Genomic DNA, 72,089 nt, shown 5'->3' on the forward strand with positions numbered 1-72,089 from the left:
AAGATGTTAAGTTCATTTTAATTGTATAAGATGTTTAGTTCATTTTAATTGTAAAATTACGCTGATTATACAATCTTCATATATTTCAGTCGGGCTACAACATTATGGAGCTGTTATATATTGAATGATTGTCACACAGTTTGTATCTGATATAAGTAATAATAATAGTAAGACAATAAATAATAGTAAGACACGTTTTGCTATAAGATATTAAGTAGCCATTGTGATAATCAATTTTATAAAGTTGTGTTTTTATTAGTATCGCCGCGCGCTGCTAGTTTTATAAAAAAATTTTTTTTAATTGAATTTGGTGAGTACAAATTCTTTTGTATATATGCTTTTTCAATTTTTAAGTAAATTATTTCAAAGGTTATTATGTTTGACAACTATAAATTTTATTCTTTGTAATTGAGTGTGCAAATTAGGCAGAAAAAAACCACACAGTATAGATGTCAAAATTAAAACAATATTTAAAATAATAGCGGTACAAAAATAAATCACACTAATCAAAAAACATTAATGCGTCCGAATTTAAATGGTAGGGACGGCAGCATAAGAGAGATTCTCAAAAAATAACGTTACAAATGATTATCATAAAAAGAGTTTAAATACAAGAGATTAAATTCGCAAACGTTTCGATCTGATCCAGATCCTTTTCAATGCGACAACAATATTAATATCAGAAGTGCAAATAAATTAAAATGATAATACAGGATCAAATAATAATGAATAATAATAGTCGCTCGCAACGGATAACGTACAGATTCAAACTGTAATACAAGGTGAAACGCAAAAATAAATATTCGTGGTCGATATCAATAATACATACATATGAGATGAATACACACATATTAGCTTTCGAAATTTATAATTAAGAAATAAAAGAATTACGCTCTCAGATAACGAGAAATAGCTGTGTAAATGTCCGCAAGCCTGCATGCTACTCATCAATGTGAAACATAGATCGTGGCTGTGTAGAAAAAGAGTGATGAGAAAAAAGATTGCTCAGCATCGTATGTAGGACAGACGAGCAGAAAGATTTCGATTCGTGTCCGCGAGCATCGATCCAATATTGATCGACCCTCCGAACATCTATCTGTCTTATCTCAACATAGACTTATGGGACATGATTTTGCATGGAATAATGTTAAAATTTTGGATCAAGATGCCTCGTTTCTCAGAAGAACTACCTCTGTAATGATCCATATTATACGACAGAATAACGGTCTCAACGTTCAGAATGATACGGAGAAATTTGATAAAGTTTATCTTCCTATCATAAAATCTTTACATTTTTAATTCCATTTTAATTTCCATTTTATTTTTCTCCATCATCCGTTCCTGAATTCCCTCCTTCCCCCCCTTTCCTTTCCCTTTCCATCGAATCGGCATGTCTGGCTTTCCATTATCACGCGTCTCAGTACATTTCGTCGTCTCGTTGGATATACACGTCTTTTGCATCTTTCCAGTAATTCTGTTCTGCTCTTTTCTCACTGCGATTATCTCAATATTGCATAACTGCTTGTATGTAACTTTACTCTAAAAATTAATTTGTTGCATTAATTATTCTCTATCAATTTTTCTTTGCATTTAATTTTTCATTGCTGTTGTTGTGTTTTGCGAGAATGCGTGTTGCTCTGCTTGCTTTATTTTTCAGATCACAATTATATTGACTTTGGAATGAATTTTTAATGCATAATAAGGAATGAATTTTTAATGCATAATAAGGAATCTTTTCAACGATATACAGAGTGTGGAACGTATGCGGTATTTCTGTCCTCTACGCGTATACCATCTTTTTCTCATCACTCTTTTTCTACACAGCCACGATCTATGTGTTTCACATTGCTGAGTAGCATGCAGGCTTGCGGACATTTATACAGCTATTTCTCGCTATCTGAGAGCGTAATTCTTTTATTTCTTAATTATAAATTTCGAAAGCTAATGTGTATTCATCTCATATGTATGTATTATTGATATCGACCACGAATATTTATTTTTGCGTTTCATCTTGTATTACAGTTTGAATCTGTACGTTATCCATTGCGAGCGACTATTATTTTTCATTATTATTTGGTCCTGTATTATCATTTTAATTTATTTGCACTTCTGATATTAATATTGTTGTCGCATTGAAAAGGATCTGGATCAGATCGAAACGTTTGCGAATTTAATCTCTTGTATTTAAACTCTTTTTATGATAATCACTTGTAACTTTATTTTTTGAGAATCTCTCTTATGCTGCAGTCTCTACCATTTAAATTCGGACGCATTAATGTTTTTTGATTAGTGTGATTTATTTTTGTACCGCTATTATTTTAAATATTGTTTTAATTTTGACATCTATACTGTGTGGTTTTTTTCTGCCTAATTTGTACACTCAATTATTAGAATTTTGCTTGTAACCACCACATTGACTGAATTTTGTAATTTGATTTTATTCTCTGTCTTTCTAATTATACATTTATAATTCTGAAATAAAATTCTAATATCTTTTTTCAGATTTATTAGAATTTGTAGAAAATGAATAATAATAAACAATTCAATCCGTATGTCAGCGTTGATGCTCAGGAAGAAATAGTTATCTCTGGTATCGCTGGACAATTTCCTAATTCTGATAATATGAAAGAATTTGAGGACAATCTTTTCAATAAAATGGATCTTGGTTCACAGGATCATCAACGCTGGACCAATTGTAATAATATTTTTTCTCAAATTTATTTCTTTATCTTGGAAAAAAGTCTTTACAATACCAGTCAGCAAAGTCTGTTCAAACAGATTTTGTCAATTTCTGCTACAAATTTTTGTCAACAGTAAGATTGCAGATTGTATAAAAAATTTGTTATATCAAATAATGATAGCAGAATGTCGGCAGAAATGTTACAAAACCTGCTGACATAATTTGATAGCAGAAACTGAGCAGGATTTGTTTAAAATTATCATAGCAGATTGGTGGCAGAAATTGAACAGGATCTGTGCGACGCAATTTGACAGATTGTCGGCAGAAATCGAGCAGAATCTGGACACAATCTTTGATAACAGATTGATGACAGAAACTGAACAGGATTTGCATGATTCGATAATTCTTTCACTTACTGCTACGTGAGCTGTTCTTTCTCGTAATTGAATTTCTGTCAGAAATATGTATAAAGTCGCGATTATGAATAAAAGACTAAAAATATAGTAATTATAAATATAGTAATTATCATTTTAATTTCTATCACTTTAATTTCTGATATCTGATACAAGCAAATGAGAGTCAGAATATTAAACTGATTGGAATCAATATGATAAATTGAAAATTATTCATGTACTGTCTATTTGAGGCAAGAATTTAATTCTAAATAAATTGCATTTCAAATTTTACAAGTTACATTTACTTTTATCATTTACTTTATTATTAATTTAATTAAAGTGAATTAGTCCTATATGAGATGTAACTACGATATAACATATTACATATATGTCATTTTCTAAGAAAATTCTAATTAACTTGCCGATAATATTGTTATTTAACACCTGTAATAATCAATTTTGTTGCATTTATATAACATTAATAAAAGTAAGCGCAAATCTTGTGGAGTTTTTGCTGTCAATTTATCATCAGGTTGAATTCTGCGCAGTTTCTGCTGACAATCTAACATTAAATTGCACGCGCAGATCTTGTTCGATTTCTGTTGTCAATCTACTGTCGGTTTATGTTGATAGATTCTGCTAGCAGAACCCAAGCTTAATGCGGACGTAGTTGATCTGCCGTAATATTCTGTTTGAATCTGCTCGCATGCTGGCAGACTACTAACATTTTGCTTATTGGAATAATATATAATAAATGAAATAAATAAAACAATTAAAAGTATATGTATATATATATATATATATACATATCATATATTCATATATATATATACATATACATATATATATATATATATATATATATATATATGTATATGTATATAAATATGAAATATATCGATCTATATTTTTATTTTCTTGTAAATCTCTATTTCTATATAGAAAAATTGAAGAATAATTTAGAAAAAGATTAAAATTTTTACATAAAAAATAAATAAAATTAAAAGAATTGAGAAAAAATTATATACGTACAGTGTAGATCATTTTAATCAATACACGCGAATATCTTAGAAACATGCATTAAATTGAAAAATGTTTCAGACATAATAAGTTGTATGGCTTGAAGGGGGACATAAGATGGTGCCATTAGTTTGACCTTGAAGAGTCACCTGAAAGTCAAGGTCACATCCTACTTTTTAAATGGGACCCTATATACTTTTGCATATTCTTGTAACTTGCTCAAAAGCTTTCCAAAACACTATAATAAAGTATTTTTTTCATTGAGTATTCTTTGTGTTATAAGGCTTAAAATAATATCTTAATTTTACATAAACCATGAAATATCTAGTAAAATATTCATTTTTCGATTATCTTACCTTTATATTTTAACGTACAAAATAATGAGAAGAATCAATTGGTGTAGAGAAAACACATAATTGTTTCGAAGAAAAAATATATAATTTGCAACTAACAATTACATATTTTTCCTCAAAAACAATTATATGTTTTCTTTACACCAATCGATTTCTCTCATTATCTTGTATATAAAAGTATTAAGGTAAGATAATCGAAAAATGAATATTTTACTAGATATTTTATGGTTTATGTAAAATTAAGAAATTATTTTAAGCCTCATAACTCGAAAAGTACTCAATGAAAAAGTACTTTATTATAGTGTTTTGGAAAATTTTTGAGGCAAGCTACAAGAATGTGCAAAAGTATGTAGGGTGTCCTATTTAAAAAATTGGATATGACTTTCATGTGACCTTCAAGGTGGCTCTTCAAAGTCAAACTAATGACACCATCTTATATCTCCCTTCAAATCATACAACTTATTTCCGAAACATTTTTCGACTTAACGCAGTGTTTCTGAGATAATCGCGTGTATTTATTAAAATGGTCTACTCTGTATATATAAAAAAAGTTGACGAAGTATATGTGGGAACTTCCTTTTTATTTCTTCAAATCTCATCTTTTCTAAAAGAAACAATGGAAAAGTTATTCTTTTAATTATTCAGCAATTATTCTTTTTATTACATTTTTCTGTATATATAGGGACAGGAATTATACAAAAGTAAGAAAACATGTATATAGGAATATCTTATATATAATTTCATATAATTACAGGTTGAGTTTTATTTTGTGTGCCAATTTTTTCATCATGCGAGAAATTATCAACTGCATAATAAATTGATCGGTACATAAATGTCAATTATTTGGATCGACCGTTTCAAAGGCTCAAATATAATGTGTAAAATTAAAGCAAATTAAAAACTGAACTTATGTAGTATGGATTTATTGTTATTATTATTATTAAAGCTACGTATTTATTATTAATATTATTATTATTATTGTCATTATTATTATTATTATTATTATTATTATTATTATTATTGTGCACATTATATTCGAACCTTCGATACGATCAAAAAAATTGACATTTATGTACCGATCAATTTATTATGCAGTCGATAATCTCCCGCATGATAAAAAGATTGACACACGAAATAAAACTCACCCTGTATATACATATATGTAAACTTTCCTGGGTAAGAATATGGTTGTTCTTTATTTGAAAAGATAATCCTTATATCTCATAAAACATATTAATCATTCTCAGGAATTTACAATATCTATGCGGTTTACTTATAAATATAATATTATAATTGACAGTTCATATTCTATGTGCAATTTATACTTACATAAGTCATTTTATTATAACATGGTCGCAAGTTTCTTATTTGATGTTATAATGAAAAATGATCGAAATGTCTGTCCTTAAAAATATTTTGCTCATCTTTAAATATGTAGTTCTTATTTATGATTTAAATGTATGTTATTTTCATATAAATTGTTTTAAATTTTGACAGATATCTATGAAATACCTCCTCGAATAGGAAAAATGAACAATATAGAAAAATTTGATGCAGAATTTTTTAATATATCGGCCGTAGAAGCTCATGTGCTTGATCCTGGAGCTAGAATGTTGCTCGAAAACACTTATGCAGCAATTATTGACGCAAGTATCAATCCCGCAGAACTGCAAGGAACAAGGACGGCAGTTATCACAGCAATGACAATTTCTGATTCATTTCTCGATATAATATATGAAAAGACTCATGTATGTTAATAATTTTACTATTCCATACTCATATATGTCAATAATTTAACTATTCAAATCTCAAAATCGATGAGAAAAATATGCAGTCTTAAAATTGTATGAACGTATTAATACACACACACACACACACACACACACACACACACACACACACACACGCACACGCACACGCACACGCACACGCACACGCACACACACACACACGGATATTATATATTGTATATAAAATTGTAAAAAATATTTTTAATATAAAAAACCTATATCGTAATTAGGTTGCTGGATTACCTATACTTGGTTGTAGTAAAAATATGTTGGCAAATAGAATTTCTTACTGGCTCAATATTACTGGACCATCGTATAACATCGATACTGCATGTAGCTCGAGCCATTTCGCTATGGTGGAAGCTTACAATTTGATTCGATCTGGAATTTGCGACGCGGCTATTGTTGCTAGTGTCAATTTGTGTCTTAATCCTTCTGTAACTTATCTATCTTATTGTCTAGGTATGTGAAAAATAATATTATTATGTTCAAATATTGTATTCGAGATTATGTTAAATAGTATAACATATTTATTGATGCATAATTAACATTTGATGTAATAGTTTCTCTTTCCAAAATAACTTATCAAAATAACTGATTTACTTATTTAACATATTTATCAAAGTTTTCAAATATCTGATATATTAATTATGAAACCGGGGATAAAAAAGTAAATAATTAGGTTTTATACTTAATCAAAATAAATTATTGATATTATTTTAGGAGTTTTATCTGGCGATGGCTACTGTAAACCTTACGATGAAGAAGGTGCTGGTTACATGCGTAGTGATGCGGCTATAGTAGTATATCTGCAAAAAGCAAAGGATGCAAGAAGAATTTATGCGACTTTTGTTTATGGTAAAACCAACTGCGATGGTTTTAAAGAAGAAGGAATTACCTTTCCATCATTAGATAAACAAAAAATATTATTGGAAGAATTTTATAAAGAATGTAACGTTTCGCCTCTTGAGCTATCTTACCTAGAAGCTCATGCAACTGGCACCATAGCCGGCGATTCCATGGAGCTTCAAGCAATCGACAAAGCTTTATGTATCAAAAGAGATTTTCCTCTATTGATAGGTACAGTAAAATCGAATATTGGACATTCTGAAGCCGCTAGTGGTCATTGTCAAATTGCAAAGGTAAGATTTACAACAAAGGTTTACAAAATACAATTAATATATATATATCTGTGTAATCTAATTCTATATATATATATATATATATATATATATATATATATATATACAGGGTGTACCACCTAGAAGTGGCCACCCCCTTTTATCTTTTAAACTAAAAGAAATAGACCATAACAAATATATATGAAATTAAATGGTTTTAACTGATCTTCATTGTGAGCATAGTGGTTGATTACAAAATTTATCGGTATTAAAGATCGGAGAGATATGTATAATTTTTTTATAATAATGTAGATATTTTGATATAATAAAAGTTGTAGCGCTGTTTGAAACGAATATAACGATGCTTAATTTAATGTAAATATTTTACATATTATACGAGATTTTCCGGCTTGAAATATCGCGGACGACGTCCACCATTTCATTTTCGGCCCTGCGATATAGCCAACTTCTGACTGAGTATCATGATTAAATGACAACATGACATATGTCAACCTCTAATGCACGAGTCGCAGGGCCGAAAATGAAATGGTGGACGTCGCCCGTGATATTTCAAGCCGGAAAATCTCGTATAATATGTAAAATATTTACATTAAATCATACATCGTTATATTCGTTTCAACCAGCGCTACAACTTTTATTATATCAAAATATCTACATTATTATAAAAAAATTATACATATCTCTCCGTTCTTTAATACAGATAAATTTTGTAATCAACCACTATGCTCATAATAAAGTTTAGTTAAAGCCACTTAATTTCATATATATTTGTTACGGTCTATCTCTTTTAGTTTAAAAGATAAAAGGGGGTGGCCACTTCTAGGTGGTACACCCTGTATATATATATATACACATAAAAGATTATATATATATATATATATATATATATATATAATCTTTTATGTATTTTTTTATTTATCTGTCATTTTTGATTATTTATTGATTATTTATTATAATTATAGAACTAAGATATTATTATCTATGTGTATTATAACAAATATATTTCTCTTGTAAAGGTTTTAATAGCAATGGAAACTAGTATAATCCCTCCTACTATACATTTTAAACATCCACGAAAGGATATGACTGCTATCATTGAAGGAAGAGTAAAAATAGTCACTGAACCAACAGAATGGAAGGGTGGCTACGTCGGTATTAATTCCTTCGGATTTGGTGGTGCTAATTGCCATTTATTACTGAAGTCAAATCCGAAAACAAAAGTTAATGAAACAAATAATAATTTACCTAAGCTTGTAGTTATATCTGGACGTACCGAAGAAGCAATTAAAATCATGTTAGATGACGTAAGTATATATTACTACTAAATAATGTAACGTAAAGAATAAAGAATATATTAATACGAAAAGAAGATAAAAATTATTTAAAAGATTATTTATATTAATAACTTTAAAAATCATTGTTACAATTTATAAATTATATTTAATTAAAGTATATTAATCATATTAAATTATTAATGTTAATAATAAGATCTAAATATAAAAGTTAAACAGATAGATTCAAATTGGTTTTAGTCTATAAATATGTAATAAAAACGTAATAAAATAATAAATATGTAATAAATACGTAATAAACAAAAGAAAGAGTAAAATATTATATATAAACAGGTATAAGACATATTAAAACCGATTGTTCTCGAAACGCATATTTAATATGTTAATATAAAACGTACTTGGATAAAGTGATTAAATAATATCCAACGTGGCAGCGACATAAATTATAGAATATTTTAAAGGCACTCAGATTTTTCAAACTCAAATATATAAAACGTTTGCTTAACTAAGTTTCTAATTAGAATTAACTTTAAAAAAAAATAATCTATTAAAATGTTAAAAGATAATTATACTTATAATTATACTTAACATAATTATACTTATAATTATGCAATTATAACTAATATATCTTTATAGATACAAAGTCGATCAATAGATGTAGAATATATATCTGTCCTGCATCGTATTTATAGTAGCAATATAGAAAATCATCCCTACAGAGGATACATAATTGCTGGATCTAAAGCAACTAATAATGCAATAAAGAGATGTAACTTATATAAGAAAAGACCGATTTGCTTCATATTTTCTGGAATTGGATCTCAGTGTTTTAACATGGGTAAATAAATCAAATATATTACAATTATTATTAAGATGTTTATGTGCAATTAATGCTTAACGATTTTTTAAATTATTTTTAAATTTACAAACAGAAGACACTATTATTGTTAATTTTATTATATGTATATAAAATATATATATATATATATATATATATATATATATATATACAGGGTGGACCAAAAGTCTGGACACAGTCGAATATCTCGTATAGAATGCATTTTAGAACAAAATGATTTAGACAAAAGTTGTAAGGATTAAAAAGATGTATTTAACTGTAACATCCATTTGACATTGAGTAACGTCGCCAAGCTTAGGGCAAGGTCAACTTGAATTTTTTAAATGGAACCTCCTATTTTTTATTGCATATTTTTGTAGCTTACCTCGAGAGCTTTCCAAAACACTATAATAAAGTATTTCTTCATTAAATACTTTTCAAGTTACGAGGCTTGAAGTAATTTTTTAATTTTACACAAACCATAAAATATCTAGTAAAAAATTCATTTTTGGATTATTTTACCTTAATACTTTTATGTACAACATAATGAGAGGAATCAATTGGTGTAAAGAAAACATACAGTTGTTTCGAAGAAAAAATATGTAATTTACAATTAACAATTCCATATTTTTTCTATATGTTTGTATATATATATATATATATATATATATATATATATATATATATATATATACATACACTGTGGCCCATTTTAATCGACGCACCTGAATATCTCCGTTGGTAAGCCGAATACAAAAAAATTGTTCAGACAAAAGTTGTATGGTTTCAAGGGCGACATAAGATGGTGTCATTAATTTGATCTTGAAGAGCCACCTGAAGGTCACGTGAAGGTCAGCTCCAACTTTTTAAATGGGACACCCTATATGCTTTCGCATATTCTTGTAGCTCATCTGAAGAGCTTTCCAAAACACTATAATTAAGTTAGTTTTCATTAAATACTTTCCAAGTTATGAGGCTTGAAATCATTTTTTAATTTTACATAAACCATAAAATATCTTGTAAAATATTCATTTTTCGATTATTTTACCTTAATACTTTTATGTACAAAATAATGAGAAGAATCAATTGGTGTAAAGAAAACACATAATTGTTTCGAACAAAAAAATGTAATTGTTAATTGCAAATTAACTCTTCAGATGAGCTACAAGAATATGCGGAAGCATATAGGGTGTCCCATTTAAAAAGTTGGAACTGACCTTCACGTGACCTTCAGGTGGCTCTTCAAGATCAAACTAATGACACCATCTTATGTCCTCCTTGAAACCATACAACTTTTGTCTGAACAATTTTTTTGTATTCGGCTTACCAACGGAGATATTCAGGTGCGTCGATTAAAATGAGCCACGGTGTATATATTTTTTTTATATACATATAATAAAATTAACAATAATAATGTCTTCTGTTTGTAAATTTAATATATATATATATATATATATATACTTATATATATATATATATATATATATATATATACATATATATATATGAAGCAGTGATTGGGGAAGGGAGGAGCGAGTGAATGTGTAGGCACGCGGCTCCTTCCCTTTCCAATCACCACTTTGCCGCGCGCACTTCTAACTGTGCACATTGGCCGATTTTCTTTAATTAATTTTTCGTTAATTATTGCAAATGTCGCAAAATAGTAGAAGACCTTCCTCCTTTACTTGAACCAATCTATCTTCACACTACGGAACTGTGAAAAGTTTTCAGACACCCTGTACACACACACACACACACACACCACACACACACACACCACACACCACCCCCCCCCCCCCCCCCCCCCCCCCCCCCCCCCCCCCCCCCCCCCCCCCCCCCCCCCCCCCCCCCCCCCCCCCCCCCCCCCCCCCCCCCCCCCCCCCCCCCCCCCCCCCCCCCCCCCCCCCCCCACACACCACACACCCACACACACACACACACACACACACACACACACACACACCACACAAAAAAAAAAAACAACACACAACACAACACAACACACAACAAACACACACACACACACGGTGTTTCCGGTATCTCACCGGCAGGGCTCACTCACCAACGTAAAGCTCAAGCGCCACGCGCCGCTATCATGTTTTGGAGAGCGCTCCACCCATCGCTTCTCCGCGCGCCTAATATCATGTTACAGTGGGACAGCCTTTCTCGCCGCGCATTTTTAGTTACGCGCATTGGCCGATCTCCTTTAATTAATATTTCAAAATTTTACGTTTTTGTAAAATAATATGAGACTTTTAAGTTCAGTTTAAGGAGATCTACACTCACCCACAAAAAAAAACCGGCCCATAAATTTTAACACAATTTTTTTACATTTTCAAATAGCGATAAATCAGCAAATAATCGTATCGAAATGAAATAAAGCTCAAATTAAAGTTCGAACATTTCTGTTAAAAACCAAGAAAATCAAATTGGAATTACAAAAAATGTTTTATAAAATGACGGACATTGAAGATTAGTCTCTGAAAAATGGGAAATAAATTTTTTTTAAAACTGTTGCGTTGCTCAGGAGAATCTACACGTTGCTCAGGAGAATCTACACATCTATCTTACAATCTAATACACAAATCTATGAGTTTTGAAGCTCATTTATTTCTTAACAAATCCATATTTTAAACAATTTTCTACGACCTTTTTTAATAAAGTTATACCGTTTTGAAGAAAATGTTGCAAAATAGGCCTTTTCACCGCAACGCTTTGCAAAAGGAATCGAACAATTTAAAACAGGAAGAAATTTGATTAACAGTATACTCCAACAAATCGAAGAATTGATATATGCGAAAGGTAGTAATATACATTATTAAACACACGCACGCACGCACATACGCGCGCACACATGCACACACACACGACACGCGCACACACATGTAATCAGATCCACGTCCACGACGTTGATAATAACGTTTGGATAATGCCAAGAGTGGGCACGCATATGCATATGTACACGCATGCACTCACACAAGATTTAAATTCAACTATATGGAGCATCTTGGGTCGAGTTATATTTTAATTTCTTTTATTGAAAAAGTTTTTTTCGATAATTTATTGTTGAATTGCAGATTTTATAAGAAAAGGCCCATTTTGCAACACTCTCCAAAACGGTATAACTTTATTAAAAAAGATCGTAGAAAATTGTTTAAAATATGGATTTATTAAGAAATAAATGAGCTTCAAAACTCATACATTTATGTATTAGCGTGTAGATTCTCCTGAGCAACGCAACAGTTTAAAAAAGAAAATTTGTTGTTTCTCATTTTTCGAAAATTATCTTCAACGTCCGCCATTTTATAAAACATTTTTTGTACTTCAAATTTTTTTTGTACTTCAAAATTTTTTGTACTTCAAATTTTTTTTTATCTTGATTTTTAAGAGAAATGTTTGAGCTTTCATTTGAGCTTTATTTCATCTTGATACAATGATTTTTTGCTGATTTATCGCTATTTGAAAATATGAAAAAAATGTGTTAAAATTTAGATGCCCGTTCTTTTTGCAAGGTGAGTTTGTGTATTTACGGTTTTACATTATTACAAAATACCGGAAACATCCTACGTATATATTAGGTGTATCCAAAAGTTTTAGTCTTTTTTAAATACTTTTATTTGTTATAATTATAAATTATACAGTGCCTATAAATCAATCTAGGAAATATTTTCCCTCATTTTCTATAACTTTCTGCCTTTCGGGCAATTTTCGGATTCTTTCGCGAAAAAAAGATATCGGTTTAAAAGCAATGAATTGATCGAGCCATTGATTTTCGCACTTTTGCTACATCTCGAAAGCGCTGTTCCGCTAAGGAGTGCTGCATTGATCAGAATAGGTGATAATCCGAAGGCGCCAAATCAGGAGAATAGAGGAAGAACTTCCCAGCCTAACAAGGGGAGTGCACAACGTGCCCTTCACCGATTCAAACGGGGATTTTTTTATGTGTAGTACCTAATTAGAAACAAATTCTGTTAAAGTGAGAGAACACGCTTCTCAAGCATTCGTCTGAAAAAAAATGTTGAAGATTTGCCAGGATTTCTTAAGACCTTGCGATGAAGCATTATCGAAGCGCCCCGGTAACTCGGTTGGTAGCATTCTTCTTTTGTAACCGCGAGATCCTTGGATCGAATCTCGCCGTGTAACTATTTTTTTTTCTTTTATTTTTGTGTAATTTATTTTTTTTGTTCCTAGGAATATTTTATAACATTAATAAATAAATATTACAGTTTTTTAATGATTGACATTTAATTTTTAACATTTTGTTTCATATATTAAAAGAAAATGCGAATGCTTTCTGTCAAAAATATAATATAAGGAAATGTTTCATATTATACGAGAAATATATTACTACTAATAAAATAAATAAGTAAATTTACAATAATTATTTTCTTCATTAGCATATTAGCATTAATTGTAAATAATATATAAAGGTCGAAATATATAAAGAACGAAAATAAATCAAACAAATTTGTATAGCATATATTTCTTAATCTTACAACAAACGTTACATATTACAAAATTGTTATATTAATTAGCGGAATCAGTAGTGCCTTTGCAAGATGCCAGATGGTATTGATCATGAAAACAATAAAAACATAAATTTATGGCACATCTTGCACATCAATAAATGCAGCATTTTTGCATGTACATTTTCAAAACGTCTATGGGAAAGCAAACTTGATTTATATTTAAAAAAATTTCCCTTTGACCACAAAATTTCGAAGCAAACCATGCATAACGTAACATATCAACAAATATTGGCGACGACAATTAGCGATGAACAATGAAAGAGTAAATTTTAATACAATCGTCTCTAGATGATATTTCGCGATTCTGTTCAATCAAGTACGAACAGTTTTGAAGACGCTTCATTAAATTTTTAACTTGTCGATAGAAATAGACGTCACATGGTTTGCATATAGGCGTACATTTTGGGGGGAATAACTTTAATAGTGCAAGTTCCTATATTCCTATCGTCTTTAAAAATTTCATCGTATATACCCGGATTTGTTTGTCCTCCCCAAGAGTCAATCAACAGTAGGAATTTGTTCTCTTTAACGTATGGTAATATAATATTTGTTAAAAATGTTTTGTATAGATGGGTCGTTAACTTTCCGGACTTTGAACTTGTAATGACGATATTTTTATATTTTGTTACAAGTTCGTTGACAGATTTTTGAACTCTGGGTCCAAAATTACCTGTCGATTCTTGTAAGCACACAAATACTTGAGGAATCAATTCTCCGGACAATGTGATTGCATATTGGGCCGTGTATGAATGCGTTGTTCTATTTAAATGTTGTTTCTTCACGAAGACAGTTTTTGATCCTTGTTCGGCAAGACTTCTGTCAAACGTAGACTGGTACTGGCAACCTGTAATATAATTAGAAAATGTATTGTAAAAAATTAATATATAAAGTATAATGAAGAAAAAATATAATATTGCATATAAACTATTTTCAAATATTTACAATTTGTGAAATTTAATTTTTTAAAATTACCTGTTTGATTAGTATTGATGACGAATTATTTTTGAAAGTTTGGAATTATGTGCCGTACTTGAATTCGAAATTCTTCCGCAGAAGCCAAAATTTCAGGCATCGTGAAAGTCTCTCTTTCACTCACATATCTCGTAATTTTTCCATGTCAAATTCTGTGATTTCTGTGAATTTGTTTACCCAGGAAAGAGAACCTTTGAAATTAAAGTTTTCAAATTGACTTGCAGCAGCCAAAGCTGTTGCAAGTTTCTTGTTGTAACTTGTTGTAAATTTTCTTGAGCCTCTATATATCGATCATATGTCCAAGAGTCGATAGTAGTATATTTATCGATAATTGTTCCGCCCTTTTTAATATGCTCTTCCCATCTCTTCAAATCCTTCATGCTTTTTAAACGGCTACATCCTTTTTTCTGAAGGTTCTTCAAGTTCCAATTAGGATGTTGTTTCGCAATATTTACAACTTTTACTTTGTAATCAAGCGGAATGTATTCTTGTTTCGCTTTCTTTTCATCCGGATGATATTCATCAGAATCTTTACAATCAGAGTCATATTCTAATTCCCGGGAAAAATTATTTTCGTCAGCTTTATGTATAGCTATTAATTCTTCATCGGTGATTAATTTTTTTTCGGCAATCATTTGCACAGTATTGTGATACATTTCTTTTCCGATAAGCATCGATTCATAAGAAATCGTTGAAGATAGTTCTGGTGTAATCAAATTATTTTCTTCAAGAAGCTTATCCATGTAAACGACGGCACCTTTCAACTGGAGTTTCGCAAATTCCTCGTTTAACAAAACTTCTTCATCTTTACTACTTCCTACAAGCGATTCTTTTTGTTCAACATTGCTTTTTATCGAAGAATCAGATGTTGATTCCATCTTCGAAATTTTCACGGTACTGTCCGGCACTGTCTATAACGTCTTCCTTGTACTGTCGTGACTAACGGTCGACTATTTTAAAAACCGACACTTTGCCTGTTTCCTCATATACGACCCTTCCTTCTCTTACTTCAACAAAACGGCTGATCCCCTATGGGGAAAGTCGAAACTCGTAACTATTGTTGCTCAAGGTCAGGTATACGAAAAGTAATCCGAGACCGAGCATAATAATAAAAATATAGCTCTAACATATAAAACTCTTAAGAAATATTCTTATTTCTAGAGCTAGAAAATTTAAAATATCTTTATTAATTGTAAAATAAAATAATTAAAAATATTACCAAAATATCTGCGTTATTATTGATAATTGTTATTTACTTATTTATTTTATTAGTAGTAATATATTTCTCGTAATAATATTAAACATTTCCTTATATTATATTTTTGACAGAAAGCATTCGAATTTTCTTTTAATATATGGAACAAAATGTTAAAAATTAAATGTCAATCATTAAAAAAACTGTAATATTTATTTATTAATGTAATAAAATATTCCTAGGAACAAAAAAAATAAATTACACAAAAATAAAAGAAAAAAAAATAGTTACACACGGCGAGATTCGACCCAGGGAACTCATGGTTACAAAAGAAGAGCGCTACCAACCGAGCCACCGGGATGCTTTGATAATGCTTCATCGCAACATCTTAAGAAATGCTGGCAAATCTTCAACATTTTTTTTCAGACGAATGCTTGAGAAGCGCGTTCTCTCGCTTTAACAGAACTTGTTTCTAATTAGGTACTACACATAAAAAAATCCTCGTTTGAATCGGTGAGAGGCACGTCGTGCACTCCCCTTGTAAGTTAATGATAGTTTGTCGAGTGATCTGAGTAACGTGCGGCCTAACGTTGTTGTACAGCAAAATGCTTGACTTTCCGCCCTGCTTGCCCATAAAAATTTTCTTTTTTCTTCAATTAAATGGCCTTTTTTCTTCAATTTTATCCGCTAAATCATTCAATTGACGACTGTAGCGTTCAGCATTAATCACTGCAGTAAAGTGGTGCTTTTTATACTTATTATTGTGCGAATTTAACACTTTGAATTCGTTAATTCGTGCGACATTGACTGCAAGCGCAAGTGGTATCCGCGACGTTTGATCTTGACCATCTATTATCAGTCTAATTATAGTTCGCATCTGTGAGTACTTCTGCACTAAATGCGAGGCCGAACATTAAGATCTCTTTTTTTGTTTTAATAAAAAACTCATTAAATTCAAAAGACTTTACTTTAGTTCTCGAATATTCGCTTCTCGCTTCCTCCCTACCATTCTCTCTCCTTTTCTTGCTTGCTTTATTCTCGATGGTTCACCTTTAGTCGTAACAATAACGAGTTATCCGTTGTTCAAAAATTCAATCCTCATTTAAATTCAAAACAAAAAAACAAACAAATTTCAACATCTTCCGTCGCTCATCTCTTGTTCTCTCTGAGCGGTATCAGCGTTTGATCAACGCAAAATTAATTCTACGAATGAACGTATATGCTCGTTTATTTCTTTAATCGAGTGGTTTTCAAACGGACAATAAAGTTATTTTGAATCACCTTGTATATATCAAGCGACGCGGTAGCATCGCGACGCCAAGTACATAAAAAATAGATCGGAGCATTGAGAGTCATTGTTCTCGATAAAAGATTGGATCCGAGCATTAAAAGTCACTATTCTCGACACGACGTACCAAGTACTTTATCCGGAATTTTGAGTCCTATAAACTTTCGATTAAAATATCTCAAGAATTAAAGCTGTAATCATAAATCTAACGGCATTTTTATCACATAATATGAGTATAGACTTTTGATTGCGACTAGTTTGAATAAGATTGGTGCAGTCAATCTCGAGAAATAATGATCGCAGATCAGTGACATTTTTTGTTTTCCATCATTTCGAAGTTCATACTCACGTATATATGCTCGCACGCACACACGTAAAGTGAGTTTGTTCCTCAAGGCGCGTTTGCAGCGCTCATGTCGATTACTCTTGTCGAGTGTGCAAATATGCCTTAAGAAATAAGATTATATATGTATGTGTGTGCATACGTGTGAGAGATTAATTTATCGTATAATTTTAAAAACTCACTCTTTGGGAGATGGAAATTAATATCTCACGAACGTAAAAATATGGGACTTATTTAAATAAATAAAATTTCTAAAAAAATAATTGTCATGTAATAACAATTTTGAAAAATAGTAATAATTAGGAAAAACCCCTTACTTAGTGGACGTCCGCGACATTTCAAGCCGGAAAATCTCGTATAATATGTAAAATATTTACATTAAATTATGCATCGTTATATTCGTTTCAAAAAGCGCTACAACTTTTATTATATCAAAATATCTACATTATTATAAAAAAATTATACATATCTCTCCGTTCTTTAATACAGATAAATTTTGTAATCAACCACTCTGCTCATAATAAAGTTCAGTTAAAGCCATTTAATTTCATATATATTTGTTACGGTCTATCTCTTTTAGTTTAAAAGATAAAAGGGGGTGGCCACTTCTAGGTGGTACACCATGTATATATACGGGGTGAGTCATTTTAAGTTACCCACCCCAATAACTTCTTTATTTCTGAATGTACAACAAAATGTTTCAAATAAAAGTTGCTTGATTTCGAGGGGGGCAGAAAATGGTGGCAAAAATTTGCCTTGGATAGTCATTTGAAGGTCACATAAAAGGTTACACCTTCACTTTCTTAAATGGAACCTACTATTTTTCATTGCATATTCTTGTAGCTTATCTCGAGAGCTTTCCAAAACACTCGAATTAAGTATCTTTCTGTTAAGTACTTTTTGAGTTATAAGATTTGAAATAAATTCTTAATTTTACATAAACCAAAAAATATCTAGTAAAATATTCATTTTTCGATTATCTTGCCTTAATACTTTTATGTACAAAATAATGAGAGGAATCAATTGATGTAAAGAAAACGTATAGTTGTTTTAAAAAAAAATTATGTAATTGTTAATTGCAAATTAAATATTTTTTCTTAAAAACAACTATGTTTTTTTTTTTACACCAATTGATTCCTCTTATTATTTTGTATATAAAAGTATTAAGGTAAGATAATCGAAAAATGAATATTTTACTAAATATTTTATGGTTTATGTAAAATTAAGAAATTACTTCAAACCTTATAATTCAAAAAGTACTTAACAAAAAGGTACTTAATTATAGTGTTTTGGAAAGCTCTCGAGATAAGCTACAAGAATATGCAATGAAAAATAGTAGGTTCCATTTAAGAAATTGAAGGTGAGCTTTATATAACCTTCAAATGATTATCCAAGGTCAAATTTTTGTCACCATCTTCTGCCCCCTCGAAGTCAAGCAACTTTTATTTGAAACATTTTGTTGTACATTCAAAAATAAAAAAGTTATTGGGGTAGATAATTTAAAAAAGTTATTGGGGTAGGTAATTTAAAATGGCTCACCTTATATATGTATATATATATATATATATACAGGGTGTCCCATTTTAATGCCCCACCCCAAATAACTTTCTTATTTTTAATTTTAGAAAAAGATGTTTCAGACAAAAGTTGTATGGTTTCGAGGGGGACATAAGATGGTACCATTAATTTGATCTTGAAGAGTCACATGAAGGTAACGTGAAGATCATTTTCAATTTCTTAAATGGAACACCCTATATATTTTTGCATATTCTTGTAGCTTATCTCGAGAGCTTTCCAAAACACTATAAATAAACATTTTTTCATCAAGTACGTTTCGAGTAATGAGGCTTGAAATAATTTCTTAATTTTACATAAACCATAAAATATCTTGTAAAATATTCATTTTTTGATTATCTTACCTTAATACTTTTATGTACAAAATAATGAGAGAAATCCATTGGTGCAAAGAAAACATACAGTTGTTTTTAAGAAAAAAATATGTAATTTGCAATTAACAATTCCATATTTTTTCTTAAAAACAACTGTATGTTTTCTTTACACCAATTGATTCCTTTCATTATTTTGTACATAAAAATATTAAGGTAAGATAATCGAAAAATGAATATTTTACAAGATATTTTATGGTTTATGCAAAATTAGGAAATTACTTCAAGCCTCATAATTCGAAAAGTACTTGATGAAAAAATGTTTATTTATAGTGTTTTGGAAAGCTCTCGAGATAAGCTACAAGAATATGCAAAAATATATAGGGTGTTCCATTTAAGAAATTGAAAATGATCTTCACGTAACCTTCATGTGACTCTTCAAGATCAAATTAATGGTACCATCTTATGTCCCCCTCGAAACCATACAACTTTTGTCTGAAACATCTTTTTCTAAAATTAAAAATAAGAAAGTTATTTGGGGTGGGGCATTAAAATGGGACACCCTGTATATATATATATACAGGGTGGGCCATTTTAAGTGATCCATTCCAATAACTTTTTTATATTTGAATGTACAACAAAATGTTTCAAATAAAAGTTGCTTGACTTCGAGGGGGACAGAAGATGGGTGACAAAAATTTGACCTTGGATAGTCATTTGAAGGTCACATAAAGATTACCTTCAATTTCTTAAATGGAACCCCCTATTTTTCATTGCATATTCTTGTAGCTTATCTCGAGAGCTTTCCAAAACACTATAATTAAGTACCGTTTTATTAAGTACTTTTTGAGTTATAAGGTTTGAAATAATTTCTTAATTTTACATAAACCATAAAATATCTAGTAAACCATTCATTTTTCGATTATCTTATCTTGATACTTTTATGTACAAAATAATGAGAGGACTCAATTGGTGTAAAGAAAACACATAGTTGTTTCTAAGAAAAAATATGTAATTTGCAATTAACAATTCCATGTTTTTTCTTAAAAACAACTGTATGTTTTCTATATATATATATATACCTATATATATATATATATATATATATATATATATATATGTGTGTGTACAGGTCGAGCTTTAATGGAATTTCCAGTATTCGCTACAGCAATCCAGAAATGCAATACTGTTTTGAAACCTTATGGTATATTTGTCACAGATATTCTAATAAATAATGATAAACATATTCTTGATAACGTAGTCAACTTATTTGTAGGTCTTATTGGATTACAGGTATGAATATATATGTATAAATAAAATATACTATCTATGTATCCATGTATCTATCACGGAACTATTTCGTATTATCCAATTTTTATGAAACATTGTATCTTTAAAGATTAATATTTCATAAAAAGCTCAAAATTCTTGTGAAAGAAATTGAAAAGAACCTTTCATATATACGTCTTAGTTGTTATTATATATATGGCTTAGTTATGAAGAAGGATAAAGGGCATAGCAGAATAAGTATAATGTATACTACCCCCGCACAAATCTCGTTGAGACTTTTACCATAAGTTGACAGTAATGTAAAAATAAATTTTGCAAAATATTATATCTGAGAAACATTTTGTATGGGAGTTATGGAAGTTAAATTGAAAATCGAAGAAACGAATTTTCTCTTCAATGAGTGAATTTGACGAAAAAAATTATGTTATGAAGTTTGATGGTACGGTGTTTAAAAAAAATTATGAAAATATTTTTTTCAAAAAAACCGGCTGAAAAAAAATTTCGAATTTTTTTATAGGATGTATTTGAGATATTACTACCATTTTTTGCCAAAAAAATCTTCGACTCATCTAGTATAAAATATTTAATTTTCAAAACGATCGGAAGGGTATATCATAAAAAAATTGAACAGTTTGTGTGTGCCGCTGGACGTTGTACAATAAGCCACAGCTACCAGAGTGCAGATATAGCAGTTTGATTTTTATCTCCTTCACTCATGTACCGAGAATTTCAACCTGAGCGCTCATGCTTTGATGCGTGAGTAGAGGGGATAAAAACTGTGCTGTTGCATCTGCAAACTGGTAACTCTGTAACGATACACAGAGCACTCAGCATTCATTTGTTTTGCCTTGAACTATTACTGCGATCTGCAATTGTTTCCTTTCCATCGTTTTGTTTTCCATATTCATTTATTTTCTTGTTGTGGCTTATTGTACAACGTCCAGCGGCATATACAAACTGTTCAATTTTTTTAACTATGATATCCGATCGTTTTGAAAATTAAATCTGTTATACTAGATGAGTCGAAAATTTTTTTGGCAAAAAATGGTAATAGTATATCAAGTACATCCTATAAAAAAAATTCGAAAATATTTTGAAAATTTTTTTCAGCCGGTTTTTTTGGAAAAAATACTTTCATAATTTTTTTTAAACATCGTACCATCAAACTTCATAACATATTTTTTTTCGTCAAAATCGGTTCACTCATTGAAGAGAAAATTCGTTTCTTCGATTTTCAATTTAACTCCCATAACTCCCATACACAATGTTTCTCAGATGTAATATTTTGCAAAATTTATTTTTACATCACTGTTAACTTATGGTAAAAATCTCAACGAGATTCGTGCGGGGGCAGCATACAGTATACTTATCCTGTTATGCCCTTTGTAATATTTTACATTATTTAAAAAAAATGGAAAGTGTTAGAATGTATAAAAAAATTAAATATATTATAGATCGGAATAGTTGATCTTTTAATAAGCATTGGTATCACTCCTGATATTATAATGGGTCATTCCATTGGGGAATTGGTTTGTGGATATGCCGATGGATGTTTGATGGCCGAAGAAACCATTATGTTGGCTTATTATGTCGGTTTAGCATTTTCTGAATCAAAAATAATAGGTGGCTTGATGGCTGAAATTAATTTAGATTTTAAAACTATGAAGAATCTGTGTCCATCGGATATCGATGTAGCTTGTTATAATAGTTCCCATAATTATATTGTAAGTGGACCAACAAGCTCTGTGAAAGCATTCCTCACTAAGCTACAGGTTTGAAGAAAAAAATATAAATAATATGTCTGCGTCTAATAATATGCTTATAATTATGTTGAATAATTAAATAAGTTTATTTAAAAAAAATAATTTTTGTTTAGACTGACAACATTTCTGTAAAAGAAATTTTCTGTGGACATGTACCTTTTCATAGTCGTTACGTCGAGCCTGTGAGAGTTAAACTTTTGGAATACTTGAATCAGATATTGCCACAGATAGCCTCTCCGAGCTCAAAGTGGTTGAACGTGTTGAATGAATCTTGTGAATGGTTCAACACATTTCCAAATATCTCATATCTAGCAAAATATTATACAAATAATCTGTTAACCCCGGTAGTATTTTCAGAAGCCATGCATTTTATTCCAAACGATGCTGTGACGATTGAGATAGCGCCGCACGACATTCTACAATATATTCTTAACGATTCGTTAAAGGCAACTGTGACAAATGTCGCGTTATACAAATTCTCTCACAAACCAAACGTTGAAATATTCTTACACGGAATTGGAAAACTTTATAATGCAGGATTACAGCTGCAAATCGCAAATTTATATCCGGAAATTAAGTTTTCTGTGAGTCGTAATACACCGATGATTTCTCATCTAGCAAGGTAAATTTTGTTTAACCTGACATAAGATTCTTCAATGTTATGTTTACTACAGAAATATAGCGAATTTAGAAAAAAAAACAGAAAATTAAATTGTATTATTTTTAATGATGTTAAACACTATTATAATAAAGCTAATGTTTTATACATTGTTAAATTAATAACACGTTTTATAGATGGGATCATTCCAAAGATTGGTATGTATACCATTATTTTGGACAAAGAAAACTTGACATTGGAGAAACAATTGTTACTATTAATTTATTAGAGGAAGAATTTATGTATATGACCGGGCATGTCATTAACGGAAGAAATTTATTACCGGCTACAGGATATCTTTTCCTGATATGGCAAATGATCGGCTGGTTAAAAAAGCAAAATCATCTCGATATACCAATTGTATTTGAAGATGTCAATTTCCTACGTTCTACAGTTCTGTCAAAGCAAAATCCAGTCGATTTAACCCTTATGATCCAAAAAGGTAACTTATAATTAAAATAATATTGTGACTTCCTCTAGATATAAAAAGAATAAAAATTTTTTAAGACAAAATATGAATAAGGGAAAAATTTCAGTTGAAGAAAATTAATTAAGAAAAGTTTGTATCTAATAAAAAAAAATAAATTATTAACAGTTAGCCAATAAAGTAGTAGCAGAGCAAAAATTTCAGCAAAATTCAGTATATTGGTACTGCATTAAGCTTGTATTCTGCTGAGAAAGGCAGGTTTTTTTGGTAAACATAATATACAAGAAATCTTCTGTCAATTTACATTAAAAAATGTATTGTAAATTTGTTTGATTTATACATCTCAATTTTATTTTTGCTATTTTAATTAATATGTTGCTAAAATCTATGCTCGAAAACTTGTAATTTAGAGATATCATAGCTAGATTAATTTTTTGTAATTCATTAAAACTATTGGTTACCCAAAATATCTAAGTCGCATTTCTAACGCAACTGCATATCAGATCTACAACGTATTTGATCATTAATAATGCTATGCGAACACTTTCATTAAAATTTTTTTTTATTTATTTAAATATATTTTTATTTATTTTTATTTATTTTATATAGCAAGAGATACGATAGTGTCTTGCGCCAAGTTCATGCGGGATACTCCGTGTATCTATACGCGAGTCGGACAGTTGAGAATAATTCAGATAGATCAGATTCCAATAACGGCTGAATAGATTGAATTCTTATTAGGCTTAGTCGATAGAGTGAGTTCAAATAATATAAAGAAAGTATCTTTATTTTTGTGCTGCATGATCTATAATCGGAAATATCATAACGCAAAATCGAAATATAAAAATTTTCAATTAAGAAACGTCTTTATTTTCATCGTCATCAACGCATATGTACATAACACATAAAAAAAGAAAACGTACGTTTCCTAATCTCGACAGAAAATTACGCTAGCTTACGATATTAATGACATATGTGACATGTGTAACATCATTAGTGACATGTGTCATTAACCACATTTTGAGTAGTGATAAGTAATAAAGTGTAAGTTAAATAATAAATTATTAAAATATTTATTAAAAATTGGCAAATAAGAGCTAGTAAGGTATGAAAATTGGAGCTACTTTCGACAGAAGATTACGCTAGCTTACGATGCTTTACGATATTAATGACATATATCATTAGTGACATGTGTCATTAACTACATTTTGAGTAGTGATAAGTAATGAGGTGCAAGTTAAATAATAAGTTATTAAAATATTTATTAAAAATTGACAAATAAGAGACAGTAAAGAATGAAAATTGGAGCGCAATAATAAAGATCTATTTTACAAACTAAATATAAATATATATAATATAATAAAATATACATATATATATATATATATATATATATATATATATATATATATATATATAGGGTGGGCCATTTTAAGTGATCCACTCCAATAACTTTTTTATATTTGAATGTACAACAAAATGTTTCAAATAAAAATTGCTTGACTTCGAGGGGGACAGAAGATGGGTGGCAAAAATTTGACCTTGGATAGTCATTTGAAGGTCACATAAAGGTTACCTTTAATTTCTTAAATGGAATTTCCTATTTTTCATTGCATATTCTTGTAGCTTATCTCGAGAGCTTTCCAAAACACTATAATTAAGTACCTTTTCATTAAGTACTTTTTGAGTTATAAGGCTTGAAATAATTTCTTAATTTTACATAAACCATAAAATATCTAGTAAACCATTCATTTTTCGATTATCTTACCTTCATACTTTTATGTACAAAATAATGAGAGGAATCAATTGGTGTAAAGAAAACACAGTTGTTTCTAAGAAAAAATATGTAATTTGCAATTAACAATTCCATATTTTTTCTTAAAGACAACTGTATGTTTTCTTTACACCAATTGATTCCTTTCATTATTTTGTATATAAAAGTATGAAGGTAAGACAATCGAAAAATGAATGGTTTACTAGATATTTTATGGTTTATGTAAAATTAAGAAATTATTTCAAGCCTTATAACTCAAAAAGTACTTAATGAAAAGATACTTAATTATAGTGTTTTGGAAAGCTCTCGAGATAAGCTACAAGAATATGCAATGAAAAATAGGAGATTCTTGATATATATGTGTATATACAGGGTGGGCCATTTTAAGTGATCCACCCCAGTAATTTTTTTATATTTGAATGTACAACAAAATGTTTCAAATAAAAGTTGCTTGACTTCGAGGGGGACAGAAGATGGGTGGCAAAAATTTGACCTTGGATAGTCATTTGAGGGTCACATAAAGGTCACCTTCAATTTCTTAAATGGAACCCCCTATTTTTCATTACATATTCTTGTAGCTTATCTCGAGAGCTTTCCAAAACACTATAATTAAGTACCTTTTTATTAAGTACTTTTTGAGTTATAAGGCTTGAAATAATTCCTTAATTTTACATAAACCATAAAATATCTAGTAAAAAATTCATTTTTGGATTATTTTACTTTAATACTTTTATGTACAAAATAATGAGAGAAATCAATTGGTGTAAAGAAAACATACAGTTGTTTTTAAGAAAAAATATGGAATTGTTAATTGCAAATTACATATTTTTTCTTAGAAACAACTATGTGTTTTCTTTATAAATAAAATAATATTATTTTTCCGCTTTTTATTAATAAAACAAATAACGATAATTACATGTTTGATACCTTCCTTGATTAATAAGAAATTAATATGCAAAGGATTATATCAAATTGTGTTATAGTTATCGAGAATACTTGTCACAATCATTCCGAACTCCGGTGAAACGCATACTCCCTCCGTCTTTTTGCCAACCGTAGATTGGCAGCAGTCGGGAGTAAAAATTGCGTCATTTTTTAAATTAAATTTTTTTTATTCTTTTGTTATATAAATAATATATATTAATACAATATCACTGTTTTTGTAGCTAAGACAAGTTAGATACAATTTGTACATAAACTTGGCGTTCTTTTTAACCTTTTTTTTTAAAGGTAAGTTTTTGGGGATTTAACTTACTGCAAATTGTATAGTGACTGGTATTCACTACTTTTTTTCCAAGATTAAAGGCCAGTTAGAATTTATTTTTCGTTAAAAACATCCTCCCGTTATGAAACATAATATAAAATCTCATTATGAAACATGCAATAGAAACTTCCGCTTGTAAATTAAATATTCATACAAGAAATTGATAATTGTATTCTTATAGGTAGTTGCAAATTCGAAATAATCGAAGGAGACAGTGCTGTCGTCACTGGAACAGTACGAACTCCACTTAATATTGAAGACGAGAAAATATGTAGCGCATTTATTGATCGAAATGACAATGACAAAGAGGAAATGAATATAAAAGATATTTACAAAGAATTAAAACTTCGTGGTTATCAATATACAGGCGAATTTCGTGGATTAAGAAGCGCGTCAATCATAGGAAAGAATGGTCATATTGCCTGGACTGATAATTGGGTAACATTTATAGACAATATGTTACAGATGATGATTTTAGGGCAGAATTCGAGAAGCCTTTTTGTACCAACAAGAATTCTTAAAGTAATAATTGATCCAAAATCTCACATAAAACATATTGAAAAACTTTCAAATGGAAAAAAACGTAAGTTTATATTATCATAAATATACACAATATTTAAACAAATATTATTTTACGAAAGATATATACTTGATATACTATTGTCTTTATATCCCCAGAAGTCCTTGTACAAAATTATAAGCACTTAGATGTTTTGATATCTGGAGGAATAGAAATACACGGCGTGATAGCTACAGTTATATCTCGTCGACAAAATGTAGCCAATCCCGTTTTTGAAGAATACAAGTTTGTTGCTCATCGAGATCTAAATGTGATATCTTTGCAAGATGCAATAAGAATGTCGGTACACATTGCACTTGAATGTCACAATATGATAAATGTAAAAATCATCGAATTTATCGAAAAAAGCGATCAAGTGATGCCAGAGAATTTAAGTTCTTTATATGTTTATAAAATTTTAGACGACTTACCGCAAATTTGTTACAATATCAAAGTAGCGATCAATGAACGATTCAAAGATATTCCTTTGCCTGACAATATTTCTACGATAGAATTTGATAATCTGAAAAATGAAAATTGTTTGATGATCATGGGTTTCGGAATTTTAACAAAAAATAGAAACGATTTATACGAACAATTGTTATCTGGCATTATGTCAAAAGGATTTCTTCTGACATTGGAAGAGTTAAATGCTATCTACGATTATTCATGTTTGGACAAATATGGATTAAAAGTAATTTTGGAAAAACGCACCAACGATAAGACAATTATATTATTAAGAAAAATACAAGATTTTAAGATAAATCAGCAGATTGTGCATGTAAATAATTACGAATTCTCATGGATAAATAAGATTAAATCACTCATTAACGTAGAAAATGACAATACAAATACGAGGATTATAGTCGTCGCAGAAGGAGACTTCGAATGCGGTTTACTCGGCCTTGTTAATTGTTTAAAAAAAGAACCAGGCGGTGAAATAATTAGAAGTGTATTTATTTAAGATAGAGATGCACCTACTCTTTCATTGAGAGAATCGATATACATGAGACAACTACAGCTAGATTTACCTATCAATGTTCTACGTTCCGGCATTTGGGGATCCTACAGACATTTTCCATTACCATTATTAAAATTAAAACTCGTACAGAGTGCTTATGTTTCCCAAATGGTACGATTCCAAAACGATTCGATATTTAAGAAATTTGAAGTAGTGATAATTTGTGATTGTTCGGGATCGCAACTTTAAAAAGTTGCTCGCGTATCGTAAGCTTGACCAACACATGATTTCGCGAGAGATGAGTGATAGGATTGAATGATGTGCTTGCTTCTTTGATTTGTCACACAGTGACATCCACACACAAGTGACTATAAGTTTATTGCAATATGATACACGCTATTTACAATGTCTAAAAGCGTTCGAAGCGTGTACGACGCTATTTCGAGTGTTTTGAGCGCGTCGAGAATCGTGCGAATGGGAGCGAGACCGCAATATCCAATGGTTCGCGAAAGCGAGCGAGACAGCGCTTGATCCGCTGTCCGTGAGATTGAGCGAGACCGCACTATTCCACGGTTCGCGCGAGAGCGAGCGGGACAGCGCTCTTTATGAGCACACGAAGGAGCGGAGGCTCCTCCTCTTTACTGGAGTGGAGGCACTTGATTGTGTCATGGCACTCGCGCTCAGACTTTGAGTTCATGACGGCACCGGTAATGAGTCACACGTAATTCCGAACCGACACGGATTATTCGAGATCACAACTTTTGTTATATGTGCTCGCGTTCTAACGACTTTCTTTCATTTTGATAATCTAACACTCTCGATGATCAGATAATGACTCTCTATGTTCAGACAATGACTCTCGGTGAATGATTCAGGCGGAGAGAGGCTTTCTCCTCGATGATAAGGATTTGATCGCGAGTCGGGTGATCAAAATTGAGCCTATCCCGTTTCGTCTCGTCAAATCGCGTGATTTTTACGATTGCCTGATTGGCCAGGACCATGTATTTATCCGCGATCACACGGATCCTGACTGATTTCGCGAAACAAGGACGGCATTACATATTTTCGAGTTTGATTGCGTGCAAACGGATGGCGCCAGTATGACCGGGGGTGAATTTTTAATTAGAGTCGCATGGCGAATCCTGAACAGTGATACTTTCCTTCATAAATTAAATAATAAGTTTATATCTTACTGTAATTTTAAGTGGAAACTTGTTATATTTATTTTTTTTTTAGGTACGAGGTGATCTGAATACTCTTTGTTGGATGCAAAGTAGGATATCTTTCGTCAACAGTAATGAGGAAAATCTAGTAAGAGTAGTCTATGCATCTATCAATTTTAAAGATATCATGATAGCTAGCGGTAGACTCACCGAATCTATTACAACCGAGGGAAATAATAATTCTTTAATTGGAATGGAATTTGTTGGTTTTAATAAAATTGGGCAAAGAATAATGGGATTGTGTCCAATGGGGTAAGAAAATATTGAGTGATAAAAACTTGATAGAATCTTAATATGTGTATGAATATATTTTTGAAAAATAAACAATATAAAATATATAAATTTCTTATATTTAAATCAGAAAAGTTTTTGATAAAGTAAGAAATAAAAAAAATTGCTATATTTTACATACTTTTTTTTATTGTTAAAATATTATTCACAAAAAAGTTTCTTCGACTTTATTTTAATATAATATTTTTATATTTTTTTTCTAAGTTATATTATTTTCAGAGGAATGACAAATATTCACATAGCTGAAAAATATCATAGTTGGATCATACCCGACAAATGGACGATGGAAGACGCCGCGACGGTTCCTAGTGCATATAGCACGTGCTATTATGCTTTGTTTTTGAACGGTAAAATGAAAAAAGGCGACAAAGTGTTGATTCACTCTGGTACGGGAGGTGTTGGTCAAGCTGCCATTTATCTTGCCCTTTACAAGGGTTGTGAAGTGTTTACGACCGTTGGATCTATCGAGAAACGACACTTTATAAGAGAAACATTTCCCTCTATTCCCGAGGATCACATTGGAAACTCTCGCGATACGAGCTTCGAAGAAATGATTATTCAGGGAACGAGAGGTCACGGAGTGGATATTGTATTGAATTCTTTAGCCGAAGAGAAACTGCAAGCGTCCGTCCGTTGCTTAGCAAAGGGTGGTCGTTTTCTCGAGATTGGAAAGTTTGATATGGTTTCCAATAGTCCTTTAAAAATATTTGCATTTTCAAAAGGCATTAGTTTTCATGGCATTTTATTGGATAAGTTATTATTTTCTACAAAATCAAAGAATAAGGAAATAATATGGAACAAGTTCACAGAAGACTTAAAGAATGGCGCCATCAAACCGTTATGTAGAAAAGTTTTCGAAAAGGATGAAATAAAAACTGCTTTTAGATATATGGCTGCTGGAAAGCATATTGGAAAGGTACGATTGTTTTTAGTACGTATAATGAAACTTAGAATACGTATAATGAATATTAGAATTGAAATATTAAATTCTCAGAAAATGCATATTATTTCTGTGAAAAATGCATAATATCCTTCTATTTTCCTTAAATAAAACTTAATATTAAACGTAAGTTTAGGGTTTTATGTCGTAAACTTTTCCACTTTAAATATTTCTATCAAGAATGATCCATTCTTCTTTCCTCTTTACATACATTTGAAAAAACTCTGCTTCTTTTAAAGGTTTTTTATCAATTTTAAAAAATTTTTTTCTATTTTTTTATTGTACAACTATATTTTGTTTGACAATTTATTCTCATTCTTATAATTTTCTGTTATATCTTCATTTTTTTATAATAGCTTCTCGTCTTCTATGTTCTTATTTTTTCCTGACACTTCAAAATATAATATAATTTTATTTACAGATAATAATAAAAGTTCAAAAAGATGATGAACTGGATGCACCTATACTTGCACATCCCCGGTATTACTGTCTAGAACACAAATGCTATATCGTTCTAGGTGGTCTGGGTGGTTTCGGTCTAGAATTAATTGATTGGTTAATTTTACGTGGCGCAAAAAATCTAGTATTGACTTCGCGAACTGGGATAAAAAACGGTTATCAGCAATCAAGAATAACGTTGTGGCAATCTCATGGTGTGAATGTACAAATCATTACAGCTGCTAATACTTCGAAATACGAAGACTGTAAATCTATATTGCAATTTGCCGAAGAACAAGGTCCCGTGGATGCTATATTCAATCTAGCAGTTGTGTTGAAAGATAACATATTCAAGAATCAATCCCCACAATCATTCGAAGATTCCTTTATGTCAAAGGCAAGGACGACGAAAAGAATGGACGAATTATCAAGAACAATTTGTCCCCACCTTCGACATTTTGTCGTTTTTTCTTCCGTTTCATGCGGAAGAGGTAATGCAGGCCAAACAAATTACGGAATGGCAAATTCCGTAATGGAAAGAATTTGTGAAAAAAGAATGAGCGAAGGTTTACATGGTTTGGCTATACAGTGGGGTGCGATCGGTGATGTTGGACTTGTTGCAGATATGCAAGAAGACGACAAAGAACTTGTTATTAGTGGTACATTGCAACAAGGAATATCCTCTTGCTTGGACACATTAGAAGCATTCTTACTACAAGATCGGTCAATTATGAGCAGCATGGTTGTTGCTGAGAAAAAAAAAGATTCTGGCCAAGCAAGAAATCCATTTGAAGTGGCTGCAAATATTATGGGTGAGTTCATAAGTATTATATAAAAAATTCGTTTATCAAAATAAATTTTTAAAAAATGTAAATTTTATTAATTGTATTTTATTAATTATATCGCTATATAGTTTCAAAATTAGATAAGATCTGATTAAAATCACATGTGTAAATATTTAAGTCTTTCTCCAATTTGTAAAATAGGATTGAAAAATCCAAACACAGTGGCGCCAAACATGCCACTGGCTGAACTAGGCATGGATTCAATGATGGCAGTGGAGATTAAACAGATATTGGAGAGAGAATTCGATATTTTATTGACAGCACAAGATATTCGAAATCTCACTTTTGCAAAACTTAGAAAATTGACAAATACAGCTGAACAAGAAAAGTTGTACCAAAGAAATGACATCAAAGCTAATGTAAAGGATATGGATGGTTTAAAAATATTGACTCGAAAGCTTAACGATTCAGACTTGAATCCAAACATTTATATAAAACTCGCTATAAAGAGGGAAGTTGCTGGAAGTGAAATATTCCTTATATCAGGAATCGATGGCTCTGCAAGTGTATATAAACTGATAGGATCGAAAATTAAATCTTCAGCGACATGTTTGCAACACGGTGTAGTTAACATGCCAAATGTTACTCGTTCAGTAATGAAATCAGCAGCATATCTTCTGCCTGTACGAAATTATAATATAATCTATTTGAAATCTTTATTTCAATTGATGTATATTTAAACTTTAAACAATGATATTTATTTGATTATATATATTTGATTATACATACGCGCATGCATGCGCGTCATTTTTACGTACAGTTTCGTACATGTTTGCTTATTTTTCTAGCACGTATTGGAGAAAATACAAAGTCAAAAAGAATTTCGAATTGTTGGTTATTCATTTGGATCTTTAATTGCCATCGAATTAGCGAGATTATTAGAAGCTAAAAATTTCTCCGGACGTTTAATTCTTATAGATGGAGCTCCTGATCAAATGAAGTTTTTGTTTGAGAAATTTTTTTATCATACTACAGAACAAGAGCTACAAAATAGCATTTTACTATATCTAATAAAATTGTATCTTGACTCTAACAATGAAATGGTTAGTCAATTATTCAACTGTATTATGATTTTTGATCAATTATTAAAAATATATTATGACTTAATTAAATAAATGATTTTTTTTGCAAAAGTTATTTATTTAATTGTGTTTACACATATATAGAATATTAATAGAATATTATAAAGTTAAAATGAGTACAGTATATAGTATATAGTTAGAATGAGAGGAAAAATTATGAAATAATTTGTTAGAATATTATATATTTAAATATATAAACTAAATATTTTATTATATTATTATATAATATAAATTATAAAGATTTTTTCTAAAGTTCTTTTATTTTTTGTAATTTATATTATATGAAATAACATAATACAGGAATATTATTTTATCTTACAATTAAAATGTTTAAAATGCAAATTATTATTTTGTTATTATCATTTTGTTGTGCTAATAAAATATTATTATTCACAGCTTGAATTAGAACTAAATAAGTGCAATACGTGGAAAGAGAAATTAGAATTACTTACTGCTCGCTTTTCGAAAGCTATCAATGTATTAACTGTTGAAAATCAGAAATTTTTATGTTCGACGCTTTACGATCATATAATCGCTATACAAGATTATCATATAACATCATTGCCACGTCTTAAATCATCTATAATCTTATTAAAACCCACACTTATGCCTATCACTTTTACTGAAGAGGATTATGGTCTACATAAGGTAAATTTGATTAGAGAGACATAATATTTTGTCATTTTTAAGATTATTTTTATATGTATATAAAAAATATTTTTAGATTACCGAAAGTGCAGTACAAATACATTACGTGGAAGGTACTCATATCACAATAATGGACAATGACAAAGTGGTATCACTTATTAACGAAACATTGTAAATTAAAAAAATATGATAATAAATAATATGATAATTAAATCACATTAAAATAAAATAAATAAATATAATTAAAACTTAAAAAGTTATATATTTTTATTTTATAATTAATATTTTATAAATTTCTCTCTCTTTCTCTCTATCCCCATATGTATATATATACGAGGGTAGTTCGAAAAGTTCTCGGCCTAATATAGAGATGTTGCTAAGAATATCAAATGGCTATGATTTTTCTCAAGTTTAATCCCTCAGAGGGCGTACCGCACAGTTTCAGACAGATTCGTTCGCTAGTTTGTTTACTGTGCTCGAGTAAAACAGACAAGATTTGATACTTCTCCAAAAATGGATAAAATTGAATATCGCGCAGTCATAAAATATTTCGTTTTAAAAGGATTAACGGCAACAGAAATAAAAAACGAGCTGGATTCCACTTTGGGAGACTCTTCTCCATCATTTTCAACAGTGAAGAAATGGGCTGCTGAATTTAAACGTGGCCGTTCATCCATCTTTGACGATGAACGTTCGGGTCGCCCGAAAACCGCCACGAATGAGGAAATCATTCAAAAAATCCACGATAGCGTGTTAAATGATCGACGAGTAAAAGTGCGTGAGCTTTCTAACATTGCAAACATCTCAATAGATCGTGTTCACAATATCTTACATGAACATTTGCATATGAGAAAGCTCTCAGCGCGATGGGTGCCGCGTTTGTTAACGGTCGATCAGAAACGCATTCGAACGAACATTTCTCAAGAGTGCTTGGACTTGTTTAAACGCAATTCAACCGAATTTCTGCGACGATTTATCACTGTCGATGAAACATGGATTCACCATTACACGCCAGAGACGAAACAACAATCAAAACAATGGGTGGAAGCGGGTGGAAGTGCTCCAAAGAAGGCAAAAACAGTTCCATCAGCCGGAAAAGTCATGGCGACTGTTTTTTGGGATTCGCAAGGTGTGGTGTTCATAGATTATCTAGAAAAAGGCAAAACCATCAATGGGGAATATTATGCAGCATTGCTGGAGCAATTGAACGATGCTATTAAAACCAAACGTCCTCATTTGGCAAAGAAAAAAGTGCTTTTCCATCACGACAATGCACCCGCTCACACGTCTTCAATTGCAGTTGCAAAGCTCCATGAATTGCGTTCCGAATTGTTACCACACGCACCATACTCGCCAGATTTAGCTCCCAGTGACTTCTTTTTGTTTCCGAATATGAAAAAATGGCTGGCTGGAAAAAAATTCACGTCAAATGCGGAGGTCATCGCTGAGATGGATGCTTATTTTGGAGGCTTAAGCAAATCGTATTATACTGAGGGTATAAAAAAATTAGAACATCGTTGGTCTAAATGTATTGAGTTGAAAGGGGACTATGTTGAAAAATAAAAAAGATTTTTGCTGGAAATCATGTGTTTTCTTTGCCAGGCCGAGAACTTTTCGAACTACCCTCGTATATATATATATATATATATATATATATATATATATATATATATATATATATATATAGGGTGTCCTTCCATAGATGTCCGAGCACATATCTCGCAATTGGTTGAAGTTACATGAAAGTGTAATAAGAGAAATTTGCACGGCTCTGAGTCAGCTACAAAATGCAAGTAAAATTTTTTTTTTACTCGTGACCTTTTCGAGTTACGTAGGTCAACATAGTTTTTTTAAATGGATACATATAATTTTTTTTGCATATTTATATAGTAGGAGTCATTGCAATCAAAATCATATGTAGTAAAAAATTGCTACTATGCATTGTTTACGAGATAATCGGCATCTTATGTATTAAAGTAATTGGTTTTCCACACCACAATTTGAACGACAAGATTCAGACTACATAATATTTTGAAGTCGGTTACGTCGAACATGATCTTCAACTCGTCAAAATACGACTACTTGATTTGTAAATAAAATATTTGTATAGCACGGAGTATAAATTAGTACAGTGAATCTGTTAGTCAGTTGTCTACGTATTTTCAATGAATACGTATGTTATACATACATTGTAGACGAAAATAACGATCTTTACAATTACTGAAAAGTGTGATATGCTCGAGATATGGCATTTAAGTATACGTAATGAAAATGAAGCACGGTTACTCTATGAACAAAAATATCCAGAACGAAGGATACCAAACAGTCGTACATTTCGACGAGTTGAAAATCAATTACGTCAAACAGGATCGCTAATAAGACAGCAGCGTTCAATCAGAACAGATGAAGAAAAAGAGACAAATGTGCTATTAAGTTTTATTGAAAACAGACGTACATCCATAAGAGCAGTAGCACGTAATTTAGAAATATCAAAAAATTACGTGCACGCTGTATTAAAGAAATACAAATACAAACCGTTTCGTGATAATCTAGTGCAATTCTTACACGAAGGAGATGCAGATCGTCGATTAATGTTCTGCCATTGGCTTCGAGTTAACTATCGCATTGACATTGATTTTCTTAAAAAAATATTATGGTCTGACGAATCTTGTTTTTCAAATTGTGGTATGGAAAACCGACATAACTTGGTCCGATGTGAATCCACATGCGACAAGAGATAGAGGTTTTCAACGCAGATTTTCAGTGAACGTGTGGTGCGGAATCATCGGAACGAAAATTATTGGACCTTTCTTTTTCAATGGTCATCTTAATGGGAACAGATATTTGGAATTTTTGCAAACTACTTTCTCAGAATATTTACGCGATCTTCCGTTATTAATCTTTCGAGACATTATTTTTCAACAAGATGGTGCTCCAGCGCACAATACACGTGCTGTAGTCAACTTTTTAAATGATAGATTCCCTAATCGTTGGATAGGTACTAATAGTCCTATGCGATGGCCACCGAGATCTCCGGACTTGACACCTTGCGATTTTTTTCTTTGGGGATATATTAAGGACATTGTCTATGCAATTATTCCTGAAAATGAAGAAGATTTACGATATAAGATCACTAGAGCTGTTGAAGGCATTACAGCAGAAATGTTGCAGTCAACAATGGAAAACGTTATAAAACGCGTTGAATGCTGCATCGAACATGATGGTAATACTTTCGAGCAATTAATGTGTTAATAAATGTTTCATGAAAAAACAATGTTTGTTTACTTTCTTAATCTCTTTGGCATTCCAAACCACGTTCAAAAATACTTACAATCCAATTTACTACTTTAATACTTAAGATGCCGATTATCTCGTAAACGATGCATAGTACAATTTTTTACTACATACGAGTTTGATTGCAAATGACTCCTACTATATAAATATGCAAAAAAATTATAGGTATCCATTTAAAAAAACTATGTTGACCTACGTAACTCGAAAAGGTCACGAGTAAAAAAAAATGTTTACTTGCATTTTGTAGCTGACTCAGAGCCGTGCAAATTTCTCTTATTACACTTTTATGTAACTTCAACCAATTGCGAGATATTTGCTCGGACATCTATGGAAGGACATCCTGTATATATATATACAGCGTGTGTCAAAAGTTCCGGGACGGCTGGATAATTTGAAAAATACGCATCACAGAGGAAAATTACCTAGACAAAAGTTGTAGGATTTTTCCCGGGCAATCTGACGGTGACCTTAGATTTGACCTCGGATAGTCATTTGAAGGTCACATAAAGATTACCTTCAACTTCTTAAATGGAACCCCCTATTTTTCATTGCTATCCTTGTAGCTTATCTCGAGAGCTTTCCAAAACACTATAATTAAGTACCTTTTTATTAAGTACTTTTTGAGTTATAAGGCTTGAAATAATTTCTTAATTTTACATAAACCATAAAATATCTAGTAAACCATTCATTTTTCGATTATCTTACCTTCATACTTTTATGTACAAAATAATGAGAGGAATCAATTGGTGTAAAGAAAACACATAGTTGTTTCTAAGAAAAAATATGTAATTTGCAATTAACAATTCCACATTTTTTCTTAAAAACAACTGTATGTTTTCTTTACACCAATTGATTCCTCTCATTATTTTGTACATAAAAGTATGGAGGTAAGATAATCGAAAAATGAATGGTTTACTAGATATTTTATGGTTTATGTAAAATTAAGAAATTATTTCAAGCCTTATAACTCAAAAAGTACTTAATGAAAAGGTACTTAATTATAGTGTTTTGGAAAGCTCTCGAGATAAACTACAAGAATATGCAATGAAAAATAGGGGGTTCCATTTAAGAAATTGAAAGTAACCTTTATGTGACCCTCAAATGACTATCCAAGGTCAAATTTTTGCCACCCATCTTCTGTCCCCCTCGAAGTCAAGCAACTTTTATTTGAAACATTTTGAAAATGAATGGTTTACTAGATATTTTATGGTTTATGTAAAATTAAGAAATTATTTCAAGCCTTATAACTCAAAAAGTACTTAATGAAAAGGTACTTAATTATAGTGTTTTGGAAAACTCTCGAGATAAGCTACAAGAATATGCAATGAAAAATAGGGGGTTCCATTTAAGATTTCAAACTTGCCCCCCCTCACCCAGGGGGAGGGGTGGGGGGGCTGATTTTAACGTCATTGTACGTCCCCCTCGAAATGACGAAATTTTGATTCTAACCATTTTTTCGTAGTGTGCTTATTTTTCGAGTTATTTGGCTGCCTAAGTTAAAATGGGTCACCCTGTATATCGAGCGAAATTTTGGGCCCGTTGCGCCGTGGATCAATTAATTTTATAATTTATCGGTGACCTCAGGGCATTATTGGCTGCCGATGAGGTCAGGAGTTAGGATTTTTACAATAGTCATGCGCGCGATCTTTTTCGATCAGCTGATTGGCGATCAGCTGATCGTGACGTATGTGCGCGCATGCTCGTATGTTGCTTAGATTTCGACGGTTGACAATGTTATTGTCAACGAGCATGATAAGCGTTTCTTTAGGTGTTGAAAAAATGTAAGATAGCTTGAACGTTCGAGTTTTTCTTATCAATCTAAGGTTTGAAAAGGTTTTCGATGCCCGTTAGATTTGAATTTTGAAATTATAATTGCTGATTGTAGCTTATGCGGTTCATCGAATTGAGATAATTTTTATGATTTTTTAACACATTCCATCAAGTGGAAATTGCGATACCATACCGATTCCAAGTTCTTCAAGTGGAGAATTATGTCGATGATGATTTGGCTGGTTCCGATTGGCAAATGATTCATCTGTTCTAATAGGATTACTAAAATTGGGATATGTCATTCTGTTATCTACCCATTCACTTTCTACTGTACACTTTTCACAGGCAAAATATGCACCATGTTCTACAATCCTTTTCATCAATAAGCGAGGAGCATCACAGATGAAGTTTTTAATGCAAAATTCAAATCTCTGACCATTAAACATATATCCATCCTCTTGCAAGTTATGAATTTCCTTAACAAAGTAGTACAAAAATTGATGAAGATCAGGCACAATTACACTTCTAAATAATATCAATAAAATGACAAAGGACTGATTTTTAACACCAACAAGTCTACCAAGAAGAGGCCAGAAGTGTTCTCGGGAACTTTTAAAAAGAGGTAGTCCATCTGAATTGACATCAATGTCAATTCTCTTATGAAGTTTTAGATAATTCTCAAGATTCATGGAATTTAAATTTGCAGTAATACTTTTATACCAAAGTTGACTTCCATTAATTTGTATTATTTGAATGTTTGAAGGAGTGTCAAGCAAAGTCTTATATGACAAATGAATGTCAGGAAACAAAGGTTTCAATTTAACTAACAACAAGTCAAGTTTTCGCATTGAAAGCAAACCACTCTCCAAGGCCCAAATACGCAATACTTTAGTAAGATAAGCTTCCTTTTTTCTCTCATTCTCAAAATGAAGTTTAATTTGATCATTTGAATTTTCATTTGAATTTGCAAATTCAATAGATCCTAAATCTTTATTATCACATCCATCACTAATATCATTATTGAAATGAGTATCATTATCACTGACATCGACATCATTACTTGAATGATTACTTTCATTAAAATTATTATCATAATTATCATTTCGAACCTCATTTCTGTTCACATCTCCATGTTCTTTTTCAGCTTGCCTACGTAATACATCTGAATTATTAGAAACTGCTGCAGTGTAATCCTCCTTCATTCTAGCTTCTTGTACAATGTTATCTCTTTGATTTTCATCTTCTTTGATTTGTTTTTCTTCTATGTGTTTTCTTTACACCAATTGATTCCTCTCATTATTTTATACATAAAAGTATCAAGGTAAGATAATCGAAAAATGAATGGTTTACTAGATGTTTTATGGTTTATGTAAAATTAAGAAATTATTTCAAGCCTTATAACTCAAAAAGTACTTAATAAAAAGGTACTTAATTATAGTGCTTTGGAAAGCTCCCGAGATAAGCTACAAGAATATGCAATGAAAAATAGAGGGTTCCATTTAAGAAATTGAAGGTAATCTTTATGTGACTTTCAAATGACTATCCAAGGTCAAATTTTTGCCACCCATCTTCTGTCCCTCTCGAAGTCAAGCAACTTTTATTTGAAACATTTTGTTGTACATTCAAATATAAAAAAGTTATTGGGGTGGATCACTTAAAATGGCCCACCCTGTATATGCGCCTCCGCCGGCTCGCGTCGTTTCGACGCGCCGAGGAGAGAGCGATAAGCGACCTTGGACGTTTCCATCGTCTTAGGCGTCGCACGAATTTAAATTCGAATATTTTTCTTTCCGTTTGTAAAAAGGCGCGCGATGTATCGGGAGAGTACGTGGAGCGCGGCGGTGTTTTTCGTCTCGTCGTAGATGTCGGATACGAGTTCGCCGCGCACGAGCACGTCGATCCTCCGATCGATCGCTACGACCGAGTGTTGAAGGAGAGGATCGCGTGGAGCGTCGCGACCTACCCCCCTTCAACGAGTAGAGCGATCGGTCTTCGAGACGCGCGCGAGGAGCTGTGGATCGAAACGGTCCTGGTGTGTAGCGGAAGAGTGGCGAGATTCCACGCCGGAGATACGCGCCGAAGGCGCGCGAGTCGCGGATTTTCGCTGCCGGTGGATTCGCGGGGCGAGACGTTGTGGATAAGGATCCGCGCGGGAGAGAGTAAGGACGACGACGAATCGCTGTAGGGAAAGAGAAGAGGACGCGATCATGCGCGAGAAGGAGCGCCGAGTGATCGAGACCGCGCGCGACGTCGCCACGACGGACGATTATCGCGCGTGGGCGCGACGATGCAAGGAGTGTCTCGCGACTCTGCGCGAGGTGCCTAGACGCGAGTCGCCCAAACTCTACGGGGGCGAAGACCTCTCTGGTCGCTCGAATCCTGCGAATGATCGGCGCGAGGAACGATCTACGGCGACGCTTCGAGCGCGAGGGCGCGGGTGTCGAGAAACGCGAGGACGATGGCGGCGGGGTCGAGCTGCGCGAGGGATTCTCGTGGTCCGAGGTCGAGACAGCCTTCAAGACGCGCGTGTTGACCGGCGCGGTGATAAATCGAAAATCGATTACATCGATCCCCTGAGATTACATCGATCCACTGAGATCAGAGGATCGATTACATCGATCCTTTGAGATTTCTCGAGGACGCGAGAGACACCATGCTCCACCACGTGCGCAACGGAGGACAATTTCGCAGCGTTAAGGTGAACACGGTGTTCAACGGAGAATTCATATCGGGCGATAAGATCGCCGTTAAGACGATCGCCACGAGAAACCATCTCCTTCTACCCGCGACGGATCTGTGCGAGTGGTACGATACTCGCGTCGTCGGCGATACCGTCGCGTCTTTGGAGGAGTTTCAAGAGACAGCGGATGGGCCCTCGCGCATACTCGATCTAATGGTGAACGTGAACAGGTACCCATGCGGGCGGGATGCTACGTGCGAGTACCGCGAGAGATTCAGACGAAGAGAGCGGTGGTCAACGTGCGATCCGACGACGAGGCGTGTTTCGCGCGGTCGGTGGTAGCCACTCTGTATCCCGTTGATAAGCACTGCGAGAGAAGCTCGCGATATCCGCATTACTCCGCGGTGTTGAATCTGGTGGGCTCGAAGTTACCTATGACTCTGAATCGGACGGTTCGAGCGATATATCGGTGAACGTGTACACCGTCGGAGAGAGATGACGCAGGAAGGGCGGCAGCGGCGGCGGCGGCGGCGGCGGCGGAATTCGCATCGTCCCTCTTCGTCTGACAGATCGAAAGAGGGAGAGACACGTCAATCTGCTATATCTGAGCGATACGACGCGCGAGGGTAACGCGGTCGGACATTTCGCCTGTATCTGAAATCTGTCTCGTCTGGTCAGCTCGCAGTTGAACAAGCGGCAGCATAGGACGCACGTGTGCGATCGGTGAACGTTCGATCTCGATGAGAGAGCGAAATATCGATCTAACGTTTATTCTTTATTTTCTCAGATGCACGCATTACTTTCGCACGAACGAGAAGCTGTCGGCGCACAGCGCGGATTGCGGCAAGCTGAACGATTGCGCGATAGTTCTTCCCGACGAGGACGAAGGATGGCTAGCGTTCGATTATCATTCTAGAAAGGAGCGAGTTCCGTTCGTAGTGTACGTCGATCTGGAGTGCGCGTTGGAGAGGAATGAGGGGGACGAGGGCAGGAGAACCGCGAATACGAGGATCGTTCAGCATCACAGGGTTCACAGCGTGCCTTATTACACGTGCTGCTCCTTCGACGACGCCGCGTCGGTGTACGGACCTTATCGCGGCGAGGATTGCGTCGCGTGGTTCGTGCGCGAGTTGCGCGATCTGACGCTTCGCGCGAAGGTCGTCCTCAACACCGTGGTCCGATGACGGATCTGACGCCGGACGAGCGGGAGATATTCGCGAGCGCGTCGCGCTTTTACGCGTGCGAGAGACCGTTCGAGGCCGATGACGCTCGCGTGTGCGATCACTGTCACTTGACCGGCGGTTTCAGAGGTCCGGCGCATTCCGCGTGCAATTTGAATTACAAGGACTCCTACATTATACCCGTATTCTTTCACAATCTATCGGAATACGACGCGCACTTCATTATCAAGGATGTGGCTAACACGTATCCCGGCAGCGTCGAGTTGTTGCCGGTGACGAAGGAATCGTACATAGCTTTCTCGAAGACCGTTCGAGATACCGCGGCGGCGGAGGGAGACGAGGGAAACGCCGCGCGTTCCAGATATGTCAAATTACGATTCGTGGACTCGTTCAAGTTTTTAGGCGCCGGTCTCGATAAGCTGGCGTCATATCTCGACGAGAGCAAACTGACGATCACGCGAGGCAAGTTTCGCGATCTCTCCGGCGACGACTTCCGGCTTCTCACGCGCAAGGGCGTGTTTTCGTACGAGTACGTCGACAGTGTCGAGAGACTGCGGGAGATGCGTCTCCCGCCGCGCGAGTCCTTCTACAGTTCTCTGACTGGCGATACCGTATCGGAGAGCGATTACGCGCACGGGACGCGCGTCTGGAAGCGATTTAGCGTCGAAACGTTGGGCGAGTACAGCGATCTCTATCTGAAGACCGACGTTCTTCTGCTCGCGGACGTGTTCGAAAATTTTCGCTCCGCTTGCTTGGAGAGTTACGAGAGTTTAGATCCCGCGTACTACTTCACGCTGCCGGGATACACGTGGGACGCGATGCTGAAGTACACGGGGGTCCGTTTCGATCTGCTCACCGATATCGATATGATGATGTTCGTGGAACGCGGAATACGCGGCGGTCTGAGTCAGTGCTCTAACAGATACGCTCGCGCTAACAACAAGTACATGAGTGCGTACGATCTGTCGCGACCGTCGATCTATCTGATGTATCTCGATATCAACAATCTGTACGGTTGGGCGATGTGTCAGCCATTGCCGTACGAGCGATTCGAATGGGTCGAGAGTCTCGACGTGATATCTGCGACGGAGGACTCGACCGTCGGTTACCTTCTCGAGGTCGATCTCGACTATCCGGCCGACGTGCACGACGCCCACGCCGATCTACCGTTTTGTTCCATGCGCGATAAGCCGGGGAAGCGACAGAGCAAACTCCTAGCCACGTTGTACGATAAGCGCCGATACGTCACGTACTATCGCAATCTGCAGCAGTGCGTTCGTCACGGTCTGCGTCTGACGAGGATTCATCGCGCGCTGCGCTTCTCGCAGTCGCCGTGGTTACGCGGAACTTAACACGCGCTTACGCACTAACGCAAGTAACGATTTCGAGAAGAATCTGTACAAGTTGATGAACAAAGCCGTCTTTGGCAAGACCATGGAGAACGTGCGCAATCGCGTGGACGTTCGACTCGCGACTCGATGGGACGGGCGATTCGGAGCCGAGGCGCTCATCTCCAAGCCGAATTTTCACAGTAGAAGCGTATTCTCGGAGAATCTCATGGCCGTGAAATTGCGCAAATTGAAGGCGAAGATCGACAAACTGATCTACGTCGGCATGTCTATTCTCGATATAACCAAGATTCGTCTGTACGCGTTTCACTACATGTCACCGCTCTACGGCGATAAGTGCAGAATATTGTACACCGACACGAACAGTCTCGTTTATAGCGTCGAGTGCGAGGACGTGTACGAGCGAATGAAGCGCGATATCGTTAGATTCGACATGAGCGATTACGCCGTCGACGATCCTTACGGCATGCCGCGCGCGAATAAGAAGGTTCTCGGTCTGATGAAGGACGAGAACAACGGCGTTCTTATGCTTCGTCGGACTCAGAGCGAAGATGTACGCGTTGCGAGTCGAGGGTAGGGGCGACACTAAGAAGAGCAAGGGCATGAGGAGCAGCGTCATCGCGAGAACGTTCGACGATTACGAGCGCTGCCTGAGACGCGAGATCGAGATGACTCGCGAGCAGTCGTGCCTGAAATCCAAGTTACACGAGGTGTATACCGTGCGCGAGTCGAAGGTCGCGCTCAGTCCGTACGACGATAAGCGTTACGTCGTGCCAGATTCGACCGACACTCTGCCGTGGGGGCACTAAAGGATACCTCTGTGAGGAGAGGCGCGGATGGATCTTAAGCGCTATGCGACGTATTTTTACAGATATGCGTAATGTATTTTATTATCTTTAATGTTATACAATATATATGTTCGTTGCGACGCGTTACAATACGCGCGATGTATTTTCTTATCTTTAATATTACAAATATATATATTCGTTGCGACGCGTTACAATACGCGCGATGTATCTTTTCGTCTCTAATATCGCGCGAAAATATACGTATGTTTGTCACAATATGTCGGCTTTGTCTATCCACGAATTATGCGACCTGTCCATTCCCAGCCACTTCACGAGAACCGCATCGCCCTTCCGGCCCACTCTCTCTATGAGATACACGTCGGGATCGGAGACTCGCTGCAACTCGTGCTCGTAGAATCCTCCGGCTATCGGCTCGCCGCGCGAATCCTTCAGCAGATATGTCGCGGGATTTGTCCTTCGCACCTCGGCTACGCGGAAGATCTCCGCGGTCCAATTCGGCGTGTATCCCTTCTCGAACAGCGTCTTGTACTTGCTCACGCGCACGGGATCGTTCCGTCGAAATTTTCCCGGAGCGGCGATCTTCGGGTGGCTGTATACCGTCGACAGGAGTCTCGACGCTCGAGCGGGCGTCACGTCGATCGGACGCATCACGATGGTTCGATGCTTGCGAGCGTTGTACTCGGATATTAGACGCGGTAGCGCGTCGAGCCACTTGTACGTTCCGTTCAGCGTGAAGTACTTCCACATCGAGTTCTTGAGCGTGCGATTGAAACGCTCGACGATCGATGCTTTCAGCACCGAATACGTCGAGTAGTGATTGATTCCGTGTCTATCTACGAATCTTCGCACCTCGTCGTTGTAGAACTCCTTTCCTTTGTCGGTCTGCAGATTCCTCGGGCGACGTCCGGAGGCGCGCGTCACGCTCGACAGGGCTCGAGCGACCTCGTCGCCGTTCTTTCTCTTGAGCGGTACCGCCCACGCGTACTTGCTCAGAGCGTCGATGACGGTGAGTATGTAATTGTGGCCTCTGTTCCGTCCGGCGTAAGGACGCATCTCGACGACATCCGCTTGCCACAGATCGTCGTATCCGCGCACCGCGACGCGGCGGCGGGGGAAGTTCTTTCTCGCGGGCGCGTGCAGCTCGTTCATGAGTCTCCGCGGCGCTCATCTCGCCGTCTTTTCTTTTTCTTCTGATCTCTCCTCGACTGTTGCTTATTAGGAGTTTTAGCGTCCAGTTTCATAACCATCTTATTAGGATCGATCGTCTTAGGGATCGCAGCCGCCGCCGCCGCCGCCGCCGCCGCCGCCGCCGCCGCCGCCGCCGCCGCCTTCGTCGCCGTCGTCGTCGTCGCGGCCGTTCTCCTCGCGAGTTCGTTCGCGTCTTTCCTCAGAGGCAATACCTCGGCGTCCAGTTCTCGCAATTTTGCGTTAGAAGTCAGCGCCTTCGCCGTCAACTTCTGCAGCGTCCTGTCGTGACCACTCAACGCGGCGCGATTTCTCTCGTTGTTCATCGCTTCGTTGTTCACGTGCGACACAGATCTCTCCAAGGCGCGCACTCGCCTCTCCGTTTTCTCGTCGATTTCCTCGGGCCGCGTTATCGCGTAATTTCGCAGAGATTCCACGCTTGCGCGCAATCTAGCGCTCGTCGCGTCGCTACCGCGTCTTCTCTACGTCGACACTCCGAACTTGCTCACGGACATCGCGTCGTCGAATGAAGCTTGCGCGCGCGTGTACTTGAGATCGTCGGGAATTCTCTTCTCTTCGTACAGACCGGAAGTACCGGCATATCTGACTCCGTCCACGAATATCGCGTAATCGGCATCTACGTCGAATCGCTTGTTTTCGAACATAGTGCCGGGGTCGGCGAAGTAGACTCCGTAAACGTGATCGAAATCGCTCGGCGCGCCGCCGCTGAGAAGAGCGCCCACGTACTTTCGCGCCAACGGACCCAATAGATCGCGCAAGGTATCTCGCCCTCGAGGATTCCACAGAGACCGTCTCACCGACGTTTCGAGCGTCGCCGGCGATCCGAAGACGTCGTCGCTCGTCTCGAACGTCTCCTCGACGAGCGGCTTCGCGAGGAGATCTCCGCTTGCGAATTCACGCTGCCGCGCGAGAGACACCTCTAACGTTCCCACGGACGTGGAAGTCGCCGTGCGCGAATCCGACGTCGCGTCCAGACGGCGAGATCGCTTAGCTTTGAATCCTTTCGCGGACAGCGGCGGTAACGCGCTCTCCTCGGCCTCTTCCTCGTCCTCCTCTTGCTCCTCCTCCGGCGCCGCTGTTCTCTTGACGTCTCGCGCGCATGCCTCGTCGATCTCGCTCTTCGCCGGTTCCTTCTCTCTCGCGCTCGCGCTTCGCGCGGAATCGTCTCCGACGCGCCCGGCGATGCGTCGCAACGGTTCGACGATCGGTTTGAAACGCGTCTCCAGAGCGCTATCGCTCTCCATTCTTTCGGTCTTCAACGCTCGGTGCTTCTTGCGAATCGACGCGCGCGTTTTCGCTATCTCTATCGCGGTTTTCTCGCGTTTGTCGACGTCCGTCATCGCGCATCGTTCCTCGACATCTCGCCTTCTCTTATCTCTCTCTCCCCTCTACGATCGCCTCCGTCTCGGGACGACTGACTCATCCTCGGCGACGACGACTGCGACGACGACGACGCTCGCGATGCCCTACGGCGTAATCGTTGAACGCTCGCCTGTATCTACCGTTGCGCAGCACGCTATCTTTGTCGATCACTAGAAAACCGTATCGGTATTTCCAACACGCGCGACACAGCGCGTGAAAATCCTCGTACGGCATATCGGTATTCACGTGGTCGCTGTGCACGTGTTTCAGATTAGTGCTGTCCTGCTTAAAGAGTATCAATAGATTCGCATTGTCGCGTATCAGATGTTTGGATATCTTAGCGTACGATTGGCACAGATAGAAGCAATCGACCTTCGCGTGATGCCCCGTGGCGAAGTACTCCCTCATGACGTCCTGTTTGTCACAGGCCACATCGTCGAACACGAATATCGAGTTCGGCAACGCCTCGCTAGGCGGGATGATGTCGGCGTAGTTCGAATACGTGAAGTAACCGATATCCCGCATCGGTTTTAATAATTTCTCCAGATATCGATATTTAGATTGATGCAACGATTTCGAGTAAACGTACACGTTCTCGAATCGCACGCCGTGCGGATTCTCCAGAAGGCTTATCAGCACGTTCGTTTTACCGTAATTAGAGGGACCGCAGATTACGCAGCGAATCAATGGGCGCGTTCAAGACGGCAAAGCGGCTAACTTGCTCGCCGAGCGAATGCTATGCTGCTAACAAATAGCAGCTCGGACGTTGTTGAACGCTATGCTTTGGTATAACCTTAATATCTTATAATTTTTGTTAGAGAACTTTTGTTAAAGTCTTATAAATCTTGCGAAAGAAAAATGTTGGCTAATGTTATTTTAGAAGAATTGTTTGAAGACGATATAGATTTTAACGCAGTGGGTGTTGCGGCTAACTATATAGGCCAACCTTTAAATGAATTTATTAACGTTCAACCACGAAATGAAATACCATTAAGAAATCAAAATTATTATGAAAATATAATATTTAATTACACTATGGATGATTTCAAAGCACACTTTAGAATGTCAAGAGAAACTTTTCAGGTAAAAAAGTTTTATTTTATTTTATATTTTATTTTATTTATTTAGTTTATTTTATTTATTTTATAGCCACATGATTTAATAAAAAATTTTTGTAGGCACTATTGATTTATTTACAACACTTGAGAAATGTCGAAGATAAAGTTCCATTTCAAAAAAAGCTTCTTTTTTCAATTTGGATCTTGGCGAAACAAGAATCTTTTTTAGCCGCTGGAGATCGGTTTAATTTAGCTAAAAGCACTGGCCATCATATTTTTTTGGAAACAATCTCACAAATTGCAGAATTACGACGTGAATTTATTATATGGCCAAATGATATAGAAAGACAGCGAACATGTCATGTATTGAAAGAAAAATCGGGTAAAAATGCTTTATTTTTTATAAGATTAAAAATTAACTATACTTCTAATAATATTAATAATATATTATAAAAAATGTAAAATAATAATACAAAATAATATACAAATTTGCTTAAAAAAACTTTATTTTTAAATTTTTTATTAATATTTAAACAATTTTACTAAATACATTTATATTGCTTTTTAATACATAATTTTTCTTACTATAGGTATACCTGGCATTATAGGAGCTATCGACGGAACCCACATTGCCATAAAAGCACCACAACATAATAATTTTGTTGATTATTATAACAGAAACAATTACCATTCAGTGATTTTGCAGGCTGTTTGTAATGACAGAAAAGAATTTATAGATGTTTTTGCTGGTATAGCAGGAAGAGTTCATGATGCTAGAGTGTTTAGACAAAGTCCTTTATTTGCTTTGCTAACTGGAAATGATCCTCCAATACATGAGAATCAACATTTATTAGGAGATAACTTATCCATTGCTTCCATTTCTTATGAAGCCATACAGAGATAATGGTCATCTCACACCAGAAAAAACGAGATTTAATACAATACTAAGCTCAGTCAGATGTATTATTGAACAATCTTTTGGACTGCTAAAAGGAAAATGGAAACGTTTAAAATTTTTAGATATGTCTAGAGTCGATTTGATACCTACAGTAATTGTAGCAGCTTGTGTACTGCACAATTTCATTATAAAAAACGAAGGCCTAGAATTAGACGAAGATTATGAACAACAAAATGAAGATGATAATAACGAAATTAATTTGCGTATTTTCGATGAACATAGGGTTGCAATAGGAGATAGAAAAAGAGATTATATAACTTCAATATTACGTTAAAATTAATTACAAGTGCGAATAATTTTTAAATAAATAAAATGCAATATTTTGAATTCTGTTTTATTTCTTTAAATAAAATAACGCAAAATAAAAATGAAATAAAAGACATTTTCTAAAATATAAATGCAATAGTAATTAAAAAATAAACTAAAAATCACAGACATTGTAAAATAAAAAAATAAGTACAATGTAACAATCTTTAAAATTCTTAAGATCTAATATTAATATTTTTGGCTTCTACAACAGTCATATGTTAATGTACATTTTTTAAGTTTTTAATAATATATCTGTACTAAAAAAAGAATTATTAAGATTTATAAGAAATAAAAGAAATTAAAAACAAAAGATAATGTAAATTTTTCTAAAAAACAAATTCCTTCAAAACTGATCATAAAAACCATTGTAAGAAGAAACTCTGTTGCACATTTACATTACTTATATAATACTTTCAGATACTTATAATGTTTTTTCAACAAAATATGAAAACTTGTAACGGTACGGCCTATCCCGTGCGCCACGGACTGGCTCGCCGGTGCCAAGATTCGGGAGTAGGTAGGAGAGTCAAGCGTACGAATCCTCTTTTATAAACAACAGGTCTTTATTGGTAGCTAGTTTATCCAGGTTGACTTAACCTACGCAGAGCTTATACCTAACTATTTTTAAGCGGCGCTTATACCTAACTTATTGTACGCGGAGCTTATACCTAACTTATTCTACGCAGTTAATTATTCCTCTAGCTTAACCTACGGACGCTTACGGTAAACTTAGCCTAGACGGTCGGTCGCGGTTTCGTTCGGCGAGCGTGTCGCGATTGCGGCGTGCGGCGGTGCGCGGAGGCCGAGTGCCGGGCAAACCCAGGCGGCGGAGAGGTCAGCCCCGTCTCCGTCGGCGTGCACGGTCAGGAAGCCGAGTGCCGGGCAAACCCAGGCTGCGGAGAGGTCAGACCCGTCTCCGTCGGCGTGCGAGGTCAGGAAGCCGAGTGCCGGGCAAACCCAGGCGGCGGAGAGGTCAAACCCGTCTCCGTCGGCGTGCACGGTCAGGAAGCCGAATGCCGGGCAAACCCAGGCGGCGGAGAGGTCACACCCGTCTCCGTCGGCAGGAACGGTCAGGAAGCCGAATGCCGGGCAAACCCAGGCGGCGGAGAGGTCACACCCGTCTCCGTCGGCAGGAACGGTCAGGAGTCAAGATGTCTCGGTTATTCCCTGAGATTCAGAGCTGGTCGGAAGCTGGAAAGGAATAAGGTGCCGGTCTGTCGTGCGAGCCGGCTTTTATACGGCTCGAGAGCCCCCCATGCTCGCGTGCGTCGAGGAGGGGGTAGGACGGTGGGGAAACATAGGCGGGATCGCAGGTGGGCGCCATAGGCGTCGAGTAAGGAATTTACTCGAGAACTTACTATAATTGACGTCTTTATTTTATAAGTTTTGGCACGATAAACAAATGAACATGAACGAACTAGAGAACAACTTAATATTACTATTTACAAGAATTATTTACAGTGACGACAGCATCGTCACAAACTTTTTAAATTAATATTTATATTTGATTAGATATATATTTGAAACTAAAACTAAAAGGACTAAATATAAAGAACTAGAACTTTTATCACAAATTATTATTGAGTAAAAAATATTATGATTTTCCTTGTTGAATTAATAAGTACTGCTTTAACATCTCCAGTTTTTCTCTTTGTATTGTATTATTATTTTCTACAGCTTCTCTTAACTTTCTTAATTCTTTAATTCGATCTTCTTCGATGTCTATACATTTTTTTCTGTAATTATCTATAGGCTTATTTCTTTTTCCATATATCTTTTTATTTTGTATACTCTTTTTAAAAATATTTGACCTAACACTTGAACTAGTAGAAGTAGATGACATATTGTCGTTTTCTTCAATACTTTCATTCTCGGGAATGTTTTTAAATGTAGTAATTTCTTCAGTTTCGTTCTTATTATTGTTATTATTATTCGAAAGTACAGTTGATGCTATTACGAAATTTGGGTTTATTGTCCTATCATCGAAAAAAATTTCAGACATAATATCAAAATAAGTCCAGGAAATTCTACCAGTTCCTGTTGTTTTCTTCTTATCATTATTATCTTTTATAATTAAATATCTTGTCTTCATATTCCTAAATTTTTTATCTATTACATCTGCATCAACTTTATATCCATATTTTGTCATCTCGTCAGATATTTCTTGCCAAAGTTGCTTTTTCTTGCTTTTAGGATTTCTAAAGCGTTCAGCCCTTTTTTGTACTCTTCCAGCATTAAAAGGATAGCTTTTTCATTCCAGGAAAAGTTATCTAAAAAATCGTTTGCAATTATTTTTTAGATTATAAAAAATAGTAATAAATAGAATAATAGAAGTTTTAGGTAATAAATAAAAATATGTATATTATTACTTTCATCATTAATTTCAGTAGCGGAAGCACAATGTCTATTCATAGTGTCTTGTGTTTCTCTTAATACATGTTGCACTATTCTCTGATTTTCAATTGATATAATTTTTACATTATGTACATACCGTCATTATTAGAAAGTAATAATACATTATTATCAATAATGTATTGACTTCCATCTTCTAAAATGATAGTTTGTGCATTTGGAATCTTCGACATGTTAATAAAATCTAATAAAATGTTAACAATAATATTAAATTTACAACAGAAGTTAAGAAAAACTGTACATACTTATTTACAAACAAATACACATAACCTACAATGCTAAATCGCTAGCTAAGAAAGCAAAGGTAAATTATGCTACGCAGCTAGGCTAGCCGCTGCGACGAAGCAGCTAGCAATTTGTACTGTTCAATGCATTTGCTCGGCGAGCAAGTTAGTCGCTTTGCCGTCTTGAACGCGCCCAATAACACATTACCGTGTTTTCGCGGTTCCTCGTTCATCGAGCTCGTCTTACTGTCGACGTTGGACACTCTTATCGCGATCGGTTGACGCACGAAACGCATCGTTTTCTCTCTCTCTTTCCTCGCACGATTCTTCCTCGTTGTCGCGAGCGAACCTGCGCCTCAGTGCGCAGACTCGCGCGCGTGAGCAACGAACGTGGATTCGCCCTCGCGAGCATATATATAGAGGGAAAAAACGATTGCGCCGTTAGATGTGTCCGATCGACGGTGACGCGATAAAGTTACGCGCGCGACGCTTCGTCATGTTTATTCTATTGGTGAACGATTACGATATTCTAGGACTCAGCGTCGATCAGTTGCAGTACATTCCGAAGAAGCTTCTGCTGGACAAGTACGGCGATTTCGTCGATCGATTGTGGGAAAGATTGCCCATACATCTGAAGGACGATCCGGACGTTATCGCCTCTGTCACAAGCATCACAATCAGCCGTGGCAAGACACGCACATCGATGGTCCGCCGCCGTGCATCAAAGACTGCGGCTTGTGCCGGGAGAACGAAATGGCGTGACGATGATCGCATCGACGATCGATCGAGGCGTATGAGATACGCGGAGGACGTCGCGACGGCCGTCGTCGGCGATAATAGTTTGCTCAATAAAACTATAAACGCTCTTCCGTTCGAACTACATATACCGGGATATGCGGTCCCTCCGGGATATCCCGGTACTCGTCTCGCGAAACGGCTCGCGCGAGGCGATAGAGGTGTCAATCCACTGGACACAGCTTGCCGCGAGCACGACATCGCCTATTCGCGGAGCAGCGATCTCACCGATCGGCACGTCGCCGATCGAGCGCTCGGAGCGAGAGCGTTCGAGCGTATCCGGGCCGGAGATTCGACTCTCGGCGAAGGAATAGCGGCGTCGGCCGTATAGGCGGCTATGAAGGCGAAGACGAAACTAGGAATGTGTATGATCGGAGCGCGAAGAGACGCGAGGAAGAACGGCGGCGGCGGCGGCAAGAGGAGAATGACCTCGACGAGGAGGAAGACGACGAAAAGACGAGTTCTTCCCGCGGCGAAACGCGTCGGCTTCCTGCCGCTGTTGCCGGCGCTTCGAGCTTTAGGATCGGCGGAGCGGCCGGCGTGGCGAAGATGGTGAACGACGGTAAGGCCGCGCGTCGACAATTGGAGGAGCTGCAGCGACACAATCGAGCGATGAAGGGTCGCGGTTTGTATCTCGCGGCTTACAAGCGCGGCGGAAGCATCGCGAGACGAGGCGGACAAACAGTTAGGAGGAGGAAAAAAAAGTCGCGCCTCCGCGCGCGTTAGACGACGTCGTAGCTCCGATTGACGTCACGACAAACGAACAATTGAATAGCGCTGCCGCGCGCGCTCGCGTGCGTCACTTCAGAGGCGTGTTCATGTGCGATGCGTTGCCGGCGCGAGTTCGTCGCGACGAGAGCGGTATCGTGAACCTGGACGACGCCTCGGGGCCGGGCACGCATTGGGTGGCGTACGCTAAAAGGGGATAAGACGCTATCTACTTCGACGCCTTCGGCAATCTTCGGCCGCCGCGGGAACTCGTGCACTATCTCGGACGCGACATCGCGTACAATCGCGACTCTCAGCAGATGTACGATCAGAGCGTCTGCGGACAATTGTGCCTGCGCTTCCTTCGACGAGTCGATTGGGGAGGAGGAAAGAGGAAGCCCTTCGATCTCTAACGGCGATTGTGCGCGCGCCATCATTTCGCTGATTCTCACGCTGACCGAAAGAAGCAACGTTCTCACGGCGAGTTACTTTCCGCCCCTCGATCTGAGCGACGACGATTACGAGCTCGGCCTGACCAATTTCGAGACCTACAACACGATTCCGAACGTGAATTCCTCGAACAATAAATTTTACTTCGACAACAACGACGAGACGATGACGATCCTAATCGGATCCTACGAGCTATGGGACATAAGCGCGTATTTGAGAGCCGTGATTCTTCGAAAACGGCGACGACCGCCGAGCGCGAGTACCGGAGGGAGAGACGGCAGCGATGGTTCCAGCGACGACGACGAATATCTGTATGACATCAAGGACGCGGAGGACGAGAGCAGCGGGGACGGCGATCGCGTTCCGGCGCTACGTGGTAACGACAATACCTTGAGAAGTGAAATCAAATGCGCGTACCGAATTAATTTCAACAAACCAAACAATATCGAATCGTTATTAGGTTTCTCCCAATCTCGCGTATTGCGGCCGAACAAATGGTACGCGTTCGACAAGCCCGTGAGCATTATCGCGGTTAACACGATTCGCGTGGAGTGCAACCTGACGACGGGTACGTGAACGGGAGATCCGCCCACGCGATGCACGAATTCGCGCCGAACGTTCCGCCAGGATGTAAAGTGTCGGAGATCCCAAGGCAGATCATTTATCTGCCGGTCATCGCGCGACTCATGACCGACGTATCGTTGCGCGTCGTCGATCAGGACGGTCGATTGATCGATTTCCGCGGCGAGGAGATCTCGATTTGATTGCACGCAGATGATAGAGAGCACGCGGCGAGATACGAGGTCGAGGGGAAGGAACGGGGCGGTGCTCGTCGTGCGCGAATCTAACGTCACGACGTCGCATCGCGGCAGCGGCGGCGGTGGCTGCGATCGCGTCGCGGGAACTTGAGTCGCGCGCTCGAGGGAGAGGAGCGTCGGAGGATTGTCCGCCGCCAACGCAGCTTTTCTGCGATCCATGGGTTTCGTCGTACCGAGAGCCGCGCGATAGTTCGACGACATGAGGGAAATTTTGAGCATCGGCGGGGAACCCGTCTTCGACGATCGCATCGTGAATATCGAGAGTCACACGTACAATCCGTACGCCAACACCACTTTCGCAGCGACGAGATACGAATACCCATACAACAGCAGGACCTATACGCTGCCGTGCGAGAGTTTTCTCTACGTCGAAGGTAAACTACATACGAGGAATAATCCGCCGCCGCCCGCGTCGAGCGGCGAATCGGGTAAGCCGGGTTCAGCCTTTAAGGAGCCGTCCGTGTCCTCGACGCCGGCGTGGCTCGTGATCAACTGCGTCGCCTTTATGTTCGAGAAGATACGTTACGAGCTCGACGGCGTGGAGAGTTGATCGTAATCGCAACGTCGGAATAACGAGCACGATCAAGAATTACGCGTCGTTGATGGCCGAACGAGGCAAGAACGCCGGATGGGATCTCGCGATTGGACCGAGCAGCGTCGCGTCGACGGGCGACTTCAACTTCTGCGTTCCTCTAGTCACGCTGCTAGGTTTCTGCGAGGATTACAGGCGCGTCGTCATCAACGCGCGTTACGACCTGATTCTGATAAGAGCGCGAAACGACAACAATTGTCTGATATCGCGCGAGGAATACCAGCCGAGAGTCGAAGATACAGTGGCGCGTGCCGCACGTGGTGTTGAATGACGTCAATAAATTATCGCTGTTGCGCACGTTGAACAGCGGTAGATATCTGAGCGCGCCCTTTCGCTCGTGGGATCTCTACGAGTTTCCGATCCTACAGAGCACGACCAAACACTCGTGGACCGTAAAAGCGCCCACGCAGCTCGAGAAACCGCGTTACGTCATCTTCGCGTTGCAGACCGGAAGGAAGAACGTTCTGTCGCAGGACGCTTCCAGATTCGACGCGTGCAATCTGACCAACGTAAAGTTGTATCTCAATTCCGACTTCTATCCGTACGACGATATGAATTTGGACTTCGATAAGAACAAGATCGCCGTACTGTATGACGCCTATGCGAGATTTCGACGAACGTATTACGGATTCGCGAGCGACGAGACGCTCCTGACTATCAACAATTTCTATACTGCGGTCCGCTCGTGGGGATAAATTGTTCCCGCCAAAACGAAGCGGTTAAGAGCGCCACTGTGGACGTTCGTCTGGAATTCGACTGCAAGGACAACGTTCCTTTTAACACCACTGTCTAATAATTCACGATCGCGTGGTGGAGTACAATCCGCTGACGAACATCGTGCATAAGATTCTGTAAGATGACGCGTCGAATGGTGGGAGAGAGAGGAAGCTCGAAACCGCGAAGAGGAGAGAGACGCGAATAAACGTCAGTCTCTCTCGACTATGACCGCTACGACGACGACGATCACGGACGATATCGCCCCGCCGATCTTCGTCGATCTGCAGGGCTTCGTCGTCAACGAGCGATTCGTGACGAAGAAGATGGCGATACTCGCGAACGGCAGAGATCTGACACATCATGTCTTTTGCGCGCCGATGTCGTGGAATCTGCTGACGAAGAGCGAGAAGTCGCAGGCCTGTTGGCTGACTCTGAATCATCACGAATTCCACTGGATATGTGGAGTATAGGCACGCGAAGCAGATTGTTCGCGACGCGATATATCACGCATCGAGGGATCGAGTCGAACGCCGCGGTGACGATCTACGTCAAGGCTCACGAGAAGAAGAAGTGGCTGACCGACATCGCGGGAGAGGTCGCGGAGCAGCGCGACCTGACGATCGAGACCATGGACGCCGATTACGAGGATATCGGACCCCTGCGAACGCTAGCCTCGATTCGCGTCTATCGCTGCGGCTATCACACGAAGAATTGCGCCTTGGAAAACGTGTGCAAACTGCACAACTGATGGTTGGAGAGACGCGATCAATTGCGCGACATGTGAACAGAGACGCATCGCGCGATGATTCGCACGCCTCGCACGTTTCCCGCATCGTAGATTAGTTTTGCGCGTACTCTTATCGACTAACTTTTTTATCTCGCGCGCGCCGACTTATCGCCTACCTAGAAATGTATTATTAATACTTATTATTAATACTTAGAAAAATAATATTAATACTAAGAAAAATAATATTAATACTTAGAAAAATAATATTAATACTAAGGAAAATAATATTAATACTAAGAAAAATAATATTAGAATAATATTAAAATAATATTAATTAGCGAATAAACGTTAACTCGTATCGCGCGTACGCGATTAAATGCGTACGCGGTTAAACGCATTTTCCGGCACTTCCTCCGAAGCAATCGAGAATTTATCGCGCCTCATTGAATTACCTCGTTATATTTCCGCGTCGCGCGATTTTTTTCATACCGCGTTAAATTATCGCGTTAGCGTTCGACGGAATCATAACGATTCGGCGATAGTAATATCGCAGGTATATCACCGAGAGACTGTGTTTTCCTGAGAATGAGTTTCGCGATCGCGCTATTAAGTGCGCCTAATATTCTAAGTGTTCCCAGTATTCCCAGTGTTCCCAGTGCACTCAGTATTCATTCTCAGAGCTATTTTTTTCGCGCGAACAATGAGTGACGATGAGATTTCGAGATTGCGAAGAAGGCTCCACGGATGTATATTCACGGCGTGGATGTGCGTTTGGAAAATAAAATACATCAGGAATCTCATGGATGCGATCCTCAACATAGCAGTAACGTGGAACGTAAGTACCCATTCATCATTGTCGTTCCTTATTCTTTCGCTCTCCTTCGAGGATAAATACGACGGTCGTTGATCGCGCGACATTTTTCGCAGTTCGAGAAAGAGGTGGAGATCAGAGGGTTCGTAAACATACGCCGCCGGCATTGGATACGACAGGCAAGACTGAAGCAACGTCGATTCTTGGACTCGCTATGGTGTGACCGACCGTCCTATAAGAAATGGGAGAAGCGCTCACCTAACATCTACGCAGACATATTTCGGTTGAGAAGATTGTTCGACATGGAGCCGCTCGTCTCGGATCACACATTCAAAACCGAAGATTTCTACGACGACGATTCTCCCGTGGAAATATGGTACGGCGACGCGAGCTCGATCGAAAAAACGAGCTCCGTCCACACGGGCGACAGCGAGTATTAAGTACGGATCTCTTTTCGTCTAACGCGCTGCTCTTTCGTTTCGCATATCTCGATACGAACTATTAATACGACGCTTTATATATTTCAGACGTCTTGTCGATCTCGACGTTGAAGGACAACGCTGAAGAACGGCGCCGAAAGACAGCGCCGAAGACCAGCGTCTTCCCTCTCTCCCGATCTCCGCCCGCATCGCCCCCCCCCCTGCGCGCGTCGTTTGAACGCTTCTTCGGATTTTGTCCACCACTGCCGATCTGGGAGCGATAGAACTCGATTTCATTCGACTTATTCATTTCATATTGTTCGCTACCTCACATCTTAGTTCTCTTCCGCGAACGCTTGAATTAGAATCGATTTTGTTTTTATTAATAGCGCGTTCCAGGCAATCTTTGATCAACGGATGTGTCGGTGCATTCTTTCGGTTACACGGTCATCTATAGGTTATTCATAAGTCACTTTTATAGATCATTTATAGGTCATTTATAAGTCACTTCCCAGGTAGCAGAGTGACGTCAAATGACATCTTATTAACATTTTAATGATGTCATTGTACATCATTAAGACGTCTGGAGACATCATCTTGCTATCTAGGTTTTATGGGTCGTTTTATAGATCCGTCAACTTCTGTATGACGGAATGTAACTGCAACTTCTATATGATTGCATGTAGCGTGTGTTGTCCTCACGGTTCTTACGCTTCCTGCGTAACACCGATATTTGATATATAAGTTCTACAACTTCCATATGATAGCATGTAGCGAGCGTTACCCTCACGGTTCTTATGTTTCCTGCATGACACCGCTGTATTTAATATACAGGTCGTTTCACAGGTCGTTTCAAAGGTCGTTTTGAAATTTAAAATTATTAAATTCTTCTAAAGAATAAAAATTGTCGCGTATACGCGAAACAAACGAACGCGTCGGTTTGAGTATATGAATTTTTTTTTGCCGCTTCTTTTTACAGGTCGTTTCACAGGTCGTTTTACAGGTCGTTTACAGATCGTTTACAGATCGTTTACAGATCGTTTACAGGTCGTTTTACGGGTCGTTTTTACAGATCGTTTACGCATTAAATCATTATATATTCAATCGTTATATATTTAATCGATATATATTAAATCGTCATATATTAAATCGTTATATACTAAATCGTTACAAGAACATTGTACTAATATAAAGCTACACGAATCTAATCACTCGGTCATTAGCAAACATAGATTGGAATCCAGACACGATTTCGACTGGTTGAAACCCAATATCTTGCATAATGAAAAATATGTACGAAAGAGAGAAATTGCTGAGATGTTTTTCATCAAGAAATTTAATAATTTAATCAACCTACAGAAAGATACGGATAGTTTAAACAATATTTACGATAAAGTAATAAAGGTCACGTAGTTCGTTTTTCGTATCGTTATTGTTTAGTCTCTTGACGAAGTCTCTCACAGACGCATTAATTTCTTTCTCGAATTCAAATTTAGTTAAAACAACGTTTTTGTTTAAAGTGACTTGTGCAATTTACAAGATTATCATCCATGCCGGTCTCCTGATTTTTATTATCGGTATAATTAAATTGTTATATTTTAATTCGTTGAGCGTACTATATATTTAAACCGTTAACTAATTTAGTAATCATTTATAATCTCTCCAGTGTATACTTGATAAGGACCACAACCATATGATCGAAACGTCGTACTAATAAATCAAATTTCTGGCTAGTTTGATCGATTATATTTCTTTGATTACTAAATCGTTATATTAGAACATTATATATAAAGTATTATATATTAAGTATTATATATTAAACATTATATATTAAAGCATTATATATTAAAGCATTATATATTAAAGCATTATATATTAGAACATTATATATTAGAACATTATATATTAAAACATTATATATTAAAACATTATATATTAAAACATTATATATTAAACATGCATAAATAAAATCTCTAGAAATCGCTTATCTTTGTTTTACACGTGCTTTCTGTAGTATCATTATATCATTTAATTCGTATCAAAAGCTGTAGTTCTAATAAATGTAACTTAAGCAATTATTTAATAAAAATTTATAAACTGGAAATATTATAATTGTTAATTTTATTATATATAAAAATATATATATATTGTGACGTGATGTCGTTCTGGTCCATCCGTCACAGGGGCGAAATGTCTGGACCGCGGTAAACTTTTTGGAGCCTGCGTTCTCCCATAGCGGAGAAAAAGCGGTTCTGTATTTGCGCTGCGCGCATTCGCGAATTATCGTGCAATTTTCGGTATTTAGCGGCGAATATCAGTGACTGACTCGAATTTCAGAAAACTTCATTCAATCGAGAGTGGAAGGCTGGAGCGGATCAAGAAATTAGAGAACGGAGAGCGGACGCCCGACTAGAAGCCGCAGGAGCGCATCAGGTCAGGATATCATTCTAATATTATATCTTAATTATTTCACTGAGCAAAACATTAGCCGTTAATTTTATTACTCTATTCTCGGCCAAGAGGATTCCCGACAAGAGAGTGAACCGAAAGTATCGATGAGAGAATGGCCACTCTACACATAAGAATGCGTGACCTCAACATGAAAGTGATATAAAGTTAAGCAAATAATTCCTGAGTGTCGTCTGAGATCGGGATTAAGGGTCTTGAATTTAGAACAGCTTCAATTCCCACAAGAAAGATATAACATTCTTCGAATGTCAGTACGAGACCTTGAGTTACAGCTTAGAAATGCTTCTTCATGCTTTTAATATTAGCCTCCCAAAGGCTATCAAAACTGGATGCTTTCGTAGGAACAAAAATTCGATCTTTCGAATGGCCAGCGCTATTTGTATAGTTCTTTGCTTCTCCTTTAATAAATTATAAAGTTCTACTAATTCTCTTGCCGCTCCTGTAAAATTAGTCGCGTTATCTGAGTATAATTGCATGCAATTTTCTCTCCTTCCTATGAAGCGGCGCAATGTTACTAGAAACAACTCCGATGTGAGATCCGTTACAAATTCGAGGTAAACTGCCTTAGTATTGAAGCAGAAAAATAAGACAATATAGGCTTTAGAGATGTGTGCTTTTCCTCTACTCTTTCTTATTTTAATTGGACCAGCATAATCGACACCACTGATCGTGAATGGATGGATATAACCTGTGACTCACGTAGTTGGTAAATCTTCCATCTTGCCTTGTGTACCTTTGGGCCACAGCCGAAAGCAGTTTAAACATGAACGAATAATTTTGCGAGCTTCCTTTCTTTCTGACAGGATTCAATATTTTTGTCTTATTGATGCTAACAACTATTTTGGGCCGCAATGATACAAATTTACATGCTCATTCTTCAGAAGTAATCTAGCGATAAAATGCTTCAATGGTAATATAATTAAATGCTTGGCCTCTTCCGTTATATTAATATAACGTAACTGATCTCTTACACAGATTAATCCTCTAGCGTCCAGAAATGGATTCAATGCTGCGAGTGCGCTATTCTTTTTAATGAGCTGTCCAATTTGAAGGTAATAAATTTCTTGTGGAAAGGATTCCTTTTGCACGAGACTTGCAACAATTTCTTCTGCTCGTATTATTTCTGCCGCTGTCAAAGCTCTAGCTTCCATTTTAAACTTGTATCTCTTGTTACAGCTTGCATCTATAACAATAAGCTACAATTCTAAGTTTTTAGTCGCTTAAATGATGATACATGAGGCAATAATTCTAATGGCTTCTCTTAGCTGTTGCTATAAAACTAGTCAGTTTTCTCTGGTAATTCTTTTACAGCACTTGGTTGAATTGGCCACGAATTTTCTTCTCACAACCGTCATGATACGTACAACCACAATTTATTGATCTTCAATTCTTTCATAGATGTTTTTTTTGATAAAATGTGAGCAGGATTCTTAGTCGACGGTACATAACTCCAGGTATCTTGCAAATCTAGAGTTTGTATTTGAGAAATACGGTTAGCTACAAAGGTTTTTAATGTACTTGGACACGTACGTATCTACCCAAGTACAGTGGAGTCGCTCCACAGTTTCATTTCCTCAATTCTTTCATTAAAAGTATCACGAACTGTTTTGTAAAATTTAGCAATAATGCTGCACATAGTTCTAATTTCACTACTGTCAAGACCTTCAGGGATGCGACTTTGGACTTAGCGCAAAGTAGATGTGATTGAATACTGTCAGTTGAATCATGAATGACGGCGGAAGGCTCTATACGCACGCTCTGAGACATCACTAAAGCCGTGAATGATTATTTTTCTTGAAATCATCTGATCCTGTAATCCGACGAGATATCTTTAAACCGCTGAGTTGTCTCCATGATAAATGATGCATCTTCCATTCACAGTAAAGTTTTTTGAGGTAAACTTTCATCCTAAGCTAAATTTAGAGTCCACAGCTGTTGTATAATGTATAATCTTGACGATGATCATAGTCGGTCCAATCAAATCCAACGGATCTTATATCTGCATAATCTCCGAAATCACGCTGCGGTTAGTTATTCGACCAGGTTTTATTTCTTTTTCCTGACATAATATAATCCGTCTAAAAAATCTTACAAAGGTAAAAAAATACGCCATGTACATAGAAAATATCCTACCTTGTATGCAACCAAATGTTTAATAAAAAAAGTCCTTAAAAATAATTTACAGTAATTTTCCTTCACAAAATTTCATCATTTTTCTAAAAAACAAAATAAGTAATTTTTCTAAAAAAATACAAATATTAAGATATCAAAGGCTATAAGAACCAAACGCAAGTGATCGTGCGACAGTGTCACAGAAAAATAATTTTTCTGTGAAACTAATATTTGTGCATGGGACGGATTTATTTTGGTTAAACCAAATAAAATTTATAATCTCGATTTGAGAATCTTATAATACCCCTCTAATCTCCCAAAGAAGTTATAGGCGAGCAAAATAACAGGCCAAAAGTCGCTGAATCGGGAATCGAACCCGAATCTTTCGTTTGCCGGGCGACTGCTCTTATCTGCTCTTTTCTAAAAAAATATTAAAAAATAAAATATCAAACTAAATATGAAATCAATAATTACTATTAGCCAAGTACTTATTTGTAAATTAGATATAATATTTGTCATTAAATATCTTACATTGTAGAAATATTATACGTAAATTTTCCCTAAGAAATAAAACGCATTTTATATTTATTTAGAGAAATTTGATTTTTAAAATATTTAAAATCAACACTAAATGAGAATTATGATTCTTTTAATTCCTAAAACACTTTTTGTGCAATGTGTACAATTTAAAAAAAAAACATTGTACGCAAATTTTAAATCGCTAAATCGAAGTACGAAAACTAGCGTGCCTGGATGGTAATCGAACACAGATTAAATATTTGATTAAATAATATTTAAAATTCTACATTTTATTGGGGATATATTTGTTTATAATGTAAACGATACAATTAACAATATAGGTTTCATATTTTCGTAAGACACCGTTTCATTATAAATAAATATATCCCCAATAAAATGTTAAATCTCACATTATACAATTAAATATTATATTTGCTTGATAACGATCCGGGCACGCCAAGTTTTCATAACTTATTTCGATTTAAATATTGTGCGATTTAAAACTTGCGTAGAACGTTCTTTTTAAATTATATACATTATATAAAAAATGTTTTAGGAATTAAAAAAATTCTAATTCTAATTTAGCGTTGATTTTAACTATTTTAAAAAATTTCTCTGAATAAATATAAAATGCATTTTAATTTTTTAGGAAGAATTTATGTATAACATTTCTATAATGTAAAATTGATTTTATGTCAAATATTATATCAAATTTACAAATTGCTCTTAAGTATTTGGCTAATAGTAATTATTGATTTCTTATTTAGTTTTAATATTTCATTTTTTTATATTTTTTCTACAAAATAATTATTTGTTGACGTATTGTTTATTTAGAAAAATAGTTTTGTAAGGGAAAATTATTGTACATTGTTATTAAAGACTTTTTTCATTAAATATTTTGTTGCATACAAAGTAGAATATTTTTTATGTACTTGGCGTATTTCTTTTAACCTTTGTAAGGTTTCTCTTAGAGAGATATCACATCATTTTGTAAAATGTTATATCCTTTCTACAAATTAATTTTTTGGGGAAAATTTTTGTAAATTATTTTTAGGGACATTTCTTTATTAAACGTTTTGTTGCATACAAAGCGAAATATTTTTTATGTACTTGGCATATTATTTTTAGCTTCGCAAGGTTTTTTTTAGAGGGATTTTACATCTTTTTGTCAAATTTTATATACTTCCTGTAAATTATTTTTTGGGGAAAATATTAGTAAATAATTTTTAGGGATAATTTTTTTATTATTTATTAGGGATAAATTTTTTGAAAATTGTTACTGTACGGTAAATTAGCCTTCCTACAACTCATAACTAACAACACAGATTTTATATTTTTGTAGTGCATCGTTTCTGAAATATTAGATTTCATCCACAAAAAGTGGTTTTTAAAAATTGTTATTATACGGTTGATTAGTCTTTCTACAAGTCATAACTAACAATACAGGTTTTATATTTTTGTGGTGCCCCGTTTTTGAAATATTAGATTTCACTTCCAACGGGTGGTTTTTGAAAATTATTATTATACGTTAAATTAATCTTTGTAGAAATTGTAACTAACAGTATAGGTTTTATATTTTTGTGGTGCATCGTTTCCAAAATATTAGATTTCACTCGTAAGGGGTTTTTCCTAATTATTACTATTTTTCAAAATTGTTATTACATGACAATTATTTTTTTAGAAATTTTATTTATTTAAATAAGTCCCATATTTTTACGTTCGTGAGATATTAATTTCCATCTCCCAAAGAGTGATTTTTTAAAATTATACGATAAATTAATCTCTCACACGTATGCACACACATACATATCTAATCTTATTTCTTAAGGCATATTTGCACACTCGACAAGAGTAATCGACATGAGCGCTGCAAACGCGCCTTGAGGAACAAACTCACTTTACGTGTGTGCGTGCGAGCATATATACGTGAGTATGAACTTCGAAATGATGGAAAACAAAAAATGTCACTGATCTGCGATCATTATTTCTCGAGATTGACTGCACCAATCTTATTCAAACTAGTCGCAATCAAAAGTCTATACTCATATTATGTGATAAAAATGCCGTTAGATTTATGATTACAGCTTTAATTCTTGAGATATTTTAATCGAAAGTTTATAGGACTCAAAATTCCGGATAAAGTACTTGGTACGTAGTGTCGAGAATAGTGACTTTTAATGCTCGGATCCAATCTTTTATCGAGAACAATGACTCTCAATGCTCCGATCTATTTTTTATGTACTTGGCGTCGCGATGCTACCGCGTCGCTTGATATATACAAGGTGATTCAAAATAACTTTATTGTCCGTTTGAAAACCACTCGATTAAAGAAATAAACGAGCATATACGTTCATTCGTAGAATTAATTTTGCGTTGATCAAACGCTGATACCGCTCAGAGAGAACAAGAGATGAGCGACGGAAGATGTTGAAATTTGTTTGTTTTTTTGTTTTGAATTTAAATGAGGATTGAATTTTTGAACAACGGATAACTCGTTATTGTTACGACTAAAGGTGAACCATCGAGAATAAAGCAAGCAAGAAAAGGAGAGAGAATGGTAGGGAGGAAGCGAGAAGCGAATATTCGAGAACTAAAGTAAAGTCTTTTGAATTTAATGAGTTTTTTATTAAAACAAAAAAAGAGATCTTAATGTTCGGCCTCGCATTTAGTGCAGAAGTACTCACAGATGCGAACTATAATTAGACTGATAATAGATGGTCAAGATCAAACGTCGCGGATACCACTTGCGCTTGCAGTCAATGTCGCACGAATTAACGAATTCAAAGTGTTAAATTCGCACAATAATAAGTATAAAAAGCACCACTTTACTGCAGTGATTAATGCTGAACGCTACAGTCGTCAATTGAATGATTTAGCGGATAAAATTGAAGAAAAAAGGCCATTTAATTGAAGAAAAAAGAAAATTTTTATGGGCAAGCAGGGCGGAAAGTCAAGCATTTTGCTGTACAACAACGTTAGGCCGCACGTTACTCAGATCACTCGACAAACTATCATTAACTTACAAGGGGAGTGCACGACGTGCCTCTCACCGATTCAAACGAGGATTTTTTTATGTGTAGTACCTAATTAGAAACAAGTTCTGTTAAAGCGAGAGAACGCGCTTCTCAAGCATTCGTCTGAAAAAAAATGTTGAAGATTTGCCAGCATTTCTTAAGATGTTGCGATGAAGCATTATCAAAGCATCCCGGTGGCTCGGTTGGTAGCGCTCTTCTTTTGTAACCGTGAGTTCCCTGGGTCGAATCTCGCCGTGTGTAACTATTTTTTTTTCTTTTATTTTTGTGTAATTTATTTTTTTTGTTCCTAGGAATATTTTATTACATTAATAAATAAATATTACAGTTTTTTTAATGATTGACATTTAATTTTTAACATTTTGTTCCATATATTAAAAGAAAATTCGAATGCTTTCTGTCAAAAATATAATATAAGGAAATGTTTAATATTATTACGAGAAATATATTACTACTAATAAAATAAATAAGTAAATAACAATTATCAATAATAACGCAGATATTTTGGTAATATTTTTAATTATTTTATTTTACAATTAATAAAGATATTTTAAATTTTCTAGCTCTAGAAATAAGAATATTTCTTAAGAGTTTTATATGTTAGAGCTATATTTTTATTATTATGCTCGGTCTCGGATTACTTTTCGTATACCTGACCTTGAGCAACAATAGTTACGAGTTTCGACTTTCCCCATAGGGGATCAGCCGTTTTGTTGAAGTAAGAGAAGGAAGGGTCGTATATGAGGAAACAGGCAAAGTGTCGGTTTTTAAAATAGTCGACCGTTAGTCACGACAGTACAAGGAAGACGTTATAGACAGTGCCGGACAGTACCGTGAAAATTTCGAAGATGGAATCAACATCTGATTCTTCGATAAAAAGCAATGTTGAACAAAAAGAATCGCTTGTAGGAAGTAGTAAAGATGAAGAAGTTTTGTTAAACGAGGAATTTGCGAAACTCCAGTTGAAAGGTGCCGTCGTTTACATGGATAAGCTTCTTGAAGAAAATAATTTGATTACACCAGAACTATCTTCAACGATTTCTTATGAATCGATGCTTATCGGAAAAGAAATGTATCACAATACTGTGCAAATGATTGCCGAAAAAAAATTAATCACCGATGAAGAATTAATAGCTATACATAAAGCTGACGAAAATAATTTTTCCCGGGAATTAGAATATGACTCTGATTGTAAAGATTCTGATGAATATCATCCGGATGAAAAGAAAGCGAAACAAGAATACATTCCGCTTGATTACAAAGTAAAAGTTGTAAATATTGCGAAACAACATCCTAATTGGAACTTGAAGAACCTTCAGAAAAAAGGATGTAGCCGTTTAAAAAGCATGAAGGATTTGAAGAGATGGGAAGAGCATATTAAAAAGGGCGGAACAATTATCGATAAATATACTACTATCGACTCTTGGACATATGATCGATATATAGAGGCTCAAGAAAATTTACAACAAGTTACAACAAGAAACTTGCAACAGCTTTGGCTGCTGCAAGTCAATTTGAAAACTTTAATTTCAAAGGTTCTCTTTCCTGGGTAAACAAATTCACAGAAATCACAGAATTTGACATGGAAAAATTACGAGATATGTGAGTGAAAGAGAGACTTTCACGATGCCTGAAATTTTGGCTTCTGCGGAAGAATTTCGAATTCAAGTACGGCACATAATTCCAAACTTTCAAAAATAATTCGTCATCAATACTAATCAAACAGGTAATTTTAAAAAATTAAATTTCACAAATTGTAAATATTTGAAAATAGTTTATATGCAATATTATATTTTTTCTTCATTATACTTTATATATTAATTTTTTACAATACATTTTCTAATTATATTACAGGTTGCCAGTACCAGTCTACGTTTGACAGAAGTCTTGCCGAACAAGGATCAAAAACTGTCTTCGTGAAGAAACAACATTTAAATAGAACAACGCATTCATACACGGCCCAATATGCAATCACATTGTCCGGAGAATTGATTCCTCAAGTATTTGTGTGCTTACAAGAATCGACAGGTAATTTTGGACCCAGAGTTCAAAAATCTGTCAACGAACTTGTAACAAAATATAAAAATATCGTCATTACAAGTTCAAAGTCCGGAAAGTTAACGACCCATCTATACAAAACATTTTTAACAAATATTATATTACCATACGTTAAAGAGAACAAATTCCTACTGTTGATTGACTCTTGGGGAGGACAAACAAATCCGGGTATATACGATGAAATTTTTAAAGACGATAGGAATATAGGAACTTGCACTATTAAAGTTATTCCCCCCAAAATGTACGCCTATATGCAAACCATGTGACGTCTATTTCTATCGACAAGTTAAAAATTTAATGAAGCGTCTTCAAAACTGTTCGTACTTGATTGAACAGAATCGCGAAATATCATCTAGAGACGATTGTATTAAAATTTACTCTTTCATTGTTCATCGCTAATTGTCGTCGCCAATATTTGTTGATATGTTACGTTATGCATGGTTTGCTTCGAAATTTTGTGGTCAAAGGGAAATTTTTTTAAATATAAATCAAGTTTGCTTTCCCATAGACGTTTTGAAAATGTACATGCAAAAATGCTGCATTTATTGATGTGCAAGATGTGCCATAAATTTATGTTTTTATTGTTTTCATGATCAATACCATCTGGCATCTTGCAAAGGCACTACTGATTCCGCTAATTAATATAACAATTTTGTAATATGTAACGTTTGTTGTAAGATTAAGAAATATATGCTATACAAATTTGTTTGATTTATTTTCGTTCTTTATATATTTCGACCTTTATATATTATTTACAATTAATGCTAATATGCTAATGAAGAAAATAATTATTGTAAATTTACTTATTTATTTTATTAGTAGTAATATATTTCTCGTATAATATCAAACATTTCCTTATATTATATTTTTGACAGAAAGCATTCGCATTTTCTTTTAATATATGAAACAAAATGTTAAAAATTAAATGTCAATCATTAAAAAACTGTAATATTTATTTATTAATGTTATAAAATATTCCTAGGAACAAAAAAAAATAAATTACACAAAAATAAAAGAAAAAAAATAGTTACACGGCGAGATTCGATCCAAGGATCTCGCGGTTACAAAAGAAGAATGCTACCAACCGAGTTACCGGGGCGCTTTGATAATGCTTCATCGCAAGGTCTTAAGAAATCCTGGCAAATCTTCAACATTTTTTTTCAGACGAATGCTTGAGAAGCGTGTTCTCTCACTTTAACAGAATTTGTTTCTAATTAGGTACTACACATAAAAAAATCCCCGTTTGAATCGGTGAAGGGCATGTTGTGCACTCCCCTTGTTAGGCTGGGAAGTTCTTCCTCTATTCTCCTGATTTGGCGCCTTCGGATTATCACCTATTCCGATCAATGCAGCACTCCTTAGCGGAACAGCGCTTTCGAGATGTAGCAAAAGTGCGAAAATCAATGGCTCGATCAATTCATTGCTTTTAAACCGATATCTTTTTTTCGCGAAAGAATCCGAAAATTGCCCGAAAGGCAGAAAGTTATAGAAAATGAGGGAAAATATTTCCTAGATTGATTTATAGGCACTGTATAATTTATAATTATAACAAATAAAAGTATTTAAAAAAGACTAAAACTTTTGGATACACCTAATATATACGTAGGATGTTTCCGGTATTTTGTAATAATGTAAAACCGTAAATACACAAACTCACCTGCAAAAAGAACGGACATCTAAATTTTAACACATTTTTTTCATATTTTCAAATAGCGATAAATCAGCAAAAAATCATTGTATCAAGATGAAATAAAGCTCAAATGAAAGCTCAAACATTTCTCTTAAAAATCAAGATAAAAAAAAATTTGAAGTACAAAAAATTTTGAAGTACAAAAAAAATTTGAAGTACAAAAAATGTTTTATAAAATGGCGGACGTTGAAGATAATTTTCGAAAAATGAGAAACAACAAATTTTCTTTTTTAAACTGTTGCGTTGCTCAGGAGAATCTACACGCTAATACATAAATGTATGAGTTTTGAAGCTCATTTATTTCTTAATAAATCCATATTTTAAACAATTTTCTACGATCTTTTTTAATAAAGTTATACCGTTTTGGAGAGTGTTGCAAAATGGGCCTTTTCTTATAAAATCTGCAATTCAACAATAAATTATCGAAAAAAACTTTTTCAATAAAAGAAATTAAAATATAACTCGACCCAAGATGCTCCATATAGTTGAATTTAAATCTTGTGTGAGTGCATGCGTGTACATATGCATATGCGTGCCCACTCTTGGCATTATCCAAACGTTATTATCAACGTCGTGGACGTGGATCTGATTACATGTGTGCGTGCGTGCGTGCGTGCGTGCGTGCGTGCGTGCGTGCGTGCGTGCGTGCGTGCGTGCGTGCGTGCGTGCGTGCGTGCGTGCGTGTGTGTGTTTGTGTGTGTGTGTGTGTGTATTAATACGTTCATACAGTTTTAAGACTGCATATTTTTCTCATCGATTTTGAGATTTGAATAGTTAAATTATTGACATATATGAGTATGGAATAGTAAAATTATTAACATACATGAGTCTTTTCATATATTATATCGAGAAATGAATCAGAAATTGTCATTGCTGTGATAACTGCCGTCCTTGTTCCTTGCAGTTCTGCGGGATTGATACTTGCGTCAATAATTGCTGCATAAGTGTTTTCGAGCAACATTCTAGCTCCAGGATCAAGCACATGAGCTTCTACGGCCGATATATTAAAAAATTCTGCATCAAATTTTTCTATATTGTTCATTTTTCCTATTCGAGGAGGTATTTCATAGATATCTGTCAAAATTTAAAACAATTTATATGAAAATAACATACATTTAAGGGGGGAGGGTCGTCCAGAACTTTCAAATTTTTCATTTTTTTTTTTTGCTTTAAAAGTTCATTTGGATCCTAAAGAATATATTTACAATGTTTTAAGCCCAATAGAAAGTCTTTAAAAAGTCAAAGAAGTGATGAGCGTCGAAAGTACCGAAAGCAGGTAAACGAGCGCGCGCTCTTTACGGCCTATAGCTTTCATTTCTTACCTAAATAAGTTTTTTAGTTGATTTTTTGGAATATAGGAGACACTTCGGAAGATTATTCGGATTTTGTAACGGTCGTTTTTGGCTTACACAGGAATAGTAGCTGAGAAACGGCTTGCTCTTAGTATACAGAGCACGTGTTTGTATTTCGCAGTAACTCGTGTTTCCAGTGCCTCGTGTTATTATTTTGAATCGAGTTTTAAATAATAACTTGATAAAATGAGTCGTAAAATCGATAAAAATAATCCAAATTATCGTCCTAATTATCCTCGTCGTAAAAAATTTCGAGGAAATCAATTTTCTCAAATCATGGAAGTTGACGATGAGTTCAACGATGAAGCTAGTGCGTCAAGAT

General features: G+C 35.8%; 4 protein-coding genes and 1 pseudogene across 4 annotated transcripts; 4 read left to right on the top strand and 1 right to left on the bottom strand.

Annotated features, from left to right (window-relative positions):
* The first annotated feature begins 2,515 nt into the window (after nt 1-2,515).
* Nucleotides 2,516-28,378, top strand: LOC105250609 (fatty acid synthase). Its single transcript, XM_025408706.1, has 13 exons — nt 2,516-2,695; nt 5,946-6,196; nt 6,469-6,700; nt 6,962-7,380; nt 8,397-8,684; nt 9,309-9,510; nt 20,856-21,016; nt 22,468-22,785; nt 22,890-23,398; nt 23,572-23,876; nt 27,081-27,482; nt 27,578-28,239; nt 28,325-28,378. The coding sequence occupies exons 1-13, from the start codon at nt 2,524-2,526 to the stop codon at nt 28,376-28,378; spliced, it is 3,975 nt and encodes a 1,324-aa protein (XP_025264491.1). The 5' UTR covers nt 2,516-2,523.
* On the top strand, nt 28,257-34,100 carry LOC105250610 (fatty acid synthase-like). The gene is made up of 8 exons (XM_025408704.1): nt 28,257-28,590; nt 29,656-29,894; nt 30,153-30,849; nt 31,295-32,123; nt 32,298-32,779; nt 32,945-33,199; nt 33,635-33,886; nt 33,963-34,100. The coding sequence occupies exons 1-8, from the start codon at nt 28,465-28,467 to the stop codon at nt 34,059-34,061; spliced, it is 2,979 nt and encodes a 992-aa protein (XP_025264489.1). The 5' UTR covers nt 28,257-28,464; the 3' UTR covers nt 34,062-34,100.
* Nucleotides 34,101-42,810: 8,710 nt separating this feature from the next.
* On the top strand, nt 42,811-44,163 carry LOC112637944. The gene has a single exon (XM_025408707.1). It carries the CDS (start codon nt 42,811-42,813, stop codon nt 44,161-44,163), a length of 1,353 nt encoding a protein of 450 aa, XP_025264492.1.
* Nucleotides 44,164-49,928: 5,765 nt separating this feature from the next.
* Nucleotides 49,929-52,325, bottom strand: LOC112637941 (annotated as a pseudogene).
* Nucleotides 52,326-55,871: 3,546 nt separating this feature from the next.
* LOC112637945 lies at nt 55,872-56,556 on the top strand. The gene is made up of 2 exons (XM_025408708.1): nt 55,872-55,996; nt 56,085-56,556. The coding sequence occupies exons 1-2, from the start codon at nt 55,872-55,874 to the stop codon at nt 56,554-56,556; spliced, it is 597 nt and encodes a 198-aa protein (XP_025264493.1).
* Nucleotides 56,557-72,089: the final 15,533 nt, after the last annotated feature.

The sequence above is a fragment of the Camponotus floridanus genome, unplaced genomic scaffold (assembly GCF_003227725.1).
Source record: "Camponotus floridanus strain SB8 unplaced genomic scaffold, Cflo_v7.5 scaffold223, whole genome shotgun sequence".
Taxonomy (NCBI): Eukaryota; Metazoa; Arthropoda; class Insecta; order Hymenoptera; family Formicidae; genus Camponotus; species Camponotus floridanus.

Bases quoted from the DNA above. Each gene is read 5' to 3' on its own strand.
- LOC105250609 (XM_025408706.1), top strand. From the start codon at position 2,524: ATGAATAATAATAAACAATTCAATCCGTATGTCAGCGTTGATGCTCAG. The intron at 2,696-5,945 runs GTAATAATATTT...AAATTTTGACAG, and splicing joins TCATCAACGCTGGACCAATT to ATATCTATGAAATACCTCCT. The intron at 21,017-22,467 runs GTATGAATATAT...AATATATTATAG, and splicing joins TAGGTCTTATTGGATTACAG to ATCGGAATAGTTGATCTTTT.
- LOC105250610 (XM_025408704.1), top strand. From the start codon at position 28,465: ATGAGACAACTACAGCTAGATTTACCTATCAATGTTCTACGTTCCGGC. The intron at 28,591-29,655 runs GTACGATTCCAA...TTTTTTTTTTAG, and splicing joins GTGCTTATGTTTCCCAAATG to GTACGAGGTGATCTGAATAC. The intron at 29,895-30,152 runs GTAAGAAAATAT...TATTATTTTCAG, and splicing joins ATGGGATTGTGTCCAATGGG to AGGAATGACAAATATTCACA.
- LOC112637944 (XM_025408707.1), top strand. From the start codon at position 42,811: ATGACGGATCTGACGCCGGACGAGCGGGAGATATTCGCGAGCGCGTCG.
- LOC112637945 (XM_025408708.1), top strand. From the start codon at position 55,872: ATGGCCGAACGAGGCAAGAACGCCGGATGGGATCTCGCGATTGGACCG. The intron at 55,997-56,084 runs GCGCGTCGTCAT...GAGGAATACCAG, and splicing joins GGTTTCTGCGAGGATTACAG to CCGAGAGTCGAAGATACAGT.